A 72,089-nucleotide genomic window follows, 5' to 3' on the forward strand; every position below is an offset into this window, starting at 1 on the left:
AGAGTTAAATCCTCTAAGTCCATGGTATAAGATTTATCATAAAGATCAAACATGACAGAAGGACAATTACGCGAAGATGAAAACTCAAACCTCCTCACAAATGAACTAGTGAGATTATGATACTGTGGACATTTCTCTGCTTCAAAGTCCACCAGACCGGCGTTACGCAAATATGCGTTGAATTCTTCTTTGATTCCCGCTCGATCCATAAAATTTTCCGAAGGCCACTCACAAGGCCGCACTAGAGCGTCTCTTGGTGGTTCCTCGTCAGCATCACGTATTGCAAGTCTGGGACCTTGCTTACTTGAAGAACCACCTTGGAACATCCTCCTAAACATATTGTTTCCTCTGAAAGATTTCTGAATTTTTTAGTAACTTCAAATAAAAGTGAACCAACTTCAATAAAATTGATAGTAACAACTCCCACAAGTGCCTAGAGCCTATATAAAGCATTGGAACTACTTGGAACCATATAAATTTGACATGCAAGCTCAAGAACATGGTCACCTATGCAGCACAAATTTGAAATGAATAAAGCACTAGAACAAAAACTAATTGGACCAATGGAGGAGTCACATACCAAGGAACAATCTCCCCAAGCAGTTTTGCGAGAGGTGCTTTGAGCAAGGAGATCGAAAATCACAGCAACGGGGGCTGGAACTCGTGCTTGAGTTAGTTTTTCGTGTTTGTGTGAGGCAGAGGAAGAACATGGGTGCAGGGATAAGTGGAGGAGGGCCACCGTGGGCCCACGAGGTAGGGGGCGCGCCCAGGGGGGTAGGGCGCGCCCTCCACCCTCGTGGCCAGGTGGCAGCTCCCCCCATGGTATTTTTGCACAGTAAATTCTCAAATATTCCCGAAAAAATCATATTAAATTGGCATGGCATTCTGAGGACTTTTATTTTCGGGATATTTTTATATTGCGCGGATAAGTCAGGAAGCAGACAGAAATATACTATTTTACTTTATTTCTACTAAATAACGGAAAATATAAAGAGGGTACAAAAGGTTGTGCTTCTAGTTTCATCCATCTCGTGATCATCAAAATGAACCCGCTAACAAGGTTGATCAAGTCTTGTTAACAAACTCATTCCGAATAATCACGGAACCGGAGAAATTTCGAATGACACTAAGTTACCTCAACGGGGATATGAAAATCCCCAACAATAAGAATATCATACTTTTTCTCGACAGTAGGGAGAGGAAATTCAAAACCTCCGAATATAATCGATGGAATTTTTCCAATAGAATTGATACTATAAACTTGAGGTTGTTTTCTCGGAAAGTGTACCGTGTGCTCATTGCCATTAACATGAAAAGTGACATTGCCTTTGTTGCAATCAATAACAGCCCCTGCAGTATTAAGGAAAGGTCTTCCAAGAATAATAGACATACTATCATCCTCGGGAATATCAAGAATAACAAAGTCCGTTAAAATAGTAATGTTTGCAACCACAATAGGCACATCCTCACAAATACCGACAGGTATAGCAGTTGATTTATCAGCCATTTGTAAAGATATTTCAGTAGGTGTCAACTTATTCAAGTCAAGTCTACGATATCAGGAGAAAGGAATAACACTGACATCGGCTCCAAGATCACATAAAGCAGTTTTAACATAATTTCTCTTAATGGAGCATGGTATAGTAGGTACTCCTGGATCTCCAAGTTTCTTTGGTATTCCACCTTTAAAAGTATAATTAGCAAGCATGGTGGAAATTTCAGCTTCAGGTATCTTTCTTTTATTAGTAATGATATCCTTCATATACTTAGCATAAGGATTTGTTTTGAGCACATTAGTTAATCGCATACGCAAAAAGATGGGTCTAATCATTTCAGCAAAGCGCTCAAAATCCTCATCATCCTTTTTCTTGGATGGTTTCGGAGGAAAAGGCATGGGTTTCTGAACCCATGGTTCCCTTTCCTTACCATGTTTCCTAGCAACGAAGTCCCTTTTATCATAACGTTGATTCCTTGATTGTGGGTTATCAAGATCAACAGCAGGTTCAACTTCTACATCATTATCATTACTAGGTTGAGCATCAATAGGAACATTATCATTAACATTATCACTAGGTTCATGTTCATCACCTGATTGTGTTTCAGCATCAGAAATAGAAATATCATTTGGATTCTCAGGTGGTTCAGCAATAGGTTCACTAGAAGTTTGCAAGGTCCTATCATTTTTCTTTTTCTTCTTATTAGAAGAACTAGGTACATCAATATTATTATTTCTCTAAGAATCTTGCTCGATTCTCTTAGGGTGGCCTTCAGGATACAAAGGTTCTTGAGTCATTCTACCAGTTCTAGTAGCCACTCTAACAGCATAATCATTTTTCTTATTATTCATTTCAACAAGCACTTCTTTCTGAGCTTTAAGTACTTGTTCTACTTGAGTGGTAACCATAGAAGCATGTTTGCTAACAAGTTTAAGTTCACCTCTAATATCAGCCATATACTCACCCAAGCATTTAATCATAAAGGTATTCTGTTTTAATTGTCTACCAAAATAAGCATTAAAGTCATCTTTCTTAAACATAAAGTCATCAAACTCATCCAAGCACTGACTAGCAATTTTAGTAGGAGGGACTTCAGCTTTATCATATCTATAGAGAAAGTTTACCTTTACTACCTGTGTCGGGATATCGGGAGGTTCTTCAGTAAATAAGTAATTGAGATCATATAATTCTTCAATAGGCGGTAAATTAAGACCATGTATTTCTTCAATAGGGGGTAAATTCTTAACATCTTCAGCTTTAATACCTTTTTCTTTCATAGATTTCTTTGCCTCTTGCATATCTTCGGGACTGAGAAATAGAACACCTCTCTTCTTCGGAGTTGGTTTAGGAATAGGCTCAATAATTGGCTCTGGAGCTGGCTCACGAGGTGCCCAATTATTTTCATTCGCCAACATATTATTCAATAGAATTTCAGCTTCATCCGGTGTTCTTTCCCTGAAAAGAGAACCAGCACAACTATCCAGGTAATCTCTGGAAGCATCAGTTAGTCCATTATAAAAGATATCAAATATTTCAGGTTTCTTAAGAGGATGATCAGGCAAAGCATTAAGTAACTTGAGAAGCCTCCCCCAAGCTTGTGGGAGACTCTCTTCTTCAATTTGCACAAAGTTGTATATTTCCCTCAAAGCAGCTTGTTTCTTATGAGCAGGGAAATATTTAGCAGAGAAGTAATAAATCATATCCTGGGGACTTTGCACACAACGAGGATCAAGAGAATTAAACCATATCTTAGCATCACCCTTTAATGAGAACGGAAATATTTTGAGTATATAAAGGTAGCGCGATCTCTCATTATTAGTAAACAGGGCAGCTATATCATTTAACTTAGTAAGATGTGCCACAACAGTTTCAGATTCATAGCCGTAAAAAGGATCAGATTCAACCAAAGTAATTATATCTGGATCAACAGAAAAATCATAATAATCCTTATCGGGAACGTAAATAGGTGAAGTAGCAAAAGCAGCGTCAGGTTTAATTCTATCTCTAAGAGATTCTTTGTTCCATTTAACTAGCAATCTCTTAAGTTCATATCTATCCTGGCAAGCGAGAATAGCTGCAGAAGATTCAGCATCATAAAGATAACCCTCAGGAATAGCAGGCATATTCTCATCATCACTATCATCATCGTATTCAGGTTCAATAATTTCTCTTTCTCTAGACCTAGCAATTTGCTCATCAAGAAATTCACCAAGGGGCACAGTAGTATCAAGCATAGAAGTAGTTTCATCATAAGTATCATGCATAGCAGAAGTGGCATCATCAATAACATGCGACATATCAGAGTTCATAGCAGTAGCAGGTTTAGGTGTCGCAAGCTTACTTATAACAGAAGGAGAATCTAGTGCAAGGCTAGATGGCAGTTCCTTACCTCCCCTCGTAGTTGAGGGCAAAATAGTAGTTCGATCGTCTTTCAGGTTCTTCATAGTGTCTAGCAGATATAAATCCCAAGTGACTCAAAGAATAGAGCTATGCTCCCCGGCAACGGCGCCAGAAAAAGGTCTTGATAACCCACATGTATAGGGGATCGCAATAGTTTTCGAGGGTAGAGTATTCAACCCAAATTTATTGATTCGACACAAGGGGAGCCAAAGAATATTCTCAAGTATTAGCAGCTGAGTTGTCAATTCAACCACACCTGGAAACTTAGTATCTGCAGCAAAGTGTTTAGTAGCAAAGTAATATGATAGTGGTGGTAACGATAGCAAAAGTAAAGACAACAAAAGTAATGTTTTTGGTATTTTGTGGTTATTGTAACAGTAACAACGGAAAAGTAAATAAGCGAGAACCAGTATATGGAAAACTCGTAGGCACCGGATCAGTGATGGATAATTATGCCGGATGCGGTTCGTCATGTAACATTCATAACATAGGGTGACACAGAACTAGCTCCAGTTCATCAATGTAATGTAGGCATGTATTCCGTATATAGTCGTACGTGCTTATGGAAAAGAACTTGCATGACATCTTTTGTCCTACCCTCCCGTGGCAGCAGGGTCCTATTGGAAACTAAGGGATATTAAGGCCTCCTTTTAATAGAGAACCGGAACAAAGCATTAGCACATAGTGAATACATGAACTCCTCAAACTATGGTCATCACCGGGAGTGGTCCCGATTATTGTCACTTCGGGGTTGCCGGATCATAACACATAGTAGGTGACTATAGACTTGCAAGATAGGATCAAGAACACACATATATTCATGAAAACATAATAGGTTCAGATCTGAAATCATGGCACTCGGGCCCTAGTGACAAGCATTAAGCATAGCAAAGTCATAGCAACATGAATCTCAGAACATAATGGATACTAGGGATCAAACCCTAACAAAACTAACTCGATTACATGATAAATCTCATCCAACCCATCACTGTCCAGCAAGCCTACGATGGAATTACTCACGCACGGCGGTGAGCATCATGAAATTGGTGATGGAGGATGGTTGATGATGACGACGACGACGAATCCCCCTCTCCGGAGCCCCGAACGGACTCCAGATCAGCCCTCCCGAAAGAGATTAGGGCTTGGCGGCGGCTCCGTATCGTAAAACGCGATGATTTCTTATCTCTGATTTTTTTCTCCCCGAAGACAAATATATAGAGTTAGAATTGGCTTCGGAAGGTCTCCAGGGGGGCCACAAGGTAGGGGGCGCGCCTGGGGGGGAGGGCGCGCCCCCCACCCTCGTGGACAGGGTGTGGGCCCCCTGGTCTTCATCTTCGGTGATGATTTTTTATTATTTTTTCTAAGATGTTCCTTGGAGTTTCAGGACTTTCCGAGAAGTTTTGTTTTCTGCACATAAAACAACACCATGGCAATTCTGCTGAAAACAGCGTCAGTCCGGGTTAGTTCCATTCAAATCATACAAGTTAGAGTCCAAAACAAGGGCAAAAGTAGATACGACAGAGACGTATCAACCATTGGGGTGCGTAACCGTGGGGCCCACCTGTCAGCCCGTATATGAAAGAAAGGAATGGTAGTTTGAGTCTGTACTGTGTTGATAAAATACAGTTTAGGGTGATCATACGGTCACTGGCTCACCATACAGCTCCGTAATTTGTTGATGACACGATCCATTGACCAGTAAAACGGTCCACATTCAGCAGCGCACATTACCATAGGGCCCACCCGTCGGCGTGTATATGAAGGACATAAATGGTAATAAATTAGTGGTTGGTGGGTACTCGAAGTCGCGAGACCTCTGGATGGTAGTCGCCGGCGGTGGGGGCGCGTTGATTGGGCGGTGGGGTGGGGATCGCCGGAGAAAAAGCTCGGTGCGGGGGGGGGGGTGATGTCTACTACACAACCTTCTTCTTGTAGACGTTGTTGGGCCTCCAAGTGCAGAGGTTTGTAGGACAGTAGCAAATTTCCCCTAAGTGGATGACTTAAGGTTTATCAATCCGTGGGAGGCGTAGGATGAAGATGGTCTCTCTCAAACAACCCTGCAACCAAATAACAAAGAGTCTCTTGTGTCCCCAACACACCCAATACAATGGTAAATTGTATAAGTGCACTAGTTCGGCGAAGAGATGATGATACAAGTGCAATATGGATGGTAGATATAGGTTTTTGTAATCTGAAAATATAAAAACAGCAAGGTAACTAATGATAAAAGTTAGCACAAACGGTATTGCAATGCTAGGAAACAAGGCCTAGGGTTCATACTTTCACTAGTGCAAGTTCTCTCAACAATAATAACATAGTTGGATCACATAACTATCCCTCAACATGCAACAAAGAGTCACTCCAAAGACACTAATAGCGGAGAACAAACGAAGAGATTATTGTAGGGTATGAAACCATCTCAAAGTTATTCTTTCGGATCGATCTATTCAAGAGTTCGTATTAGAATAACACCTTAAGATACATATCAACCAAAACCCTAATGTCACCTACATACTCCAATGTCACCTCAAGTATCCGTGGGTATGATTATACGATATGCATCACACAATCTCAGATTCATCTATTCAAACCAACACAAAGAACTTCAAAGAGTGCCCCAAAGTTTCTACCGGAGAGTCAAGATGAAAACGTGTGCCAACCCCTATGCATAGGTTCATGGGCGGAACTCGCAAGTTGATCACCAAAACATAGATCAAGTGGATCACGTGATATCCCATTGTCACCACAGACACTCACATGCAAGACACACATCAAGTGTTCTCGAATCCTTAAAGACTCAATCCAATAAGGTAACTTCAAAGGGAAAACTCAATCCATTACAAGAGAGTAGAGGGGGAGAAACATCATAAGATCCAACTATAATAGCAAAGCTCGCGATACATCAAGATCATATCACCTCAAGATCACGAGAGAGAGAGAGATCAAACACATAGCTACTGGTACATACCCTCAGTCCCGAGGGTGAACTACTCCCTCCTCGTCATGGAGAGCGCCGGGATGATGAAGATGGCCACCGGTGAGGGATTCCCCCTCCGGCAGGGTGCCGGAACAGGGTCGCAATTGGTTTTTGGTGGCTACAGAGGCTTGCGGCGGCGGAACTCCCGATCTATTATGTTCCCCAAAGGTTTTAGGGTATATGGATATATATAGGCGAAAGAAGTCGGTCAGGGCAGCCACGAGGGGCCCACGAGGGTGGAGGGCGCGCCCCCTGCCTCGTGCTCTCCTCGTTGATCCCCTGACGTGCACTCCAAGTCTCCCAGATTGCTTTCTTTCCAGAAATAACTCTCCCGAAGGTTTCATTCCGTTTGGACTCCGTTTGATATTCCTTTTCTTCGAAACACTAAAACAAGGGAAAAAACAGGAACTGGCACTGGGCTCTGGGTTAATAGGTTAGTCCCAAAAATAATATAAAAGTGCATAGTAAAGCCCATTAAACATCCAAGATGGATAATATAATAGCATGAATACTTCATAAATTATAGATACGTTGGAGATGTATCAGCATCCCCAAGCTTAATTCCTGCTCGTCCTCGAGTAGGTAAATGATAAAAGAAAGAATTTATGAAGTGTGAATGCTAGCAGGTGCATAAGTTTGATCAATGATAATTTCAATCACCTTTTCTAGCATCATTATATGTCATAACAGTAGCTCAACTCGTAGAACTTTTGATGATCAAGTAACAAACTATTCACATGTTAAAGTATAGATCATAAACTTTCTTGAAAACTAACAAACCGTGTTATTAGTCATCAAACAATTACAATTCATCTTATTTTCAGGAAGAGTCTATGTCAGAGCTCTGATTTAGCAAACTTCACATACTCAACTATCATTTAGTCTTCCATGATTGCTACCACTCAAAGCATATTTCTAGAACAAATAGTATTCATTGAACACAGAGAAAGATAGGGGCATAATGTTTCGCCTCCCAACCTTTTACCTCAAGGGCAATGTCAACAATAATAATTCATGCTCAAATATATTTGAATGGCCATATATGCTTAGATCTTTCCATCACATGATGCTTGCCAACTAAAGAGTAGGTTGGAATGAGAAGGAATATTACTGACTCTTGCATAAAATTAAAAGATAGGCCCTTCGCAGAGGGAAGCAGGGATTTGCAGAGGTGCCAGAGCTCGAAGCAAAAACAGAGATGAAAATAATTTTGAGAGGTATGCTTTCATTGTCAACATAACGACCAAGAGTTCCCAATATCTTCCATACCAGATACATTATAGGCGGTTCCCACGCAGAAAGGTAAAGATTTTACTCCCCCTCCACCAACATTCACACTCCACGGCTTGTCCGAAACAACGGGTGCCGTCCAACTTTCAACAATCCTGGGGGAGTTTTGCTTAAATTATTTGCGAATTTGTTTTTGATCTTTTGATCATAGGACTAGGCATCCCAGTTACCATCCATTTTCTCGTGAATGATAAGCGGAGTCCACTCATCGTGAGAATAACCCACCTAGCATGGAGGATACTGACAGCCCCTAGTCGCTACATGAGCGATTTGGGCATACAAAACAGATTATTATTTGAAGGTTTAGAGTTTGGCACATGCAAATTTACTTGGAACGGCAGGTAAATACCGCATATAGGTAGATATGATGGACACTCATGGAAGAAACTTGGTTCAAGGAATTTGGATACACAAGCAGTATTCCAGCTTAGTATAGATATTTTGGCTAGCAAAGGATTCTAAATAGCAAGCACCACATGTTAGAGGATCCATAACAATATAACTTCTATACAAATATACCCAAGCATAACTCATTATGTTGTCTTCCTTGTCCAACTTCAACTAATTTGCTCAGGTTTGAAAATAATTATGGGGCTCACAATCATATAAGATGTCCAAGATAGTATGTTTATATGTGAAATCTCTCTTCCTTCAATATTCTTTCATGAATTGTTCAAGTGACCAATACAATGTTTGCTAACCTTCAATAAATTTACCACCTCTACTTCTTATATGTGAAGGCATTACTCCCCATGGGATAAGCATATGAAACATATATAATTTCAGATTTATGACATTCAAATCATTCAACCATTTACTCATAGGATATAAGTGAAGCACACGAGTAAATGACAAACTACTCCAAAAAGATATAAGTGAAGATCAATGAGTAGTTAAATAATTATGTAGCTATGTGAAGACTCTCTCTCATTGAAGAATTTCAGATCTTGATACTTTATTCAAACATCAAGCAAAACAAAAGAAAATAAAAATGACGCTCCAAGCAAAACACATATCATGTGGTGAATAAAAATATAGCTCCAAGTAAAGTTACCGATGAACGAAGACGAAAGAGGGGATGCCTTCCGGGGCATCCCCAAGCTTAGGCTCTTGGTTATCCTTGAATATTACCTTGGGGTGCCTTGCGCATCCCCAAGATTAGGCTCTTGCCACTCCTTATTCCATAGTCCATCGAATCTTTACCCAAAACTTGAAAACTTCACAACACAAAACTTAACAGAAAATCTCATGAGCTCCGTTAGCGAAAGAAAACAAAACACCACTTCAAGGTACTGTAATTAAATCATTCTTTATTTATATTGGTTTTAAACCTACTGTATTCCAACTTCTCTATGGTTTATAAACTCTTTTACTAGACATAGATTCATTAAAATAAGCAAACAACACACGAAAAACAGAATCTGTCAAAAACAGAACAGTCTGTAGTAATCTGTAACTAACGCAAACTTCTGGAACTCCAAAAATTCTACCAAAATAGGACGACCTATATAATTTGTTTATTGATCTACTTCAATTGGAATCAGTATTTTATCACGTTCTGGTGATTTTTAACAATAGTTTTCGTGAACAGAAAGTTTCTGGAATTTTCAGCAAGATCAAATAACTATCATCCAAGAAGTTCATATAGGTTTTACTTGGCACAAACACTAATTAACACATAAAACCAAATCTAACCAGAGGCTAGATGGATTATTTGTTCCTAAACAGAACCAAAAAGCAAGAAACTAAAATAAAGTTCGGTTGCCTCCCAGCAAGCGCTATCGTTTAACGCCCCTAGCTAGGCCTGATGATTTCAATTGTGCTCACATAAAAGATAAGAATTGAAACATAAAGAGAGCATCATGAAGAATATGACTAGCACATTTAAGTCTAACCCACTTCCTATGCATAGGGATTTTGTGATCAAACAATTTATGGGGACAATAATCAACTAGCATAGGAAGGCAAAACAAGCATAACTTCAAAACTTTAAGCACATAGAGAGGAAACTTGATATTATTGTAATTCCTACAAGCATATATTCCTCCCTCATAATAATTTTCAGTAGCATCATTAATGAATTCAACCATATAACAAGCACAAAAAGCATTCTTTTCATGATCTAATAGCATAGAATTTTTATTACTCTCCACATAAGCAAATTTATTCTCATCAATAGTAGTGGGAGCAAACTCAACAAAATAACTATCATGTTAAGCATAATACAATTGAAAATTCAAATCATGATGACAAGTTTCATGGTTATATTTATTCTTTATAGCATACGTGTCATCACAATAATCATCATAAATAGGAGGCATGCTTTCATCATAATAAATTTGCTCATCAAAACTTGGGGGACTAAACATATCATCTTCATCAAACATAGCATCTCCAAGCTTGTGGCTTTGCATATCATTAGCATCATGGGTATTCATAGAATTCATACTAACAACATTGCAATCATGCTCATCATTCAAATATTTTATGCCAAGCATTCTATGTAATTCTTCTTCTAGAACTTGAGCACAATTTTCCTTCCCATCATTTTCACGAAAGACATTAAAAAGATGAAGCATATGAGGCACCCTTAATTCCATTTTTTGTAGTTTTCTTTTATAGACTAAACTAGTGATAAAACAAGAAACAAAAAGATTCGATTGCAATATCTAAAGATATACCTTCAAGCACTCACCTCCCCGGCAACGGCGCTAGAAAAGAGCTTGATGTCTACTACAGAACCTTCTTCTTGTAGAAAGTTGTTGGGCCTCCAAGTGCAGAGGTTTGTAGGACAGTAGCAAATTTCCCTCAAGTGGATGACCTAAGGTTTATCAATCGGTGGGAGGCGTAGGATGAAGATGGTCTCTCTCAAACAACCCTGCAACCAAATAACAAAGAGTCTCTTGTGTCCCCAACACACCCAATACAATGGTAAATTGTATAGGTGCACTAGTTCGGCGAAGAGATGGTGATACAAGTGCAATATGGGTGGTAGATATAGGTTTTTGTAATCTGAAAATATAAAAACAGCAAGGTAACTAATGATAAAAGTGAGCACAAACGGTATTGCAATGCTAGGAAACAAGGCCTAGGGTTTATACTTTCACTAGTGCAAGTTCTCTCAACAATAATAACATTGTTGGATCACATAACTATCCCTCAGCATGCAACAAAGAGTCACTCCAAAGTCACTAATAGCGGAGAACAAACGAAGAGATTATTGTAGGGTATGAAACCACCTCAAAGTTATTCTTTCGGATCGATCTATTCAAGAGTTCGTACTAGAATAACACCTTAAGACACATATCAACCAAAACCCTAATGCCACCTAGATACTCCCATGTCACCTCAAGTATCCGTGGGTATGATTATACGATATGCATCACACAATCTCAGATTCATCTATTCAAACCAACACAAAGATCTTCAAAGAGTGCCCCAAAGTTTCTACCGGAGAGTCAAGACGAAAACGTGTGCCAACCCCTATGCATAGGTTCATGGGCGGAACCCGGAAGTTGATCACCAAAACATACATCAAGTGGATCACGTGATATCCCATTGTCACCACAGATACGCACATGCAAGACATACATCAAGTGTTCTCAAATCCTTAAAGACTCAATCTGATAAGATAACTTCAAAGGGAAAACTCAATCCATTACAAGGGAGTAGAGGGGGAGAAACATCATAAGATCCAACTATAATAGCAAAGCTCGCGATACATCAAGATCGTATCACCTCAAGAACACGAGAGAGAGAGATCAAACACATAGCTACTGGTACATACCCTCAGCCCCGAGGGTGACCTACTCCCTCCTCATCATGGAGAGCGCCGGGATGATGAAGATGGCCACCGGTGACAGATACCCCCTCAGGCAGGGTGCCGGAACAGGGTTCGATTGGTTTTTGGTGGCTACAGAGGCTTGCGGCGGCGGAACTCCAGATCTATTCTATTCCCCAAAGGTTTTAGGGTATATGGATATATATAGGCAAGAGAAGTCGGTCAGGGGAGCCACGAGGGGCCCACGAGGGTGGAGGGCGCGCCTAGGGCGGGTGGGCGCACCCCCCTACCTCGTGCTCTCCTCGTTGATCCCCTGACGTGCACTCCAAGTCTCCCGGATTGCTTTCTTTCCAAAAATAACTCTCCCAAAGGTTTCATTCCGTTTGGACTCAGTTTGATATTCCATTTCTTCGAAACACCGAAACAAGGGGCAAAAACAGGAACTGGCACTGGGCTCTGGGTTAATAGGTTAGTCCCAAAAATAATATAAAAGTGCATAGTAAAGCCCATTAAACATCCAAGATGGATAATATAATAGCATGAATACTTCATAAATTATAGATACGTTGGAGACGTATCAGGGGGCCTAGAGGGATGGCCGGTTCGGAGGCGAACCGGCGGTGGGGAGTGGTTTCGGGGCAGGCGGGGCGGTGTCGCGGCGCGGGCCGACTGCGAGCGGTGGGGGCCGGCGGTTCGGCCGATGCTGGCTGGCGGCTCAGGGGGGTGGAGTTTGATGATAAACTGCAGGCCCTCGATTTTGTATCCAACGGCTGGAAAATCTAATGACCAGAGATGAAAAAGTCAGTCGACTGACATGTTGCGTCACCCCGCACATACACATGCACGCACGCAAGACACGCACGCATGCAGGCGTGCAACACTGACACGTACACATAACGAACACACGCACGCATGCAGGCGTGCAACACTGACACATATACAAGCACTCATGAACACACGCACTTACGCACACATGCATGCAACACTGAAACGTACCCTTGCACGCACGCAATACTCGCATGCCTGCATGCAGACAACACACGACGCAAGACACACGCTCAACCTATACGTGCATGGACCCTTTGTTAAGGACATGGATTGTTACGGGTATTAATCAATATATCCTATATGTGATAAGCAGAACATTGATGTTTGCAGCGGTCTTTATGAATCACAATGTATCGAACGGACTATCAACATAGTAGGCTTATCTACATGAAAAGGATGACGTCACACTCAATGAACAATCATCGGTTTATGAAATGCCGGTTTCTGACCGCCCTGGCCCACCAAAGGTTCCTCTGCTGTGCGCTGCCTGCGTTGGGTCACTAACATGCAGGCCATGTACCCAAAGAGCCCACATGTTAGTGGAAGAACGGCGCGGTGTCCTACGTCAGAGTCGAAGCCGCCACTCGCTTCACGCCTGGCTGAACACACCTCCTTGCCGCATCCAAACGCCTCCATGAAACCCGCCCATGTGGAAGCCGAGAAACCCACTCTGGACACACGTCCATTCATGACCGGGCCGGCATTAAATGCAACACCGGCCAAGCTCCTCCCGTCCGCCATCTATTTAATCTCCTATTTAAACGAGGCCAAACGCCGGCCAAGAATCGCACACCTCCGCCTCTCCCCTATATCCTCCTTCACCATTTTGTCCACTCTTACAATGGCTTACGAAGAGTAGTTATTCTGCACAAGCCATTTTTCTAGGTTTGTATCTCTCACACACACCCACGTAGGTGGGGGACGTGCACGAAGAGAAGAGTTGCACGCACGGAGCACGTACTCCCGTCTCTTTCCCAACCACACCCGCGCGGGTACACGGTGGAGCTCATTTCTGTACGAAAAGGCAGCCCACGTGGTAATTTGACCGTGTTGTAAGTGCATCTAGTGCCCCTTAGTGATTTTGGTGTATTGAAGACTTGTAGATTAAGGGACTGATGCGTTTGTGAGTGTACACATCTCTATAAGTCTATGAGGAGTTTGATATTTCTAGAGAAAGTCGACCCCTAAAAATGAAGTTCTTCGACTGAAGACTTTGGTATTCTGAAGACTTTCTGAAGATTTTGAAAGTGAAGAAATTGGTGTGACCTTGAAGACTTGGTATTCATTTGAGGAACATGAAGCGTGGAGACTTTTGTTTTCGTAGTTTCGTTTTCCCTTTCTTGAGTCATAGGAAACACCGTACTGTTAAAGGGGGTCGAGGAAATACTAAGGAAAAATTTCCATGTGATGCTCAACTCAAAATCCTACACCTACCAATCCCTTCGAGTGAAGCCATTGGAAATCTCATATCAGTTTAGTCAATTTCTTCAGTGACAGAGACGAAGATCTTCTGGTCACTGAGGAATTTGTTCTAACTGAGGAGTTAGGAATTCGCTAGTGCGGATTGCCTACACAGTGAGGAACATGATAGCCCTGAGGAATTTGAACCTCAAATTTCCAACTGTTGCTGTGCTACGCGCCAGCTATCCCAAAATATCTTATCCACCTAACGGTCATATCATTGAAGGGCATTTATGTCTTATCATGTCGGGCTGCTCCCTAGGCTATAAATAGCCGCCCCCTACAACCACTAGCTGGTTGGCTGCTCCGAGAGAAACTGACACTTGTCATTGAGAGCATCCCATCCTCCGAGGACTTTGAGCGAAAATCATCAAGTGAGGAAAAACCCAAACCAAAACCCAAACATCTACAAACCCCTAAGTGATTGAGCATCACTGAAGAGATTGATCCTGAGTGGATCCGACGTTTGTTACCTTTGAAGACTGTGCATCTTCCAGATGGTTAGGCGTCATGGTCTAGAGCATCCAAGAGGAATTGTGGATCGCCGAGTGACCGAGTCTGTGAAGGTTTGGAAGTCACCTGAAGACTTACCACGAGTGATTGGGCGAGGTCTGTGTGACCTGAGCTCAAGGAGAATACGATGAGGACTTGGTGTCTTGGACTGTGTGTCCAGGACTGGGTGTCCGGGACTGTGTGTCCTCGAGTTTAAATACTCAGCCGCTCCAACTAGACGTACAACTGTCACAGCAGTTGGAACTAGTCTACCAAATCATTGTCTTCACCAAGGCTACTGGTTCTATTTCCTCAACTCTTTCATTTCCTCATTTATGTGTTGAGTGATTGTTCATATCTGTGTTTGAAGACTTTGTCTGAAGACTTTCTCAATTTCCTCAGTTCTATTTCTTCAGTTTGTTTGTCTTCATCTTGTGCTATCCTGTGTTTACGCTTTCTGTACTCTGTGTTAGCTTTCATTTCTTCATGATGTTCATATTTATGTTCTGTCATCTTTGCATTTGAGTACTTATTCCGCTGCAAGTAGTTCTTCATTTAGGAATTTCCTCACCAGCAAAGTCCTCAGTGAAGAATTCATAAAAATCACCTATTCACCCCCCCCCTTTAGTCGATATATCGCACTTTCAATTGGTATCAGAGCAAGGCACTCCCTTGTTCTGTGTGATTTTGGTTTAACCACCTGGAGTTTTAGTTATGTCGACCGCAGGTATGATCAAGGTCTCTGCTGGGTGTCCTACCTTTGATGGAACGGACTACCCCTACTGGAAGAATAAGATGTGAATGCATCTTGAGGCAATTGACAACGATCTCTGGTATGTTGTGGAAAATGGTGTTCTATCAGTCACACCTTCACTGAACGCTGCTGATGTGAAGAGATTCAAGCAACTCGATTCTCAAGAGAAGAATATCATATGTGGCCATCTGAGCAAAGGGCAGTATGGTAGAGTGAGTGCTTTGGAAACCGCTAAGCTTATCTGGGATAGGCTGTCCAAAGTGAATGAAGGAGTCTCAACTCAATGTGACTCTCGTGTTGATGTTCTTCGCAATCTCTTCAACCGCTTCAAAAGACTCGACAATGAAAATGTTCAGCAAACCTTCGATCGCCTCACTGACATCTCCAACGAGCTTCAAGCACTTGGCGCCACTGACATCACCGACCATGAGGTGGTGAAGAAATTGCTAAGATCGCTTGATTCTTCATTTGACACCCTGGCACTGATGATTCAAGAGCGTGCTGATTACAAGTCACTAGATCCCACTGATATCCTCGAGAGGCTAAACACTCATGAGTTCCATCTTGCTGAGAAGAGAGATCTCTATGGTTCGAGCTATGGCAGATCACGTGCTCTGAAGGCCAAGGCAGTCTCTGAGTCTGAAGATGAAGACTCTGCTAGCAGCCTTGGTGATCTTGAAGAATTGAGCCAGGAGCTAGCATTGCTCGTGAAGAAATTTCAGAAGTTCTCAAGACGTGGTCGCTTTGGAAAATCCTCAAGGAGCTATGATTCCTCAACCAGTGACTACAAAAAGAGGCTATGTCACAAGTGCAAGAAACCTGGTCACTACATTCAAGATTGTCCTCAGTGGGAAAAGGAATCAAAGAAGAAGAAATACAAGGATTACAGTTCTGGTGATGCGAAGAAGAAGAAGAAATCCTCAAAGTCTTCATCATCAAAATCCTCAAAGTCTTCATCTCACAAGAAGAGCAGCTCCAAGAAGGCTCGGGCATTCATTGGCAAGGAAATGGACTCTGAGGCTGAATCTGAGGAAAATGAGGAAGAGGAGGCATCTGAGGAGTCCGAGTCTGGTGTGGCGAGTCTAGCTCTTGCTACTGCATTCATCAGCAAGTCCATCTTCAACTCTGAAGAAAATGACTTCACCAACAATGCTGATGAAGGCAATGATGACTACGCTCCCACCTATTGCTTCATGGCAAAGGGTGCCAAGGTACTCGAATATTCCTCCTCTGAATCCGGTGAGTATGAATCTGATGAAAACCTCAAACCCAGCTACTCTAAACTTGTTAAGATTGCTGTGAAACAACAAAAGGCTCTTGAAAAGGTTCAAAACATGCTAGATAAAAGTGATGATATGCTGGGTGAAGAAATGGATCGCACTAAAACCTTGATTGAAAATCTTCAGAGACTTCAGTCCAGGTTTGACAACCTTCAAGGGAATCATAACACTCTCTTATCTGATCATGAGAAGCTTTCCTATGAATTTCTTCAAAGGAAGCAAGATCTTGAGAAGCTAAGAGTGAGTTATGAAGATTTTCAGAAGGAACGCGACTCATTACTTGCTCAACAAATCAGCACTTCCCAGGAAGAATTTGTTCCTCCATGTTTGAAATTCATTGAGCGTGAATCTGCTAATTCTTCACCTGAAAGTTCAAATGCTTCTAATGCTACAAATTCTTCACATGTCTCTTCTATCACTAATTCCTCGTCTGAGGACATTGCTAGTATCACTGACGATGCAGGGCTGAAGGAATCTTACATGACAGGCATGTACAAAAGCCTCAAAGGGCATCAGACTCTTTGTGATGTGCTCAAAAAGCAGATCCTCAACAGGAACCCTAGGAAAGAGGGTATTGCCTTTGAGAGGAAACTCAATGCTGATGGTACATATTGGAAGCCTGAGCAGTACCCCAAAACCTCATGGGTTGCTGCAAAGGGACCTCCAGTTGATCCATCCAATTTATCTGGCTTTACATGTGAATCTCCTCATTCTTCTGATGAGTCATTTGACTCCAACTATAAACTGTTCAAAAATCAGAATGGTGAAGTATTTGCTAGATATGTTGGCACTAACTGCAGGAATGGTTCACCTATGAAGAAAATCTGGGTTCCCAAAAGTTACCTCGAAAGTCTTCAGGTGAATGTCCTCATGACACCACCTGTGAAGAACAGGAACCCCAGATCAAATTCCTCATATGGACCAAATTCTTCATATGGATCCAAGTCCTCTTATGGACCAAATTCCTCACGTGGATCAAATTCCTCAAAAGGATCAAAATCCTCATATGATCACTATCGTGCTAATCCTTCTGTTTCGCAGGGTAGAGCTAAGGGCTATGAATATGAGCATTATTCTTCTAACCATTATGTTCATAAGTCCTCGAAGAATTTCTCTGCTTATTCATATGCTTATCCTAACCCCTCTTATGTGAAACGAAGTGGACTGGCTTCTATGCCACCTTTCTCATATGGTGCTCGCAGAGTGATGAGTTCTTTGCCACCCCTTCTGATGTGGGTGGTGAAGAAAAAGAACTAACCTCTTATGCAGGGTCAGGTCTCCAGACGTGCTAAAAACGTCTGAAGAATTTGCTGGAGACCTGAAATTGCCTGAAAGGATGCAGGCTAATCATGATGAAATGAACTTTCATTTCACACGTCCTCACATTGCTTTATCTGTTCTATTGATCTGATGAAATTGATGTCATATTCTTCACTGATGAAGTATATGAGATTGTAAGTTGCACTAATTCATCTGTAGGATGATCAACCCAAAGCAACTGAGTGGGTCCTCGATAGTGGATGTACAAATCACACGACTGGTGACAAGAATCTATTGATGGATGCTCCTTTAGCTCCATCTTATCTGAAGCATATCACCTTCGCTGACAAAGGCAAAAGTCCGGTATTGGGTCTAGGTAAGGTTGCGATCTCAAAGGATCGACACATGGACAAAGTCATGCTTGTCGAGTCCTTAGGATTCAACCTCATGTCTGTCTCAATGCTTTGTGATATTGATATGGTTGTTGTTTTTGGCAAATATCGTTGTGTTGTGGTCTTGGAAGCTGACAATTCCAAAGTCTTCGAAGACTTTAGGAGAGGAGACTTGCATATTGTTGATTTCTCTGCAGGACCTCAACCTGCCGTATGCTTATTTGCAAAAGCTTCAGAAGGCTGGCTTTGGCATCGACGACTTGGTCATGCTGGCATGAGGAATTTGCACACGCTTGCGAAGAAGAAGCATGTCATTGGCATTGAGAATGTCAAATTCCTCAAGGATCACTTGTGCGGAGCCTGTGAAGCTGGAAAGATGACAAAGGCCAAGCATCCGGCGAAGACTATCATGACTACCACTCGTCCATTTGAATTGCTTCACATGGATCTCTTTGGTCCTAATCATTATTCTGCTATTACAAATGATGCATCTCTATATGGCTTTGTTATTGTTGATGATTACTCTCGCTACACATGGGTACACATTGTTACTTACAAACATGAAGTGCAGGAAGTCTTCAAACGATTTTCCTCGAGGGCTTCAACCAACTTTGGTGTGAAGATCAAGCACATCAGAAGTGACAATGGAACTGAGTTCAAGAATTCTGGTCTTGATGACTATCTTGATGAACTTGGTATTACCCATGAGTTATCTGCTCCTTATACTCCTCAGCAGAATGGCGTCGTGGAGCGCAAGAACAGGACTCTTGTTGCGATGGCTCGCACTATGCTTGATGAATACAAGACACCTCGTCGATTCTGGATTGATGCAATTGATACTGCAGGCCACATCATCAACAGAGTATATCTTCACAAATTCTTCAAGAAGACTGCTTATGAACTCCTCACTGACAAGAAACCCAATGTGAGTTACTTCAAAGTCTTCGGTGCTAAATGTTGGATTAGAGATCCTCATCACAATTCTAAATTTGCACCGAAAGCACATGAAGGTTTTATGCTTGGTTACGGAAAAGACTCGCACACCTACAGAGTCTTCAACAACGTTCTTCACAAGGTTGTTGAAACTGTAGATGTGCGGTTCGATGAAACTAATGGCTCGCAAAGAGAGCACCTACCTTCTATGTTAGATGAACCAGCACCTAAGGAATCTATCAAGTTCAAAGCTTCTGAGGATGTCATTCCTACCGAAGAATCTACTGAAGAATTCATTCCTGATCGTGAAGAACGCCAAGCTGATGCACCTGAAGAAAATGGTGCCGAGGAAATTGCTTCTGAGGAAAATGCTTCTGAAGAAAATACTGATCAAATTCCTCGACGAAAACCTGCTCATCCTCGCGTTGCAAAAGAAGTGCAAGTTGAAAAGATCATCGATGACATTGAAGCACCAGGTCCTCTCACGCGCTCAAAAGCTTCACATTTATCTAACTTTTGTGGGCACTATGCTTTTGTCTCTATCACAGAGCCCACTAAGGTAGATGAAGCATTTCTGGAGCCTGAGTGGATTCAGGCCATGCAAGAAGAATTACATCAGTTCGAGCTCAACAATGTCAGGGAACTGGTCAAACGTCTAGATCCTCGCAAGCATAATATCATTGGCACAAAGTGTGTCTACCGCAACAAACAAGATGAAAATGACCTTGTGGTGAGGAATAAGGCACGACTAGTAGCTCAAGGCTACACACAGGTTGAAGGAATTGACTTCGATGAAACTTTTGCACCTGTTGCTAGACTTGAGGCTATTCGCATATTACTTGCTTATGCTAACCATCATGATATCACTTGATATCAAATGGATGTGAAAAGTGCATTCCTCAATGGTAAGCTTGAGGAAGAAGTATATGTTGCTCAACCCCCAGGTTTTGAAGATCCAAAGAATCCTGACAAAGTCTTCAGACTCAACAAGGCCCTCTATAGCCTCAACCAGGCCCCTCGGGCGTGGTATGATACTTTGAAGGAATTCCTCATGAAGAATGGCTTCACACCTGGTTCAATCGACCCTACTCTCTTTACTAAATCTTATGATGGTGAACTATTTGTGTGCCAAATATACGTTGATGATATTATCTTTGGCTGTACTGACCAACGTTATAGTGATGAATTTGCCTATATGATGAGTGAAGAATATCAAATGTCTATGATGGGAGAGTTGAAATTCTTCTTAGGTCTTCAAATTCGTCAATAGCGCAATGGCATATTCATATCTCAGGAGAAATACGTCAAGGATGTTCTGAGGAAATTCGGCATGCAAGATTGCAAAGGCGTCAAAATTCCTATGCCCACAAATGGCCATCTATGCACTGATGAAAATGGTATTGACTTCGATCACAAGGTATACCGCTCCATGATTGGTTCTTTATTGTACCTATGTGCATCTAGGCCAGATATAATGCTTAGTGTTCGCATGTGTGCCCGATTTCAAGCTACACCGAAGGAATCATACCATAAGGCTGTGAAGCATATTCTTCGATATCTAGCTCACACACGAACACTAGGATTATGGTACCCCAAGGGCTCTACTTTTGATCTCATTGGATATTCTGACTCTGACTATGCTGGTGATCGTGTGGACCGCAAGTCAACATCTGGTACTTGTCATTTCCTCGGACGATCTTTGGTCTGTTGGTCCTCGAAGAAACAGAACTGTGTATCACCGTCTACTGCTGAAGCTGAGTACATTGCTGCTGGTTCTTGCTGTGCTCAATTGCTGTGGATGAAGCAAACTCTCAAGGACTACGGCATCAACGTGAAGAACGTGCCTCTCTACTATGACAATGAGAGTGCCATCAAGATTGCTCACAACCCAGTTCAGCACTCGAAGACAAAGCACATTCAGATTCGTCATCATTTTCTTCGTGATCATGTGTTGAAGGGCGACATCTCCATTGAGCATGTGAAGACTGAAGAACAGCTAGCCGATATCTTCACAAAGCCCATGGATGAGAAGACATTTAGCAAGTTGCGGTGTGAGCTAAATATCTTAGAATCTTCGAATGTCCTTTGAAAAGGACACTCATCCTAACACTTATGCAAAATTGATGACTTAGATGTGCAACACATGAGGAAACGTTTTTCTTCAATCAATGAAGAACAACACTCTAAGTGTGAAGAAATTAACGAAGAACTTGATTCTCAGAACCCTACGACAATTGTACGCGGTGTCTGAAATCATCATTCTTATACGGTGGGTCACGCCACCACCAAAAGTTGAAAATCTTCAATTTGAGTTTTTCCTCAGTTTTGAAATTCTTCAGTTTTTCATATTCTTCAACTTTGCAAAATCTTCATTGTTTCCGTCGTTTTTTCTTCATTGGCTATATATATATATGGGTTTATGTCCTCTACAACATTCACTTATGGCTATTTCTTCAAGTTGTTTCTTCTGCTAAGTGAATGTGATCGGACCCTTTCCCCTCTATGCTATACTCAACCCAATCTATTCACAAATTCTTCATGTGCGTTCTATTTGAAACTCATTCAAAATCTTCACTGTGTCCTTGTCAGCTGAAGAAATTGCGAACGGAACTTTAAAACTAATCTTATCCAAATTTTCGGCTTTGCCGCTCAAATCGTTCCGCTTCCTACGATAGACTTATCTATTCACCCACGATCTAACACGATCTCCACTTTTCAGTACGTGGGTGGCACATGTCATGCGAATGAGAAGGGTCAGGGGCACGTTCGTCCAAAATCTTCGGGCGAACAGTTTTTCACCGTGGCTATAAATACCCCCTCTCCCCTTCCTCACTTCCTTTACACCGCTCGACCTCTCTCTCCAGCTCGAGCTTCTCAAACCCTAGCGCCGCCGCTACTTCATCATCGCTGGTGAGGAAGAGCTTCACTGCCTCGACCTTGTCGTCGTCGTACTCGCGCCGGCCGCGGAAATCTTCACTCCGCCGCCGCCGTAGCTGTCTTCCTCCGCCGAGTTAGGGCGTGGAACATCTGAGCTGACGAACTTCACTTCTTAACCTCACAGTTCGTCGTGTTCTTTGTCCAGGGTAATTAAAATTTATTTTTACTGCCCTCTTTGATTCAAATTTTCTCTACAAAATCTTCAAAGGTGTTATATTCTTCAAATCCTCACACACAAAACACCTTACTAGTCATCTGTTCTTGATTCGTTTCTCTAAGCGATGATTTTCTTCAAGATTCCTCAATTGTGCGGATTCTTGATCTGTACAACTCTGGAACCTAAGACAAAGTACGCTTAGTGAAATTCTTCAAGACTCATCTGGTCAAATTCCTCAAACTTGTTTTTTTTTTTAAAAACCCTTTGGGAACGCATATGACCTCTCCAAATTCCTCACAATTATACTGTGTTCACAGGTACACATGTCCGCTGCTGAATCACTAGGTTCTCATCAACTTAACTCATTTGCAGCGTTTCTCGAAGAAAAGTTGCACACCTCTTCAGAAACTTCAGTTGTTCATATTCCTTAGCTGAAGAAAATGGGTGATGGTAAGAAGCCACAGAAAGGAGGAAAGAAGGCTGAGGTCAACACTGCTTTTGAAATCCCTGATCATCTCTATGCTGGGTACTGCACACCTGACGAAGCCATGTTTGGTAAGGAGGACAAGAATGCTCGCAAAGTACGCATCCAACGAATTGAGAGGAGATGGGCACGTGAGTGGAGGGAGTACAGATATGTTACTCCCAAATACATGAAGAAATTCGCACTCAATCCTCCATGCCCAAGACCTCCATTGGCACCAGGCCAAAAAAGCTGATCCTACCAGCCTCAAGCGTGGTGAGGATTATGCTGATGAATGGGCAAAGCGCCAGGCCAAATTGGCAAAGCAAGCAAAGGAAGCAGTGAGGAAATTCAATGAAGACTCTGCTGCTGTTTCTGCCACTGAGGCCTCTATCAAGCCTAGGAAACCTATGGCAAAGAAGCCCGCGCACAAGCCAAGTGCTTCACCAACAGTGCCCTCACGGCCAAGTTCCTCAGCAATGCCCTCACAGCCAGAATCTTCAAAGCCCTCATGGCCAATTTCTCATGCTGCTCCTGCTCCTTCAAAATCCTTAGCTCCTCCTCCAAAGTCCTCAGCTGCTCCGGCAAAGTCCTCAGCACCTGTGCATCTGGCCACGTGCCAAAGGACTGCAGACATCTCTATTGCCTCAGGTGTCTCAGCAAGTTCCTCAGCTGCACCAAATTCTTCATCAGGCCCCACTATGCTGAAGACAAAGGCAACGGCTGGACGAGGTCCTCGGCCAAGTCCGAAGAAGAAACAGGTTGCCTTCCAAGTGCCATCTTACGATGAAGCTGATGATGATGAACTTGCAGAAATCATCAGAGATAGACAAGAGAGGGCCGCTAGAGCCAAAGGCACAACTGTGCCACTGCTATTGGATCCCAAGGTGATCCTAGATTATATTGATCTTTGGCACAAGGATCCAAACACTCCTATGCCTGATTTCCCTTTGACTCCTGGACAAAGTCATATGTTGAACCATTTCATCTCTGAAGAAAAATGGAAATTTGAGAAGGCCAGGAAGATCAAGAAGACTCAGTTCAGGAAAGAGAAGTTCCAGAAGAAAAACGTTGTCAAAATGACAACTGAAGAACTCATCAAAATTCAGTCTGAAATCAAAGCCCTCAGTGATGATTTCGATGCTTATTATGCTGATTGGCAAGGAGCCAAAGTCGGGTTTGTTAAACTGACTGAGAAATTCACCTCCAATGTTGCAGCCCCAACGCAACAAGAAGTTCCTCAGGCTGAAGCCTCTGCTCAGCCCACTGAAGAACATGCCAGCACCGCTGATGACTTTCAGACTGCTGAAGAAAATGCTAGTTCCAGGGCTGATGACTCCATTCCAGTCGCTGAAGAAATTGCCAGGGCATCCACTAGTGGTGCGCCTGAAGAACATGTAGAAGTCAGGGCAACTGCATCAGTTGCGCCTGAAGCAAATCAACCAGATTCCTCAGCTCCTCCTGCGCCTACACCAACTCCTATCCTTCCATCTGCATCAAATGTGAAGAAGACCAAGGCTGTAGAGCGAGCTGCAGTGAAGAAAAGGAAAGCATTAGCTGCTTCAGATTCTTCAGCTCCGAAGAAAATGAAGCCTATGACCAGCTCATTTGAAAATCCAATTGATGCTGTTCCGATCTCCACCATGCCATCAAAGGACCTTGTTCCTTTTGGTGAAGAATATGTGATCCCTGGCGGATCTGATGAAGAAAATCATTCTGCTACTTCATCAGAGCAGATTGATGAAGAAATTGAAGTGGATAAAATCCCTTCAACACCAGCTGTTTCCTTGCCAATGCCTCAGTTCACGGCTGAAGAGGCTGGCATTGAAGAAATTGAAGATGAAGACGTGGATATTGGATCTACTAAGCCCGTGATGAATGATGACTTTTGGGAAAGTCATCACCCCAATTCTCCACTCTTCACCCCACTACAACAAATACCTCAGTCCCCTGCACCAACCGTTCAAATGGACTCTGAAGAAACTCATCCCACCTCGTCTGTGCATGAAGAAATTCCAGCCACTAGTGCTGACGATGCTGCTGCTGCTGATCCTTTGAACACGCAGACTGCCACTAAAGAGGAACCAGAAATTCCTCAGCCTAAAGAACCTGAGATTGCGATTCCTGAGGTTGTGATGCAACTTACTGAAACTCCTCTGCCCAAACCAAAGGATCCATTCTCACGAAAGCAAAAATTCAAGGATGAAGATTTCTTTAGCAAGAATGTATTCTTCACTAACTACAACCCATATGACTCTGCTCGCATAAGGAAGAGGCATTTCTGGACTACTAGTCAAGCTAATTTCTATTCCTCAGTGCTCTTCAACAAAGACAAAGTCTTCGATCATGCACATATTCCTCACGTGGACATGGAATCTCTACTGTGCTTCGAGCCAGTCCTTAGTGTTCTTCACGACGCTGGGCTGCTAAACTTCCGCACTGATATCTGTGATTGGAATGAGGAACTCATTCATCAATTCTATGCGACGCTGCACATCACAGGAGATTCTGAAGATGTGAACTCATGGGTACTGGACTGGATGTCAGAAAATACGCACTATAAGGCACCAGCAACTGAATTGCTTCGTGCCCTCCCACTCAGTCCTACCCTTGACGGTGCTCGTTGCGTCTACAGTGAACCTGAGCTTACAAATCATTACATGCAAGTGCTGATGAAGCCTTTGAAGCCATGGCAGGCTCCTCGAACCAAATTCCTCGTCAAGGAATTACTGTATGTGCCTCGGACTATCTATCGCATTCTGTCAAAGACAATGAGTCCTATCAAAGGCCACGACTCAAATGATGAAGAAGTCATTGGCATCATGAAGAATATGCTTTTCAATATCATTCATGGCGTTCCCGTCAACTTCCATGATTTCTTCATGAGGACTCTGGCAAACATTGCTATGTCACCTTTTGAGCTGAAGCCTTATGCACCATGGATTATGAGATTCATCAGGACAAGGTCTTCACTCGATTACAAAGCTGACACTCTGAACCACTGCAGCTACTTGCCTCCGATTCAAGTCCTCAAACGGACATTTTCCTCAGCTGATGACAAAGGCAAGGCAACTGCTGTGATAGATGAAGGCATTCGTCCATTGGATGGTCAATTTCGCAAGGCTGCATCTTATTCAACCAATGATGACTCTGCCACACATGACTCTGCCGCCAACAACTCTGCCAAGCAAAATCCTCAAGCCACAGCACCCAGGGTGATGACTGATCGTGAGCTTCTCCTCAGTCTTCATCAGAAGGTTGATCGCAATCATAAATGGGTCAAGCGTCAGTTTGGTTCAATTCTTCATAACATGACCTCAACACACAATGCAGTGAAGAAAAACCAATACTACCTCCATGAAACCTTCAACCGTACCTGGGCTGTTCTGTCTCATGTCTACAACGAAGAAGATCTGAAGAAAATGGGTCTCAAGGAAGATTTTGACTGGTCTGCTCCTCCACCGAAGAAATACAAGAAGGTCAAGGTTCCTACCTTGGTGGCCAGCTCTTATTCTTCATCGCGCGACACTGATGAAAATGAAGACTTGGACGACACAGCGGCAGGCCCTACTTCAACAACCGACCCCGACAACGCTGGTGCTCCTCCATTAACTTGATATTCTTCAGGGGCGTTAGTCCTCAGTTTTCGATCCTTTTGGTCATTCAATGACAAAGGGGGAGAAAGTTGAGTTAGTCTTCAAGCGGGTCTATTATATGGGCGTTTTTTGCTAAGTTACAACTCTCGCTCTTCTGAAACTTTATTGGATCGAGTTGTAATCTTAAACCCGATGGTGCTCTGATACTTTTGATGTGTTCCTCTGCATGCTTATTCCTTGTTATATGTTAATGCACGCATGCTGAATTACATCAGACACCATATTTCATCATGCATTTCAAACTCTTCATATTATATGTCAAATGCGTGTATGAATTACAAGATATAGGGGGAGATCTCCATGATTCATCTCTTCAAGTGTGCATTGCCTCAAAAGCAAATTCCTCACTATGCACATCTTCAGGGGGAGTTCTTCTATATCTTGCAATCAAATTCCTCAATATCAATAGTTACACTTCATATGTTTATCCCCGTTGAAAACTTAACATATATTGTCATGAATCACCAAAAAGGGGGAGATTGTAAGTGCATCTAGTGTCCCTTAGTGATTTTGGTGTATTGAAGACATACAGGTTAAGGGACTGATGCGTTTGTGAGTGTACACAGGTCTATAAGTCTATGAGGAGTTTGATATTTACACAGAAAGTCGACCCCTAAAAATGAAGTTCTTCGACTGAAGACTTTGGTATTCTGAAGACTTTCTGAAGATTTTGAAAGTGAAGAAATTGGTGTGACCTTGAAGACTTGGTATTCATTTGAGGAACATGAAGCGTGAAGACTTTTGTTTTCGTAGTTTCGTTTTCCCTTTCTTGAGTCATAGGAAACACCGTACTGTTAAAGGGGGTCGAGGAAATACTAAGGAAAAATTTCCATGTGATGCTCAACTCAAAATCCTACACCTACCAATCCCTTCGAGTGAAGCCATTGGAAATCTCATAGCAGTTTAGTCAATTTCTTCAGTGATAGAGACGAAGATCTTCTGGTCACTGAGGAATTTGTTCTAACAGAGGAGTTAGGAATTCGCCAGTGCGGATTGCCTACACAGTGAGGAACATGATAGCCCTGACGAATTTGAACCTCAAATATCCGACCGTTGCTGTGCTACGCGCCAACTGTCCCAAAATAACTTATCCACCTAACGGTCATATCATTGAAGGGCATTTATGTCTTATCATGTCGGGCTGCTCCCTCGGCTATAAATAGCCGCCCCCTACAACCACTAGCTAGTGATTGGGCGAGGTCTGTGTGACCTTAGCTCAAGGAGAATACGGTGAGGACTTGGTGTCTTGGACTGCGTGTCCAGGACTGGGTGTCCGGGACTGTGTGTCCTCGAGTTTAAATACTCTGCCGCTCCAACCAGACGTACAACTGTCACAGCAGTTGGAACTGCTCTACCAAATCATTATCATCAGCAAGCCTACTGGTTCTATTTCCTCAACTCTTTCATTTCCTCATTTCTGTGTTGAGTGATTGTTCATATATGTGTTTGAAGACTTTGTCTGAAGACTTTCTCAATTTCCTCAGTTCTATTTCTTCAATCAGTTTGTCTTCATCTTGTGCTATCTTGTGTTTACGCTTTCTGTACTCTGTGTTAGCTTTCATTTCTTCATGATGTTCATATTTATGTTCTGTCATGTATGCATCTGAGTACTTATTCCGCTGCAAGTAGTTCTTCATTTAGGAATTTCCTCACCAGCAAATTCCTCAGTGAAGAATTCATAAAAATCGCCTATTCACCCCCTTTAGTCGATATAACGCACTTTCACGTGTACTGGTTGTGCACTTGGTGGAGGGAGGATCGTCTACCACGGGCGAACAAACAAATTGCGACCAGACGCGTTATGTTAAAAAAGAGGCAAACCATGTGGGGCCTACCTTAGAGGTAAGGCTCTATACTCTGGAGTACTTTTGATGTGTCCCGTGAACTCGCAGAACGAGGAGAAGCTTGCTTAGTACGCTGTCTCCCCCGCCCACGGGCGCGGTGGCTCGCAGGATGAGGTGAAGCTTGCTTACTAGTAGTATAGTACTGTACGCCTTACGCCCGCTCCCTCGCCCACGCGCGCGGTGGCTCGCAGGACGAGGAGAAAATTTTACTACTCCCTCCGTTTACTCCTCGTTCCTACTACCTTGGTTACAGAGATTATCATATTGTTTGGAATATATATGTCCTTTAGTACTCCCTCCATTTACTTATACAAGGCCACTATAAAAAAATACATTTTGCATCTATACAAGGCCACAAATAGTAATCGAGACAAAAGTTACTACTCCCTCCTTTCCAGTTTATGGCTCAATTTGAAATCTCTCCAACCAAGGTAGACGGTGAGTGGTCGAATTAATTTCGTACTCCTAGTTTGCACAAGTAATTAGTACGCTCGTTTTTCTCAAGAAGTTATGTTTACTGAGGCATTAATTAGAACGAATGCATGAATGACCACTAAATTTCCATGAACTTCTACATGCATTGGTGAGTTTTCTCTTGACACTGCTTGCATCGGGTGATCTAATGCACCTCGAAATCCAACATGTGATGGTACTACTACTAGTTGTAGAATTGAGACTTATAAAATGGAAAAACGAATGTTTTTTAGATGAGCCCTATAAACCCTAGTGGGTACGTACTCCGTAAAATCAGATTTTTCCAAAACTAAGTCGCTCAACCTTTATTTGCTTGTTTCCCTTCCTGCCTCCTTGTCTCGAATAGACTATGCCAAACTCCCCTGCCTGCCGCGCGGGAAAAGACCCGCCCTCGCCTTTTTTTAGTCCGGGTTTGTATCGATGGATCGCGTGAAGCAGCAAAAACCCAAGCCGTGTCTTGTACTCCTCCGTCGACGCTCGCTTTCATGAATTATGTACTTCCTATCACTGACATGTGGGACATATACCAACCGAGTCGACGTGTCAAGCACCAAATAACAGTGCAGAACAGCAGGGGGGACGCACCCCAGTCGTACCGCCCCAATAGTAGTAGTAATGAGCAATGAGAGGTCAAATCACAATGCCGCACCTTCCCAGACGGAAGAAGCAACCATTATTTCACACTTCGGTTCGCCATCATCTCAAACCACGTAGTATTGCTTCTGCCTCAAGAGGGACACGCGCATCGCCTTGGTACATCATGACACGTGGGACCACATGACAGGCCATGCTCCCCCGCCGATCGCTCGGTAAAATCACCTCATTTTTACTACTATACTTCCTCCGTATCGATTTACATGGCGTGCACGTCGTTCTAGGTTGAGAATTTAACTGGCTATATATGTGATGAACAATATATGTTTAGAAATTACATCCGCTTAATAATCCAATGATATACTTTTTGTGACATAGTAACTCAGATTTAGTTAGTCAAATGGATGACCTAGAACTACGTGCACGCCTTATAAACCGAGACGTCTAAAAAAACGAGACGGAGAGGGTAGTTCAGTACGTATCTTTTTAGATCAATATAGTCGGGATTCACCAAGAAGCAAAACCAAGTGGTAGGCTGCACCTGTCGTGTTGGTGTAGCGACTCAAGCAGGGTCAGTTTGCACACGAAATGGCGACACACTTAACAGGACCCCTTTGGTCGACATGTGGCTCATCCATCGTCTTGTTCCACGTGCAATGCACCAAATTACAGTTCGGAGCAGCGGTCGGAATTGGAGGCACCCCGGTCGTAGCGCCGCAGTAGTAGAAAATGAGCGATGAGGGGTCAAATCACAAAGCCCCACCTTTCCCGCATTAAGCTGGACGGACGAAGCAACCATCATTTCACTCTAGGGCGCAAGAGCATAAAGAAAAGAGAAAACCAATGATGCGTGCGGCAGCTAGCTAGGGCACCCTAGGGTAGGGGTCTCCACTACAGATCATTTTTCCCACTACAAATCGGCTTCTCCCTCGTCCTGTTGAAGAAAACCGATGATGCGTGCGGCGGTAGGGTTTGTAGGAGTACCACTAGGGCGTGCGGGACCACGTCGTAATAAACGGGAGAGGGATTGAGTTCGAGTCGACGCCTTAAATACGTGTGGGCCGCTTGGTTTTAGGGGAATGAGGCAGCATTTTGGGTTCGGGGACCAGTGGAGATATAGTACGTACAAAAAATTGCGGACGTAGGTTCGACCGAAAGGCAATGATGCATGGGCCCTGCATTTTGACATACCCGGGGCCGCGTGAAATTTGGTACTCTACTCAAAACTAGTAAGGTACACATGCATTGAACGCATGAGATTTTGAAACCAAATTATGAATAAATACACACTATAGCATGTAAAGCTTTGAGTCATATATGCATGATGTAGATGTTCATTTAGTTCTTATAGTTCATCTCATTCAAAATCAATTAGTTTTATAAAAATGTTAAGATTCATGGGGTTGTGCATTGTAAAGCATAAAGTAAAAAATAAATAATGGCAATTCATTTAGAAAAAAATCAATTATGATATGGAAGATTCTAGAACAAAGGAGAAGTGCTTGTGTTTTGAGGTTTGTGCATTATGCTTAAGTTCAACCATGGAGTCTTCTAAATTGTACATGTGGCAGATCTGGTGGAATGTTGATGATATCCAACGGCCAGTAGTGCTCGGATTTGCCATCTCTACACTGTCGGATTAGCTTCATCCAGCGACCATCTTTCAAGTTATTCGCACACTATATAGTTCTTGTGCCATAGTTGCATGTCTTGGAAAAAAGCTACTAGTGGGTTGTACTAGATATTTAGGAATAGAAGATGTATACATGGAAGTTGTAGGGGAAGAGATGACATGGAGTATCTCCATTCCTATGAGTAGGGATTGGAAAAGAGATGTCATTTGGTTGACATCATAGGAACTTTTCTATTGAATCTAGAGATGACATGTATCTCAATTCCTACGAGGAGGGATTAGAAAAAAGATGTAATTTGGTTCATATCATAGGAACTTTTCTTTTGAATATACGCTAATGTTTATTTTCCTTTGAAATTATGGGAGTATAGGAATCCATTCATATGAACCAAGTGGCTCTAAAGCTATAGAAATGATATCATGTTTATTTCCTTTGAAATGTGGAGTATATGAATCTATTCCTATGAACCAATTGGCTCTAAAGGAAAAAATCCTATGAAAATCATATCATATAGAGTTCCTATGATATTCCTCCACACCAAAGGATGGTTGAAATTGCTGCAGGTGATACGATGGTCTTTCTTTGTAGACTCCTCCCCCATCTTTATAGTTACCTCTCGAAGATGAATGAAATGATATATACAGGGTATTCTACATGTGCAATTTGGTACACGAAAACTCGGTAAAAGTTTGCGAGGTTCGAATTTTCAATAAAGCTATATGCACTGCATTTTGGAAAGGAGGGAGCATACGGCAGTTGCTAACACTCACGTGGAAGATTTGTGTGTAGGAGGAGTGGTTGTTCTGTTAAATGACATGGCAAAACTGACACTGTCGGATGCCGATCTAACGGTTCTAACGGCGTTCGTCAAGAAAAGGCTTGTGGCGAATGTTTGTCCGATAATGATTTACGGGCACATGCACTGCATTGATACGTGCCCCCCTCTCTCTCACGCACACACACCCTCCCGAGTCCTCTCGCACCCACCGTCTATCTGCAGGTAGACGTCACACACATATGTGCTCTTCACACCCTACCCTCAGAACTTCTAAAGAACAAAAGACATCGCGCACATTTTATTTTAGCTCACACATCACACACTTATACTATTACTCTTGTGGCGAACCTTCTTTGGGCATAGTATATTGTACTCTCACGAAGAGAAGTGGTGCACGCATGCACTAGTTCTCTCACACCCACTTGCGGGTACACGTAGCAGCGCATTTTTGTAAGCTGGTACAACAAAATCACTCCACTATATATATAAGCAGGAGCCTTAGTGGTTGCTTTACTAGGGTTCCTCTCGTTCTCTCTCTCATGCCCTCCAGATCTAAGCAAGACATAGGTGGACACACTCTCTCTCAGCTCACGGCTGGTCACAAATCCGGCCGGACAACCTCGACCGGGGCAGGGGTGTAGGTACATCGTTCACGCTGTCGTCGGCGGCGAGGGAGGAGACCAACGGCTGCCCGCGCGTCCCGATCGGTGGCCGTGCCGTTCTCTCCGAGAGAGCGCCGGCTCCGGAGGGCCTCCGACCCCTTCTTCCTCCCTGCGGTATTGTGGCCAAGATGCGGCCTCCCAATGCCGTCTTTGCCACATGCCGACGACCCTCAGGTATATATTCCTTTGAAAACTGCATTGCTCTACTGCCCCAGCTCCCCACTTGGCTTCGTGTGGATCTTTTTCTACTTCCGTCCGCTGTACCAAAGCCACCTAGACTTTTACTACTATTAGAGGTAAAGCTAGTTCATACAGTCGACTCTAAGAGTTGGTTCAAACAGGGAAGAAAGTGGGAAAGCTTTAGCATGAATCTAGGGCATGGTTCTAAGAGGAAACGGGGGAAAGTAGTAGATACTGGCTACCCAACCGGTCTCTTGGTTGAAAAGACAAAGAAAGCATGGTGGATGGCGAAGGGTGGGGGGAAGTGGACCTATCTCTTGGTTGAAAAAGGAAAGAAAGTGACGGGTGTTGGGGGACAATGCAAATGAGAATGAGCAGGTCTAGATTTCCTGTGCTCACATAGGAAAATGTCGCCGAGGAGATAAAAAATGGGACAAATGTAGACATGCTGCCTGAGTGTTTGCCGCTCTCGGCAACCACATCTGCCTCACCGCTTTATGCCCCTGCTGTCCCTACGCCCATATTGCTACCGTTAATGCAAAATCACATGAAGCATTAAGCAATGCCACCTAATGTCACTATAAGTAATGGTCTAGTGTCGTCGATAAATTAAAGCAATGCCACCACCATTTTATGAAGTGCTTCCGTCTTGCTGTATTTCCCATGAATTGTGTTTTTGCAGTTACACTTAAATCTCACACCGCTAACATTGCTTCATCCCAGTGGAACTGCACAAATTTGATTGCACATTTACTGACCATGTGCTACTCTCATGACAGTAATACTGATGCTATTGTTCTGCATGTTAATCTAGTGGTAGTGTTGATGTGATGTGATGCTACTTACGTAAGGACACTTTCATACTGTCAATCTAGTGCCAATTACAACACAATAGATGCTGCTGTTAATCATACGCCACTGCAAATATCTGTCACTGTTTAAATAACTGTATTTCGTATTTGCACAAATAGGGATGTCTATCTCCATATCGTTTCGGGATGTCTGTCTCCGTATCGTTTCTATCTGCGGAATCAAAAGCACACACCTCATTTTTAGTAGAACTGTGCAAAATGAGATGGCTATCCCTCGTTGTCATCATCTAACCACCCGTCTTCCAGGTATTCCTACATTGGTAGTTACTAGGTTAGAATGACCAACACAATATAAAAGAAGTTGATTCCTATGTTTTACTTCCTGATTGCAGTGTAGGGACGAGCGAAAACAACTGCATCCTAGTCCGGAATGCACTTTCTACCAGTTCATCCATGGACCGAGGACTAGCTGGCACGACTGCACGGCGGTTTTTTTGGACAGGTGCGCGGACAAGAGGCATTGTGGTCTGCTTATTTCTGCAAATAGCGGTGCTTAAATTTAGTGGAATGCACAAGAATTTTAGCTGGTCGGTACACTACATGGTTCAGTTCAGCATTCCAGCTGAGAACACAATTATAATTGGTTATTATGGAATGAGAGAACCTAACCCTGGATGGTGGCAACAAGAAAGAACCGGAGTGAACTCCAGGAAATTCAAGCCTGCCGGGAGGCCCTTTGCTCAGAGAAGCCTTGCTTGTTTTTTCCTGTTTTGTAAACCTTCTCACAACTTTGTCTTTTGCTGTGAACTAGTATATGTTTGTTATGTTCTATGAATAATTGAGATGTATAAAATTGCTTAACTTATGCTTTTCAAGTTTTTTATGAAGCCAAGTTTAATGTGAGTGTTCCACATGAACGTTGGACTAGCGTGCGAACGTTTGGAGTTTACATTGTGGCCTCAGTTAACTGCATGAACCACTGTAACAAGATACATAGTTGCTTATATGTCAGACAACAGATTATTGATTGTTAGCTGGTCGATAGCCTAGTGTTGAAGCGAGCTGAGCCAATGTGTCGTGTTTTGCACAACTGCTTACAAGTGGGGTAGCACCAACAGTGTTTACAAGTACTTATGTATACATCAGCGCAGAGTTCTCGAACGAGTACTCTATTTCATCAAAACACACACTGCTCGTATGATAAAACTAGTGAGGACGCATCTGTTTCGGTAAAAATTACGATGATTCCCAGGCACACAAAAGTAGCAGTAGTTCCCATAGACGGATTCAAACAGAGTACTAGCCCCAGAGGGCTCGATAACAGGCAAGGTTCGGATAATTAGACACAATCCAAACTACTATTAAACACTAGCTGGGGCAACTATTTCATGCCTCGATCTAATTTGGGCTGGACACAAGACGGACCTTGCCATGAACATCATCGAGGACGTCCGGCAGCAGCTCAATCCCGTGAACCTTCATGAAGACAACCTTGTGGCCTTGCCACTCATAAACTTGTTTGTGGAGGCATGCCACGTCATCTTCCTGCGTAAGCTTGACAAGAACCGTATGCCTCACAAACGAAGGAGTAGCATTGAACTTCTTGTGCTTCAGTACACCCTGGACAACACGCCTTACAACAGTGAGGCTGGAATACAACTCTTCATTGGTATAAGCGCAAATGGCTTCCAGGATCCAACGGCCTAAAAACTTTGTTTTCCCAGTGCATATATTCAGGTCATCCGCCTCATAGCAAGTAACATGTACAACCACACAATCCTTGTTTGCATCAGGGCTCTAATTGAAACAAAAACAAATTCTGAATTACTTTCCAGTAAAAGAAACGCAAGTTATTTAAACCACTATGTATAGCATGGCATCGAAGCTAATAAAATTTTGCATTATTCATCACCACATACTTAGATGAAAAACCACAATCGAGATCGGCAAAGAAGAAAATCACCTTGGGCAGCTCAGCGCGCGGGGGGGGGGGGGACACATCCTCGAAGGGCAAAACTGCTCCTACAGTGCCACGGGGGCTGTAACCTCAAACGGGGCATTGACCATCTCAGTAGTGGCCGTGAGCGTATCTGGAGTCGGCTCGGTGGCTGCCTCCATCTTCTTGGAGCTCCCTATCTCGTGGGGATCAGCCTCCCACGTCTGCTCCAATATCGGCAGATCTTTGCCTGATTCTCCTTTGTCCATCATGAAACTGACGAATACTAGGAGACCACTGAAAGGAAAACACAATCGCAATGACAATGAAACAAAAAAGAGAGTGATGATCGGTTACTGCTTTGCAAAAGTTCTTTTTTTTCTCTAAACGAAAATATACCAACATCACGGATCCGCTTACCTTCCCTTCGTTGGGAGAGAAGAACAGTGGCAGATGGGAGTGTTGCCTTTCTTGAAGATGTTGAGGGAGAAGGGGATTCAGTGAAGAGTGAAATGATGGTCGCTTCGTCCGTCAAACATAGACTGCGGGGAGGTGGGGTCTTGTGATACGACGGCTCGTTATTGCCGCGCTACGATCGGGGTGACTCTCCGCCTGCATACTGCCTTCTAATTTGGTGGATGGCATTTGGGCCCGCGCGCTGCATGGCCTGGATGTCGGTGAACAAAAGTATAATGGCATTTAGTAGAGGGAGACGTTTCGATGACCTAGGAGGAGCCAGAAGCGGTATTGTATCCACTGTACTAGTAGTAATTGTTTTCTGGGTAGCTGTAGAGTGTCTCCACTGTACTAGTAGTAATTGTTTCTCTGGGCCCAAGACAAAACAGCCCATCCACCCTAGTAAATAGTAAAATCAACTCAAAAGTCCATATATTTACTGAATGAGAGGCGCTACCCACACGCAGCACACCGCCCCCCCAAAAAAACCTGGGTGTTCTTCTTCCTCCTCACTCCCACCCACCTCAGAACAGCTCGCTCCACTCGTACCCCCAAATTCCTCACCTCACTCCTTCAGAAAACCCCAGCTCCCCTTCTTCCTCACTACTACAGAAAAACCCCAGCTCCCCTTCTTCTTCACTCGCACTACAACTAGGCTCGTCATTCGTTACTCTGCTCAAACCCATGAGCGTGACGCGATGCCCTCGAGGAAAATGGAGTCGGCTGACCCTAGTGCCAAGAAGACGAGGCTCCCACCAGCGGCAACGCCTATTGTAGATCCCGCACCCGGCAGCGCGGGGAGAAGTGGCGACCCCGCCCCCACCGGATCCTAGGAACCCGTAGAATCTCGGGTGGACCGCATCAGCAATCTCCCGGACGCCGTCCTTGGGGAGATCATCTCGCTTCTCCCCAGCAAGGATTGCTGCCGCACCCAAGTTGTCTCAATTCGGTGGCGCCCTCTATGGCGCTCCGTGCCCCTTAATCTCAACTGTCGTCAGCTATCTCTCTTCAATGATTTTGAACTCCCCAGAGCCATCATCTCATCCCACCAGGGCTCCGTTCAAAGCCTCTGCATCCCGTCATGCTACCTGAGCAAGCATACCATGCCCTGCACGGTGGACGCCTGGCTGAAATCCCCTGAATTCACATAACTACAGCTGCTTGAGTTCTACTATTCCCCTGGAAATCACCTACCAGATACCGAACGCCATCTACCTGTGCCCTCAGCACCGATGTCCATCTCGCGGTTTTCCTCCACTCTCCACACCGCCACCTTTGTGCTGTGCGACCTACCAGACAATCTGATACTAAACCTTCGACTCCCATTTATCAAGAAACTTTCACTTGTGCGGGTTCGTATATCGGAGGCCTCATTGCACAACATCATCTACTCCAGTTGCCCTGCCCTGGAGTGCTTGGTGCTTGTTTTCACAGTTAGAATCGGTTGTCTGCAAATAAAGTCACCTAACCTTGTAAGAATTGGAATTTGTTTTGACGGAAGGCAGCTCATCATCCAAGATGCCCCTTCACTTCAAAGGTTGATCCTTGATTCTAGTTATTCACCGTTGCAAATAACCGTCCTCTCTGCGCCTAAACTGGGGGTGTAATACATGATCTCTGTGCTCATTTCAATATGGTGTTTGGCTCCACAGTTCTTCAGGTACTTTACATTATCATCTACACTTGTAACCATAAGCTGCATTTTAAATTTCTACGCATAAGTTATATGTCATCTTGGAGTACACATTTTGTACTAATATTATGTTCTATGCTCAATGAAGAGTTTCTCCATGGATGGCCTATCAATGGTGCTGGACTCTGTCAAGACCTTATATATCCAAATGAATAGTTTTCATCTGAACAAGATTATTGGCTTGCTGCAATGCTTTCCATGTCTGGAGAAATTGTATATAAAGGTTATAATTTCACGCACATTGGAAGCCCGCATATAGTGTACTAGAATTGACCATTCAGCTGTTGCTCTTTCGACACTCTTTTTTTAGACCTTAACTGTTTTCAATCTTCATGTCTATTTAGGCAATAGGACGGGGTAAGAAAGTTATAACCAATCGGTGGATTTGTAAGCATCGGGATTGTCTCACTTCTCATGAGATTCGATTGAGACAATAATGCTAGAACGATATGTAGCCAAACGTGAAAACACTAGATTTGTCACATTCTTCCTGCTGAATGCGAGGTTACTATTGTCCATCAGGCTTAAGTTTATCAGCAGCATGGTTTTGACGAATGGGTATGTGGAAGAGCAAAAAAAGGAGTTTCAGGTGGGCAAAAGAGCTTCTGAACGTGTCTGGCTTCTATTTACAACATATTGTGGTCATAATACAGTAAATTTTACGACCTAGGATGTTCATTCTATGGACCTGACCGATCCATTTGACTCTGACTGCCGAAAACAGTGCTAGAGTTAGATGTTGTTGCCCTTTTCAACCTGGGTTTTTTTGTAAACCTGATGAACAATTAAACCTCGTGCTTTTGTACAGTTTGTAAGCTGGAGTTAGATGTTCTTGCCCTTTCCAACTCGGTTGTGACTGTCATATTTTCTTTGAAGCAAGGCAAATGGCTTGCCAGTCATTGAATTTAGAGTGAAATATTGTAACAACTAACAAATCCCAACCAAGGAAAATAACATCACCCTCGCCGGCTGCTTGAGCTCACTGTGCATTACAGAAGCCAAGCAATTAGCCCCCACCAGCACCCACAAATTATTTCGAACTAGCACATCAAATGGGCTGTAAATTTTCATAGGAAAGGCTGCATGACCGTGACAGATTTGGATTCTGACATTTGGGACCCGCGAGGAAATAGCCTATCCAAGGTGGTGTTGACTTACTAGCCAGTCAACAAACGATTCTACCTACCAGCCGTTGGATTGACATCCAACATCTATCGTGTATCTTCTATCACTTGTCTTCTTCTTCCTCCAGCCACCCAAACCAAACCACCCCGTCGGCTCCGCCTGCTCCCGCCTCCCATGGCTGGCTGCGCCTCCGCCGCCCTACCGTACGTACCCTCCAACGTTCGCCAGTCCCTCCCTCTATTCCCCCACACGTCATGTTATTCTCCGGCAACGTCAGACCCAACACACACTCGCACCCGAGCCAGTCAACCCTCGTACTCCCCTCCGCCTGCGACTGGACCGGCGCATCTTCCATGGCTCCTGTTCGTTCCGTCCGAGGCCTCGCCATCGTCCTCCGCCTTGCGGCCTTGGTTCGCTCGCCGTGCGTGGTGCGCCGCCCTCTTGCGTTGTCAACGTCGTCAACAACCGAGAGGAACAAGGAGATGACTGTACGTGGAGAGGATGACAGTAGGGACCCTCCAACGTCATGGCAGTACGCATGCCTCTATATTACAAGCCCAAAAATATGGTTCCTCCTAATGGTTGGACATCTGGGGCTCACGCCATTGTCAACGTAGTCAATAAACGAGAAAATTACACTACGAGCGGCTGACATCAGGGACCCAGCAGGTCACGCAGTTTTTTTAGGAACAAGCAGTTGTTATTTATACTAGTTTTAGCGGCGGATCAGGGTAACAACGGGGCTGTGCGGGGGCTGTGGCCCGTCTAGCCAGAGTTTTATTTATGTTTACCACATCATGAGCCCAGTTGTGTTTTTTTCTTGCTGAAAATGGCTAGCCCAGTTCTATTTTTTAAAGAAATACCCAAACGATGCCTACTTGCTTTATTAGCCCTGCTGGGCTGCAAATCTTTCAAGACGAGGAGAGTTTCATTCGGTTTGCCTAGAAATGGGCGGTACATTTTTAAAACACATCAAACCGGGAATTAGTTTCAATTTTTTCATTACAAGATTTTAAATTCCAATGATTTTTATGCGTGGACAATTATTTGGATTTTATATTTATATAAATTATTTTTCAAAATAGTTTGAATGTGAATCGATATTTCGGGATTAAAACAGTTGACCTCACTGAAATATGCAAAAATGTGTATACTTTTTAACCGTGGCCACAATATGGGGTGTAATGCTAACAGAAAGAAGATGGGCTCCAAAAAAATTCTTAAGAATTAGCAAATGGGCTGTACATTATTAGAAATAATGCACACGAGAGCAGTGACTGTTGGATGTCCATCCAACGGCTGTCGTGCTTCTTCAATCTCCGCTTTTCCTGCTCCAGCCGCTCAAGCAAGCGCTAGCGGGACTGCCTGCTCCCTCCTCCCGCAGTCGGCTATGCTGCCGTGCAGGCCTCACCGCCCATCGTACTCCCATCGCTGGCCTAGCCATCCCTCTACTCACCCACACCTGTTGTTATTCTCCGGGGACGGCAGACGAACCAGTAAACCCTCGTACTCCTCCACATGGAAAACAACTGCCGAGTCTTCCCTGGCTCCGTGTCGTTCCCTTCCTAGGCCTCGCCGTCGTCCACCGCCCTGGTGCTCTCGGCGCGGCCTGGTCAACGTCGTCAATGAACGACATCCATCGGAAGTGGACTGCACATGGAGGGGCTGACAGCTGGGTCCACGACTGCACGCAAGGAAATGCCTCCTTATTACGTGCAAAATAATGATTCCTCCACCTGACAGCTAGGACCCACGAGAAGGGCTTCTGTATTTCATGAAAAAAATGTTCCCCCAGCTGACAGGTCGGACCCACCAGCTATATCTTCGCACGCAAGGGAGTGCCTCCTTATGACGCACAAAAAAATGAATACCCCCCTGCTAGCTGGGACCCACCATTGTGGGTGGCTGACTTGTGGGTCTACTAAGTTGACAGGGACAGAAAGCTTTGTCAACTTAGTCAATATGAACGATTCTAGATCCAATGACCATACGATGTCCATCCAACGGCCATAGTGCTTCTTCAACCTTTGGTCTTCTTGCTCCAGCCGCCCAAAGCAGCGCCGGTCATGCTGCCTGCTCCTGCCTCCCGTGGCCGGCTGTGCTACCGCGGAGGCCTCACCGCCCCCATACTACTCCCACCGCTGGCCAGGCCATCCCTCCACTAACCCACACCCCCTGTTATTCTGCGGCGACGACAGCCTCACACCGCAGCCGAACCAGTGAACCCTCGTACTCCTCTCCGTGTGGGCATCCACTGTCGTGTCTTCCCCGGCTCCATGTCGTCTCCTTCCTAGGCCTCGCCGTCGTCCACCGCCTTGGCGCTCTCGGCGCGGCGTGATCAATGTGGTCAATGACCGACTTCCATTGGAAGAGTATTGTACGTGGAGAGGCTGACAGCTGGGTCCACGGTCGCAGCTGGGTCCACGGCCACAACCCAGTTTTTTGTGATTTGCCAAGTAAGTCGCTTTGTCAGGCCTGTTGGGCTGCAAATCTTTCATGACGAGGAGAGCTTCATTCGGCTGGCCGAGAAAATGGCCTATCAGTAATGAGAAATGGGTTGTACATTTTTAAAACACATCAAACCGGCAATTAGTTTCAAATTTCTTTTTTTCATTTCGAGATTTTAAATTACATTGATTTTTATGCGTGGACAATTTGTTGGATTTTATATTGATATACATTTATTTTTAAAATTAGTATGAATGTGACTTGAAATTTCGGGATTAAAAACAGTTCGGACTGCACCGAAATATGCAAAATTATTAGAAAAACCCTTAAGAATATGGGCTCGAAAAAACCCCTTAAGAATTAGCAAATGGGCTGTAAATTATTAGAAATAATGTCAGATGGGCTGTATGCTGTTTACAATAGATTTGAGGCTTTCCTAAAGAAAGGTTGACGCACAAGCAGTGACTGTTGGATTTCCATCCAACGGCCGTCGTGCTTCTTCAAACTCTGCTCTTCCTGCTCCAGCCGCTCAAACAAGCGCCGGCGGGACTGCCTGCTCCCTCCTCCCTGCTGCCGGCTGTGCTGTCGCGCAGGCCTCACCGCCCCACCGTACTCCCATTGCTGGCCTAGCCATCCCTCTACTCACCCACACCTGCTGTTATTCTCCGGCAACGGCAGACAAACCAGTAAACCCTCGTACAGTCGTACTCCCCTCCACGTGGGAAACAACTACCGAGTCTTCCCTCGCTCCGTGTCGTTCCCTTCCTAGGCCTCGCCGTCGTCCACCGCCCTGGTGCTCTCGGTGTGGCCTGGTCAACATGATCAACGACCGACATGCATCTGAAGTGGACTGTACGTGGAGAGGCTGACAGCTGGGTCCACGGCCACACGCAAGGAAATGCCTCCTTATTACGCGCAAAATAATGATTCCTCCACCTGACATCTGGGACCCACCGGAAGGGCCTCTGTATTTTGCGAAAAAAAGTTACCGCCGCTGACAGCTCGGATCCACCAGCTATATCTTTGCACACAAGGAAGTGCCTCCTTATTACGCACAAAAAATGAATACTCCCCCTCCTAGCTGGGACCCAGTATAGTGGCAGGCTGACTTGTGGGCCTACTAAGTTGTCGAGGACGGAGGGCTTTGTCAACTTAGTCAATATGCACGATTCTAGATCCAGTGACCGTACGATGTCCATCCAACGGCCGTAGTGCTTCTTCAACCTCTGGTCTTCTTGCTCCAGCCGCCCAATCCAGCACCGGTCGTGCCTCGTGCTCCTGCCTCCCGTGGCTGGCTGCGATGCGGCGGAGGCCTCACCGCCCCCTACTACTCCCACCGCTGGCCAGGACATCCCTCTACTCACCCACACCCCCTGTTATTCTGCGGAGACGGCAGCCTCACACCGCAGCGAACCAGTGAACCCTCATACTCCTCTACGCGTGGGCATCCACTGTCGCGTCTTCCCTGGCTCCGCGTCGTCCCCTTCCTAGGCCTCGGCGTCGTCCACCACCTTGGTGCTCTCGGCGCAGCATGGTCAATGTGGTCAATGACCAACTTCCATCGGAAGAGTACTGTACGTGGAGAGGCTGACAGCTGGTTCCACGGCAGCCGCAAGGAAGTGCCTGCTTATTACGCGCAAAATAATTATTCCTGCACCTGACAGCGGGGACCCACCGGACGGGCCACCGCATTTCGCGAAAAAACGTTTCCCCCCTGACTGCTGGGTCCCACCAGCTACATCTTCGCACGCAAGGAAGTGCGTCCCGGCAAAAAAATGATTCGCCCGCCGGACTGCTGGGACCCACCTGGTCGAAGCGTACGTAGCGTTGTCATTCTGGTCGCGAACGTGTACGTACATACTGGTCGATGTAGAGCGCGCACGTGTCGTAGTAGAGGCGCGCATGTAGCATGTACACGTACATACAACGGCCAGTGTGCAAGAAAGAAAATACGGCAACGTACGTACATATGGGCGGGGTCTCGAACGCTTACTCACGCATACGTACGGCCAGGGCTCGTGTACATGGCTGGGTCGGAACAGAGAAACAGCATCGTCGTCGTGTTCATGGGGAGGCAACAGAATGCGTTGTGTTCATCGGGAGGCAACGGAACGTGTGGGAGCCAACCGGCTTGGACGGAACAGCCGATGGAAACGAGGCCCGGCGTACCGCAGAATGGAGGAAACGGCCTTGTGTTCGACCGGCCACGGTCGAAACGGGATCCTGTTCATCGGGAGGGGTCTAGCGTACCGCAAAACGGAGGAAACGGACCTCCTACGGTCGAAACGGGGGTCCTGTTGATCGGGAGGGGTGTGGCGTACCGCAAAACGGTGGAAACGGACTTGTGTTGGAGTGCTACGGTCGAAACGGGGGTCCTGTTCATCGGGAGTGGTGTGGCGTACCGCAAAACAGGACTCCACGGGATACTGTTCATCTCCACCATCGACCCCCTCCAGCCTCCATGGGCTACTATTCATCCACGGTCGACCTCCGCCAGCCTCCACCTGCGATTGTTCATCCACGGGCTCCTGTTCATCCAGCCTCCACCGTGCGCTACTCCACCGGCTACTGTTCAACCAGCCCTCTCCACGGGCTCTTGTTCAACCACCCCTCCACGGGCTACTATTCATCCAGCCCTCCACCGTCTACTATTCATCCAGCCCTCCACGGGGTGGTCCTGTTCATCCAGCCCTCCACGGGGTCCTATTCATCCAGCCCCAACCGGCTCGATCGATCGGGGTCCTGTTCATCCAGAGGCAACACCACGGGGTCCTGTTCATCCAGCCCCACCGGGAACTGTTCATCCAAACCCCCCAGCAACGCTCACTGTTCATCCAGAGGCAACCCCACGAGATCCTGTTCATCCACCCCCACCGAGAACTGTTCATCCAAACCCCCGCAGCAACGCTCACTGTTCATCCAGAGGCAGCATCGATTGGCTTCAGTTAGCAGCAGTAGCGAAGGAATCGCTCGATCGGGTTCAGTTAACAGCCATCGATCGATCGCTCGGGTTCAGTAACGCGTAGCCTGCAGTGCAATCGCTCGGGTTCAGTTAGAGCCCAACGCCTTGCTCGGGTTCAGTTAGAGCCCAACGCCTCGCACCCACGCGTGTGCGTGTACGAGAGAAACGCGCATCGCTCGGCCCCGACCACCCACCGTAACCGGGAACACCCCGATATTTTCCTCACCCTCGCTTCTACCATAGTTTTTTCCGTCATGGACGGCCCAAAGAATGTCATGCAGCTGCATATCCGGCCCGCACAGGACGAAAAGCCCATTTTCTGTCATGATTTTTTGTCATAGAAGTAGGACCCCACCACATCTATGATGATACCGGGTTTTGTCACAATTATCGTCATAGAAGTGTCATAAGTATGACAGGAAAAAACTTCGGCCCAAAATGTCACGGATGTGTCTTTTTTTGTAGTGAATTGTGAAAGACTAAATGATAGTTGAGTATGTGGACTTGCTGAAAAGCTCTTATATTGACTCTTTTTGATGTTATGATAAATTTCAATTGCTTCAATGACTGAGATTACAGTTTGTTAGTTCTCAATGAAGTTTTTCATTCATACTTGACATTGTGAATAGATTGTTACTTTAGCATAAGAAATCATATGACAATATATGTTGTTGTTATAAGAATGATCATGATGCCCTCATGTCCGTATTTTATTTTATCGACACCTCTATCTCTAAACATGTGGAAATATTTTTCATTATCGGCATCCGCTTGAGGACAAGCGAGGTCTAAGCTTGGGGGAGTTGATACGTCCATTTTGCATCATGATTTTATATCGATATTTATTATATTATGGGCTGTTATTACACATTATGTCACAATACTTATGCCTATTCTCTCTTATTTTACAAGGTTTACATGAAGAGGGAGAATGCCGGCAGCTGGAATTCTGGGCTGGAAAAGGAGCGAATATTATAGACCTATTCTGCACAACTCCAAAAGTCCTGAAACTTCACAGAGGCACGTTTTGGAATAAATAAAAAATACTGGCCAAAGAATTAACCAGAGGGGGCCCACACCCTGGCCACGAGGGTGGGGGCGTGCCCTACCCCCTGGGGGCGTGATACGTCTCCAACGTATCTATAATTTTTTATTGTTCCATGCTATTATATATTCTGTTTTGGATGATTAATGGGCTTATTTATACACTTTTATATTATTTTTGGGACTAACCTATTAACTGGAGGCCCAACCCAAATTGTTGTTTTTTACCTATTTAAGTGTTTCACAGAAAAAGGATATCAAACGAAGTCCAAACGAAGTTTTTCATTCATACTTGAAACGAAGTCCACACGTGATCCAGAGGACTTGGAGTGGACGTCAAGCAACCAACGAGGAGGCCACGAGGTAGGGGGCGCGCCTACCCCCCTGCGCGCGCCCTCCACCCTTGTGGGCCCCTCGTGGCTCCACCGGCCTACTTCTTCCTCCTATATATACCTACGTATCCCCAAACCATCGAGGAGCACCACGAAAACCTAATTCCACCGCCGCAACCTTCTGTACCCGTGAGATCCCATCTTGGGGCCTTTTCCGGTGCTCCGCCGGAGGGGCATTGATCACGGAGGGCTTCTACATCAACAACATAGCCTCTCCGATGATGTGTGAGTAGTTTACCTCAGACCTTTGGGTCCATAGTTATTAGCTAGATGTCTTCTTCTCTCTCTTTGGATCTCAATACAAAGTTCTCATCTATTCTCTTGGAGATCTATTCGATGTAATCTTCTTTTGCGGTGTGTTTGTCGAGATCCAATGAATTGTGGGTTTATGATCAAGATTATCTATGAACAATATTTGAATCTTCTCTAAAATCTTTTATGTATGATTGGTTATCTTTGCAAGTCTCTTCGAATTATCAGTTTGGTTTGGCCTACTAGATTGATCTTTCTTGCAATAGAAGAAGTGCTTAGCTTTGGGTTCAATCTTGCGGTGCTCGATCCCAGTGACAGTAGGGGAAACGACACGTATTGTATTGTTGCCATCGAGGATAAAAATATGGGGTTTATATCATATTGCATGAGTTTATCCCTCTACATCATGTCATCTTGCTTAAAGCGTTACTCCATTCTTATGAACTTAATACTCTAGATGCATGTTGGATAGCGGTCGATGTGTGGAGTAATAGTAGTAGATGCAGGCAGGAGTCGGTCTACTTGTCACGGACGTGATGCCTATATACATGATCATACCTAGATATTCTCATAACTATGCTCAATTCTATCAATTGCTCGACAGTAATTTGTTCACCCACCGTAATACTTATGTTATCTTGAGAGAAGCCACTAGTGAAACCTATGGCCCCCGGGTCTATTTTCCATCATATTAATTTCCTGTCAACAAGCTATTTCTATCTTTGTTTACTTTGCAATCTTTACTTTTAATCTTTATCATAAAAATACCAAAAAACTATCTTATCATCTCTATCAGATCTCACTTTTGCAAGTGGCCGTGGAGGGATTGACAACCCCTTTATCGTGTTGGTTGCAAGGTTCTTATTTGTTTGTGTAGGTACGAGGGACTTGCGTGTGGCCTCCTACAGTATTGATACCTTGGTTCTAAAAAACCGAGGGAAATACTTACGCTACTTCGCTGCATCACCCTTTCCTCTTCAAGGGAAAAACCAACGCATGCTCAAGAGGTAGTAAGAAGAATTTCTAGCGCCGTTGCCGGGGAGTCTACGCACAAGTCAAGACATACCAAGTACCCATCACAAACTCTTATCCCTCGCATTACATTATTTGCCATTTGCCTCTCGTTTTACTCTCCCCCACTTCATCCTTGCCATTTTATTCGCCCTCTTTTTCCGTTTGCCTCTTTTCTGCTTGCCTTTTGTGTCCAGTGTGCCGTCATGGCTAGTCCTTTATCTACTCCTTTGTCCCCCGAGTTTGAAGTTCTTCACTTCAAACAAAAACAAGGAGAAAATTTAAAAGATGCTTGGTATAGGATGATAGAATCCTATCGTGGTTGCACTATAGAGGGAGATTTGAAGGTTTTACTTCGTAATTTTTATGTTGGGATAACCTTATCCCATAGACAACTCCTTGATTTTGCCGCCAAAGGGAATTTTAATGAAAGTGATCCTAGTTTTGCTTATGAAATTATAGAGGGGATAGTAGCAGTACTTCCCCCACCAAAGGGACTAACTCTTACCCATGAGGGAACCCAAATCTTAGAAAAATTAGGCGAATTGCAAAAATCTATTGAACCTCTTAAAAATGTTGGAGGAAACCTCAATCGTATGAATACATTGATCACCCTTTGCAATAAACGGTTGGATGCTCTAGATCTAAGAATATTTGAGTATGAAGTGAAACGTAAGGAACCTTCCAGATTCGAGCATAACTCCACTAAAAAAGATAAATACCAAAGATGGCAATACCTAGATCTATCCTTGCGTTTATGCCTAGCTAGGGGCGTTAAACGATAGCGCTTGTTGGGAGGCAACCCAATTTTATTTTAGTTTTTTGATTTTTGGTTCTGTTTAGGAATAAATAATCCATCTAGCTTCTGTTTAGATGTGGTTTTTTGTTTTAGTTAGTGTTTGTGCCAAGTTAAACCTATAGGATCTTCTTGGATGATAGTTATTTGATCTTGCTGAAAATTCCAGAAACTTTCTGTTCACGAAAACAATTGTTAAAATTCACCAGAACGTGATAAAATACTGATTCCAATTGCAGTAGATCAATAAACAAATTATCTAGGTCGTCCTGTTTTGGTAGAATTTTTGGAGTTCCAGAAGTTTGCGTTAGTTATAGATTACTACAGACTGTTCTGTTTTTGACAGATTCTGTTTTTCGGGTGTTGTTTGCTTATTTTAATGAATCTAAGCTAGTAAAAGAGTTTATAAACCATAGAAAAGTTGGAATACAGTAGATCTAACACAAATATAAATAAATGATGAGTTCATTACAGTACCTTGAAGTGGTGTTTTGTTTTCTTTCGCTAACGGAGCTCATGAGATTTTCTGTTAAGTTTTGTGTTGTGAAGTTTTCAAGTTTTGGGTAAAGATTTGATGGATTATGGAACAAGGATTGGCAAGAGCCTAAGCTTGGGGATGCCAAGGCACCCCAAGGTAAAATTCAAGGACAACCAAAAGCTTAAGCTTGGGGATGCTCCGGAAGGCATCCCCTCTTTCGTCTTCGTCTATCGGTAACTTTACTTGGAGCTATATTTTTATTCACCACATGATATGTGTTTTGCTTGGAGCGTCTTGTATGATTTGAGTCTTTGCTTTTTAGTTTATCACAATCATCCTTGCGGTACACACCTTTTGAGAGAGACACACATGATTTGGAATTTGTTAGAATACTCTTTGTGCTCCACTTATATCTTTTGAGCTATATAGTTTTTGCTCTAGTGCTTCACTTATATCTTTTAGAGCACGGCTGTGGTTTTATTTTATAGAAATTATTGATCTCTCATGCTTCACTTATATTATTTTGAGAGTCTTAAACAACATGGTAATTTGCTTTAATTATGAAATTAATCCGAATATCATAGGCATCCAAGAGGAGCATAATAAAAACTTCCATATTGAGTTCATTGAATATCATGAGAAGTTTGATACTCGATAAGTGTTTTGAGATATAAAGGTGGCAATATTAGAGTGTGCTAGTTGAGTAATTGTGAAATTGAGAAATACTTGTGTTAAGGTGGGCAAGTCCCGTAGCATGCACGTATGGTAAAAGTAGTGTGATAATTTTGACACATAAGGTATTCTTTTATTGCTTTCCTTATGAGTGGCGGTCGGGGACGAGCGATGGTCTTTTCCTACCAATCTATCCCTCTAGGGGCATGCGTAGTAGTACTTTGCTTCGAGGGCTAATAAAATTTTGCAATAAGTATATGAGTTCTTTATGACTAATGTGAGTCCATGGATTATACGCACTCTCAACCTTCCAAAATTTTCTAGCCTCTACGGTACCGTGCATTGCCCTTTCTCGCCTTGAGATTTGGTGCAAACTTCGCCGGTGCATCCAAACCCCGTGATATGATACGCTCTATCACACATAAACCTCCTTATATCTTCCTCAAAACAGCCACCATACCTACCTATCATGGCATTTCCATAGCCATTCCGAGATATATTGCCATGCAACTTTCCACCATTCCATTTATTATGACACACTCCATCATTGTCATATTGCTTTAACATCGTATTTGTGGCAAAGCCACCATTCATATATTTTTCATACATGTCACTCTTGATTCATCGCATATCCCGGTACACCGCCGGAGGCATTCACATAGAGTCATATTTTGTTCTAAGTATTGAGTTGTAATTCTTGAGTTGTAAGTAATAAAAGCATGATGATCATCATTATTAGAGCATTGTCCCATGTGACGAAAGGATGATGGAGACTATGATTCTCCCACAAGTCGGGATGAGATTCCGGACTAAAAAAAAGAGGCCAAAGAAAAAAAGAGAAGGCCCAAGAAAAAAAAGAGAAAAAAAAGAAAAAAAAAAGAGAGAGAAAAAGAGATAATGGACAATGTTACTATCCTTTTTCCACACTTGTGCTTCAATGTAGCACCATGATCTTCATGATAGAGAGTCTCCTATGTTGTCACTTTCATATACTAGTGGGAATTTTTCATTATAGAACTTGGCTTGTATATTCCAATGATGGGCTTCCTCAAAATGCCCTAGGTCTTCATGAGCAAGCAAGTTGAATGCACACCCACTTAGTTTCTTTTGTTGAGCTTTCATACATTTATAGCTCTAGTGCATCCGTTGCATGGCAACCCCTACTCCTCTCATTGACATCAATTGATGGGCATCTCCATAGCCTATTGATTAGCCGCGTCAATGTGAGACTTTCTACCTTTTTGTCCTCTCTCATAACCCCCATCATTATACTTTACTCCACCCATAGTGCTATATCCATGGCTTGCGCTCATGTATTGCGTAACGATTGAAAAGGCTGAAGCGCGTTAAAAAGTATGAACCAATTGCTCGGCTTGTCATCACTACAAAGAAAATACACTTCCGTGATGATATGTGTTTGTCACAGTAGGTCGCATTTTTTGTCCTGCATGTACATCCATGACAATTTTATGACAGAATCAAGATAGTCATACCTGTGCTGTCATAGAAGTGTTCCATGACATTACCAAAATAATCATCACGGAAGTGTCGACTTCCATGACGATAAATCGCGTGTCACAGAAGTGCTTTCGTCAAGGGTGACCGACACGTGGCATCCACCGTAACGGAACGCCGTTAAGCTATCAGGTCCGGTTTTGGATCCGATAACCCGTTAACAGCCCCGACCAATGGGGACTTTCCATGTGTAAAATCATCATTGGCTGGAGGAAACACGTGTCAGCTCACCATTGGGATAGATGTGATCCACTCATTGGACACAAAGCGCCTATGACACGTCGACACGTCGCACGCCCAACAGAGGCCCATTCCTATGAAAAGGCCGGCCCGTTTGACTTGGTCAAAAGTTGGCGGGCCGGCCCACGGCAAGCCTGTTAACGGCCTGCTCGCATATAGCCCATTTACAGCCCACTAACCCAGGGCCCATTTACAGCCTAACCGAATTAGGCCCAGTAGCGTCATCTGGGCCGTCCAATATAATTCCAGCCCGTTTTAACTTCCGGCCCATGTATGGCCCATGACGTCTTTCGGCCCATATGAGACACTTATTACTCTCGGCCCATTAGCGGCCCGTGGTAAAAGTGGCCCGTAATGAACAGTGTATCACTTTATACCCATTAACGGCCCGTGGTGAAACTGGCCCATAATGAACAGTGTATCACTTTATACCCATTAACGGCCCATTATTCAGTTGGGCCGTTTCCAGCCCATGTTATCTTTCGGCCTTCTCAGGGCCCATTTATTCTTGGGCTCATTTCCACATTCGTTTACTTACGGCCCGTTACTATCATTTTCTGCTTGTGGGCCAAATTCAGCCCGTGGTTACAGTCGGCCCGTTTGTGGCCCGTTAATACGTTGGGCCGTTTTGATAGCGTCATCAAAATACGGCCGATTAATGATGGCCCATTATGGTCGGCCCATGAACGGACGATTTCAACTCTAGCCCATTTACGGCCATAATGTGGTCTGTTATTGGCCCATGTTTGGCCAACCGATCATAAGCCCGTAGAAGGCCCATTGATGATACGGCCCATAGAAGGCCCATTGTGTCTACGACCCGTATAAGGCCAATTGTTTCTACGCCACGTAGAAGGCCCATTGTTTCTACGGCCCTTAGAAGGCCCATTGTTTCTACGGCCCGTAGGAGGCCCATGTAAACTACAGCCGGTGGGCATCAAAGTTTGCCACCAGTGCAAATATAGGGAACACCCTACACTATACAAAAATGGCTTGCTATTTTCTTCAGCCGGTGGCTGCACGTTAAGAACAAATTTTGTATCGCACCAAAAAAATTACAACTATAAAACAAAAGGAAGGTTGGCATAAAAGTTAACAGTCTAGCAGATAAATGCACCACCAGAAGTTCAGAAGCTCAGTTCATTTGACCTGACTGTTATGTTTTCATGCTGTATTGTCCGATGGAGCACCATAACCTTGGCCTTCAGTTCTCCTAGGCTCCTGAACAACATCGCAAATGTCTGATAGTCTGGTTTCAAAACCATGCATATCTTGACAACATCGAACGTCTCTCCTTGTTTCACAAAGGGTCTCTGTTAGGGAATTGACTTGTGTCTGGAGCGCAGATACAACATTGTTTTGAGCTTGCATATCTTGATCATGAGGCAGTTTGGACGAGATTGCCTTAACAACCAACCCAGTATTACGCAGGAACATGCTTTTGGCACTGTTAGTGGACAGGTACTGACCCACTGCAGCAAGAGCTGACATTGCGGTTATAGTTGCCTCGCCACCTTCAGATTGTGGCGGTTCCACCATTTTTTCCATAGCTCGCTGAAAAGTTGTGGTTTTACATTAGTAGTACCAAAACAGAAGATATTAAGGAGGCAGCAAAACCAAACAAAATAGCTTTGGTCTATATACAGAACTATTCTGGTGAACCCATATAAAATAATAATTATATTTTATTGCAAAGTACATAATAAAACCAGGTTCCAAACATATGACCATGTACCATCGCTAATGTATTGTCTATTTCTTCACATTGTATTGAGGGCTAAGGATAAAGAGACAAAGTTTATAATACCGTAAGCATAGTATGACATCATTCATATCACAAAACAATTGAGAATAGACAAACATGCAATTGTAACGTTGTGTGGGCAAGTCTAGCACGGAACTAGATTACAGGTCAAGATCAAAGGAACATCACTCCTCTCTTTTAATCCTTGTAAGGTGCAATGATACGCTAAGACAATTGTGTATAAAATTGAAAAGAGTAATAGACATTGGCTGCAAACCATGCAGTTCAAGGAACAAGTTAGAGTAAGTAGTAGTTAAAAGGCATGAGGATTAAGGACTTACAACAGCGGCTTTGACTGCTGTAGTCATGCCCTTCTTCTTGCTGGTGTGACAGTCCTTGAAGATTTCCACAGCATTTGGTTCAGGTACTTTTTGGTCCTTGCGGTCTTTCCTCTGCATTTGGAACAAGTCAATATAGATATGATAATATGGTACAGCGAAAAGAGTGAAACAACAGCTAATTACAAGAGCCTCACAATGTGCAATATAGCTACGAGATCCTGTCGTCTATTGGGATTTCACTTTCGTTCGGTTGGCCTTGTTCTTTGAATAGTTCACCTACAAGAAGATAGATTTGTGTGGCACATGCGTAAATAGGACTTCAACATGTGATCTGATCACATATATATAATGTACCTGATACTTCGGATCGGACCAGTGTTTAACGAGGCCTCTCCAGTCTTCATCAGATATATTTTCCACTGGAGATGTTTGGGCAAGTTCACTGTTAGCCTTGCCTTCAAAGTGAGTTATACTCAAGTTATACCGATACTGTCGCAGAGCAGACTTGAAAACATGGGTGCAAGCTTGTCTGGTTGCATCATCTTGGCTATCCAACTTGAACCTCATCTGTTGAAAATTATGGGAGTCTCATTATCAGCAACCTAGAAAGTATTGGACAGAGCAAGACGATATTACTAGTTTCCATACATAACCATACTTACAGATAAATGGTCGAGGAAGGTGTTGAGCTGGGTTTCGTCTTTGTCATTCCTGTACTGAATCCATGTTGGGAGGATACGTACATGACACCTAACAGCAACCGTTGCCTCTGATACTAACTTGGCTGACTCTGTAGCATCACGTGGCCTTTTTAAACCTGCCTCAAAACGGATCTCCATTCTTCCTTCTCTAGATTTATTTAACCTATCGAGCATTATCCCTGATGTTTGTTTCCTTTTGCGCCTAGGTGCTAGTCCAACAACAAACAAGTGTTAGTGTACTTCAAACTATGAGACTACATATAAAGAAGCATGCAACTATAACTTGACTCCAGCAACTACCTTCTTGCTATTGAAGCTCACAAAGTTCATCTGATCTTGCCAACTCATTTTGTGTCAAGAGTGCTTCGGAAGTAGTGTCAGGTGGCAAGGGATCTTGGGAGCGAGTAAATCGTGCAGCTGGTGGTACTGTGGAAGGTGTTGCAACAACTAGGGTTGTCTCTGCTTGTTTGGTGGTAGCTATTTGTTTTTGTTTGGCTTGTTCTGCAGCTCGTGTAGCATGGGATACCCTGTCGGTACAATTTTCCGCTGGACTTTGACCTTCTATTGCACCATCAGTACCAGCAGAATCTGTAGGATTGTTCCGCTTCCCTTTCCCTGTAGTTCTGTCTTGCTTCCTCTTTCTCTGTGCCATGTTAAGTCAAGCCGACAAGAAAAACGAATAACAATTTAGTTCTTCAGAACAAATGTGATAGACAGATATTGTATGTTCTAGAAACAGGAACACGTGTCTTAGTCACAAGTATAATGTGTAAAGTAAGCAGATGCAATTGAACAAAATTAGAAGCAATACAAGCTAGACATCATACATAACATGCAACCACATATAACAGTGCCAAGTTAGAGGGAGCACCTCTGATGGTGCACTAGCGGAGACATGCTCATCACCAACACAGCTACGTTGAGTGTCTATGCATGTGTTGTCTTGGAAATCATCTTGGGGGGTGGAGGAGTAGAATATGTAGAGGCCCTCCATTTGGAAGGAGCACCTTCATCCGCTGCCTTGCTAACTTCCTTCCGCTTTATTGATTTTGAATCGTCAAGTAAAACCGACAAGAAAAAGCAATAAAATTCACTCTTCAGAACTCATTCATGCATGATACTGACAATCACTACTTTGATGTAAGGCGAACACATGATTCCAGGATGGAATAATACGAAAAACAGGACGGCATGGCATATTCACAACTGTTTGTGTAAAGTAAGCAGAAACCATTTCACCAAATAAGAAGCAATGCAAGCTAGACACCACGTGAAAGATGCAACCAATATGACTCTGCCAAGTTAAAAGTGTCCCATCATAAATGGCATTTCAACAAATTAGAAGCAGCGCATGCTATAAATCATATCAAAGATGCAACTAATATCACACTGCATATACTGAAGGTGTCTCGTCATATTGATTTATGCGGGATACAAAAAACAATAGTTTTATGTGAGGACATGCTTAATAGACAGATGTCCTATGTACTAAATACAGGAAGGCATGTCACATTAACAGGTATAATGTATAAGCTAAGCAGAATAGCACATGCAGATTAACCAGATTGGAGCATATGCAACATGCAACCACATATCACGCTGCCAAGTTAGAACAAGCACCTGTGATGCTAGTGTAGGGGAAATGCGGTAATCAACTACAGAGCTACGTTCACTATCTTCATCTAGCCTTGCTGTTTCTCGAGAATCATGTCGGGAGGCTGACGCTGCATTCTTTAAATGAGGAGTATTCCGCTTGCCTGACTGCCTCATCATAAGTGATTGATGAGGGATACACAAGAACATTAGTTTGATGTAAGAACATGGTTAATACACAGATGTACTAGTATGTACCAAAAACCAAAAGGCATGTCATATTCAAAGGTATAATGTGTAAGCTAAGCAGATGCAATTTAACCAAATTGGAAGCAATACAAGCTAGACATTCGGCTGGGGTGGTAAGCATGATCATCTAGGACCTGAGAGCCTGGTGGGAGGCGGGCTGCTTCACCACCATCGCGGCTTTTTAGTTGGCTTCCAGGTGATGCCTCTCTTTGCTGGAAATGTCACTGGTTCGGCCAGTGCCCTGACTAGCTATTTGTCTTCTGGTGCTCACAGGATGGTGGTTCATGTAAAAAATATCTTTCCTTATCTTAATAAAGACCGACTTCGGCCTTTCGAATAAAAGCTAGACACCATATGGAACATGCAACCACATATGACACCGTGAAGTTAAAGCAAGCACCTGGGATGGTGGTTCATGGCGAGCGAGATCATCAACTCCAGAGCTACGTTCCCCGTCTCCATCTGCTGACACTACACCCTTTATAGTCTTGAAACGTGTCTGGCTTAGCCGCGTACCACGCAGGAGCGACTTCTCTCTTATCTTTTCTGCTTCTGTCAAGGCAGGGTTTGAAATACCCTTGCATAAAAACACAATAGTGAGAGTATGGGTGAAGTGTGTGCAGAGCTAGTGCACTGTAAAAGTAGCAGATAGCAGGTGGCTGAAAAATAAATGACAGGAGACATATGATAGCTCTACAACATTGCATGGCAAACCAAATTAGATTCTACTCCGTATGATTTTCTAACATATGAGCACAGGAAATGCAGGTACTCCTCCAGCACACCACCACATGTGATCATGTCAAGATAACAGTCGACTGAAAATAAATAGGTAAGTCGATTTTTTTAATGAACCGTCCGATCTATAAGGAACGGGCAGATGGCCTTCGTCTACCTCCCGCCAGTCACTGTTGACGATCTTTCTCTAACCGCCAGCGACCACCTGCCCAGACCCCTGCCTCCTCCGCCCCGCCCTCCCCTCGACCTCACACCACCGCCATGCTTAGCAGCGCCCCCAGCCATCCCTTTAATCCCGGCCGACCTCCAGATTGGGCGCCAGTAGCTCTAGGCCCCACACGCCCCTAAGATAAACACCGAGGCGCTGCTTCCCCGGCGTAATAGGCAGACTAGCGCCTGTTACGCTGGGGAATGCTTCCGTTAATTGGGAATCAACTGACCAAGAATTGAAATTCAGGGGGGGAGACGGACCTCTAGCTAAGGTGAAATAGTATATGAGGAGAAACCTTGTGCATCGCGAGTTTCTAGGAGCATCTAGTATTAAGAAGAAGCGGTCAACTAGTGTCTTATGTGGGCTGAATACCGTGCAAGCAGACACGTAAGATTTGCATGAATAAGGGAAGAGGAGTACCCTTATCGGTTGCCAGTGTGGTCTCCTCCTTATGTCGCGGCGATCTTCTTTTTTCTCCCGGGGAACCGATGTTTTGGAGAACCGTGGATTCTTGGACAAACCCATGGCCAAATTGTTGACTGTGTTGCCGTGGCCGTATGTCGGAGGAGGGGAAGCAGATACGAGCCGGCGAAGGACGGCGTAGTAGGAACAGCTCCGGTGCGGTGGAGGGTGGCGAAGTTGGAGCGACAGCGGTGAGGCGCAGGACGACGTGGTTGAACTGGCTCGGGTACGGACGGCTCGGCCTCGGCTTCAACTACTAGCCGTGGAGGGCGTTGCAGTTGAGGTTGCGGTGGACGACGATGTCGGGATATCGGCTCCGGCGTGATGGAGGAGGGGCGGCGGTTGATGGGTGGAATGGGGTGGCAGATGGAGGACGCCGGGGTTTCGCGGCTGGTGGAGAGGTAGTTTTTGCGCCCATGGAGTACGAATGGGGAATCGGACGGGTGGGAGGGGGAGGGGGAGAACCATGTTTCGGTTTGGGACGCGCTTGTTTTTGGCTTTTTTGAACAGAAGATGGGACGCGCTTGTTTGAAATTCGGGGAAAGTACAAACTTTGCCCCCCTCTTAAATTTTGGACCTACTGCGGGTCGGGGTAGGATGGTAATCCCAGGTGTCCCAAATAGTGGGCGGGAGCGATTTCGGCCGCACGCATGTGTGCTTAGGCGGCCATTGTGTATGAATGTTTTTCGGAGGCGGTTGCGTGGCGTCTAGATGAAGCTACAATCCTACCCCGGTTTAGACCTTTGGATGTCGAGTGGTAGGTTTCACGGGTCGGAGTTATTATAAAAGTAATTTCCTTGTACTACCAAACATTGGTCTCACGCGGTTTCGGGCGAGTAGAGGCTCTTTTGGCGCTTCGTTCGAAATTTTGAAACACAAGCATTCACGTTTAGAGTACTCTTGAACTTTGAGGATTGACCTAAATAGACAACGTTAAATTTGACCTTGTATGTTTGAAAACCTCATTAAATTATCCGCTTTTTTTGAAATTTTGACACTTGAAAATCCTATAACTACGATTTATTTTGGAATGGAGGAGCTAAATTAGAATCTATTTTGTACACGACTACATATGCTATTATGTACAAAACTAGAGCAAAGATTGGTGCCCCCATAATTTAGGTATGATTTACAAACGCCATGATATCAAATTCAAATAATTGAATGGACTTCATGCTGAATTCGATTTTTTAAAACCACCTTATTTTGAATTCAAATGTATGCTAGTTCATAGGTAGCTATTTATAATGTTCATTGTGTAACTTTCGTATGTATAATGTGCTTTACACACACAACATGAACTATACTCACGTTTATATTCGATTGCTAAAGCGATGCATTGTCTGGAGTTCAAAATACTAACTATGTGGATCAATTGTGTGATGGATCAATGACCGTTCCTTATGCGAATTGCAAATATCATGATCCCATCGTAATATTTGGATACAATTTATATCTTTAATCAATGTGTACAGCAGTCTTGTACGTGTAGTTTCACTCTCCATCGGTGGTCTCTCACACATGCTCACACACTCTCTCCCGAGGTGTCTTTCTTGCACACATGCTCTCGATATAACCCTCCCTCCCTCTCGTAACCATTTACGACTGTTTTCACTAACCTTTATCACACACACTCTTCCTCTCGCAAGCATACACACGCACAATCCCCATCGACCCTTTCTATATACATAGACATGCCTACGTGTCTCCTGTACGCACATTATCTTTAGGCATGTCTCTCTAACGGATTGTCTCACACCTCTCTTCCAAATCGACGAGTATGATTCTAGCAGAGCATTCTGTAGGATGCCCCTTAAAGTTAGGTTGGATGAATAGTAATATCAGAGATAAAGGGGTTACCTTAGTCCGAGAACCCAGGGTTACAAATCCTAGCCGGCTTTGTCAGTGGACATAGAGTCCTTCACAATTATGCTATCTTTGTCTTGTACGACTAGTCATCCAAGGGTCTCCCTAAATGCGTCACGGGCCGACCAATGTGGCGCGGGACGGAACCGAACGAAGGGCCTCACCTCGACCCACCGGACCTCACGCGGTGACACACCCTCCGCCCCCATGTCTCGTTATCTTCTCACACCCACTCATACCAACACGGACACCACACTGAAAGCACAAGTGCTCCCTAGGTGATTTTGGTAATTAATGTCAACATATCTCTTGTTGGACTAACACTCTTACCTATTATGTTTCAGACAAGTTCAACAATGGAGTGGCATGGACTAAAGGATGTGGAACCCCTTCAAGATGCTAAGGACTAAGGATTGGCTCAAGCTTCAAGCACAAGACTCTAGATTTTCTATTTTAGTGATCCAAGATCACATTGAGTCTATAGGAAAAGCCAATACTATCAAGGAGGGATCAGCTGTTGCTTAATGAGTTTCTTGCTCCACAGTGCTTAGTGATATGCTCCAAAACCCTCAACTACTTTCTCACATCCACATATGTCCTAAACCAAAAGTCTAACTCGGCCCTACCGATTCTTTCTATCCGGCGCCACCGAGTTCAGATGTCTTAGCCACTGCCACAAACCCTAGGCAAATCAGTCTCATCGATAGGGATCTCGGTCTCACCGGGATGGGATTGTAATCTCTCTGTGTATGTCCATTACCAAAATCGGTCTCACCGAGTTTGAGCAATCGGTACTACCGAGATTACAATGCAAACTTTCTGGTTAACTTATTACCAAAATCGGTCCCACCGAGTTTGTGTAATCGGTCAAACCGAGTTTGCCTAACCAACTCTCTGGTTAGCTTATTACCAAAATCGGTCTCACCGAGTTTGTGTAATCGGTCTCACCAAGATTACGTTAAGCCCTAACCCTAATCATATCGGTCCTACCGAGATGCATGTCGGTCCCACCGAAAATCCTAACGGTCACTAGATTTGCTAAATCGGTCTGACCGAGTTTATCAATTCGGTCCTACCGAGTTTGGCAAGTTGTGTGTAACGGTTAGATTTTGTGTGGAGGCTATAAATACCCCTCCACCCACTCTTCATTCGTGGAGAGAGCCATCAGAACAAACCTACACTTCCAACTTGCTAATCTGACAGAGAACCACCTACTCATGTGTTGAGGCCAAGATATTCCATTCCTACCATATGAATCTTGATCTCTAGCCTTCCCCAAGTTGCTTTCCACTCAAATCTTCTTTACACCAAATGCAAATCCTGTGAGAGAGACTTGAGTGTTGGGGAGACTATCATTTGAGGCACAAGAGCAAGGAGTTCATCACAACACACCATTTGTTACTTCTTGGAGAGTGGTGTCTCCTAGATTGGCTATGTGTCACTTAGGATCCTTCGACAAGATTGTGGAGTTGAACCAAGGAGTTTGTAAGGGCAAGGAGATCGCCTACTTCGTGAAGATCTACCGCTAGTGAGGCAAGTCCTGCGTGGGCGACGGCCATGGTGGGATAGACAAGGTTGCTTCTTCGTGGACCCTCCGTAGGTGGAGCCCTCCATGGACTCGCACAACCGTTACCCTTCGTGGGTTGAAGTCTCCATCAACGTGGATGTATGATAGCACCACCTATCGGAACCACGGCTCAAAAATCTCCGTGTCTCCAAATTGTGTTTGAATCCTCCAATCCCTTTCCTTTACATTTTTGCAAGTTGCATGCTTTACTTTCCGCTGCTCATAAACTCTTTGCATGCTTGCTTGATATGTATTGTGAGTGTTAAACTTGTGCCTAAACTTCACCTTAATTCAAAGAAGTTAAAAACTGCAACTTTTGGTACTTAGTGTCTAATCACCCCCCCTCTAGACACCTCTTCTCGATCCCTTTCAATTGGTATCAGAGCCTTGGTCTCCATTGCTTTGGTTTAAACTCCATTGGAGGAAGATGGATGAGTCTACTATTGGGAGTCTTAGACATAGAGTGCCTATACTAGATGGAGAGTATTTTCATGAGTGGAAAAATGAGATGCTTGTGATTTTCAATCAATATCATTTGAACAAGTACATTGCTAGCCCTTGTGCACCTCATGTTGATCCTATGCATCCTACCCTTGATGAGTTTATTGACATGATTCGCAATCTTAGAACTGTTAATCTTATCACTAGAGGCTTGCCTAGAAACTTGATTGGATGTTTGCCTACTCTTGAGTGTGCCTACACTATATGGAAATTTCTTGAGGAACGTTTTCCAGATTATTCTTTGAAAAATCTAGATGAAATTCTCCATAAGTCTATTGCCTTGAGTAAGATGAATTCTAGTGATCCTATGTTTGGTGATTGTCTATTTGAGCTTACCAATCTCATGCGTGCCAAAGGAGATGTTGGAATTATTAGTGATATTATTTCCGAAGCTATTAAAATTCACAAACAAGATCATTGTCGAACTCACTCTAACGAATCACCCTCTCTTGGAATTGATCCACCACATGACGATGTTGAACATGGATACTATGACGAGGATGATGATAGTGACTTTGATCTTGATGATGCAATGAGACACTTTGGTCTTATGGCAAATCTTCGGGAACATATGGCAGGAGGAAAGGAATGGGTCCTTGATAGTGGATGTACCGATCACATGACCGGAGATAAAGATATGTTTCGCGAGCTTGCTGAAAATGACGGCCCTCGAAAGTATGTCACTTTTGGTGATAACTCAAAGGGTAAGGTGGTTGGCCTTGGTAAGGTGGCCATCTCACATGATAGCTCCATACAAAATGTCATGATCGTTGAATCTCTTGGATACAACTTACTTTTAGTATCTAGACTTGCTGATTTCGGTTTCAATGTCCTATTTACTGAAGTAGATTGCCAAGTGTTTTGTAGAGATAATCACAAAATGGTCTTTACCGGTGTACGTAGAGGTGATCTCTACATTGTTGATTTCACTAAAAAGGCTCAACCTAGAACTTGCTTTATTGCTAAATCCTCTAAAGGCTGGTTGTGGCATAGAAGATTAGGTCATGTTGGCATGCGAAACCTTGACAAGCTTATTAAAGGAAATCATATCCTTGGAGTTAACGATGTCATATTTGATAAGGATAGACTTTGCAGCGCTTGTCAAGCAGGTAAACAGGTTGGAGGAAGGCATCCTGTGAAGAACATCATGACCACAAGGAGGCCACTCGAGCTACTTCATATGGATCTCTTTGGTCCCAATGCTTACAAAAGTCTCAGTGGAAATTCTTTTGGTCTAGTTATAGTTGATGATTTTTCAAGATTTACGTGGGTGTTCTTTCTCAATGATAAATCGCAGGTCCAAAAGATCTTCAAAAACTTCGCTAGGAAGGCACAAAATCAATTTGAAGTGAAGATCAAGAAGGTTCAAAGCGACAATGGAACGGAGTTCAAGAACACGAATGTGGTCACCTTTCTTGACGAAGAAGGGATTTCACATGAGTTCTCGGCTACATACACACCTTAAAAAATGGAGTTGTTGAGAGGAAGAATCGGACGCTCATTGAAATGGCGAGAACGATGCTTGATGAGTACAAGACGCCGAAGCATTTTTGGGCGAAGCGGTTGAGACAGCTTGTCATGCAACAAATCGCTTGTATCTTCACAAGCTACTTGGCAAGACGGCATACGAGCTTCTCACCGGTAACAAACCCCAAGTTGGATACTTTCGAGTATTCGGCTCAAAATGCTACATTCTTGATAAGCATTGTCGTTCTAAATTTGCTCCTAAATCTCATGAAGGTTTCCTACTTGGTTATGGCTCAAACTCTCACACATACCGTGTCTACAACAATTTCACCCGAAAGGTTGAAGAAACGGTAGATGTGAAGTTTGATGAATCTAACGGCTCGCAAGTAGAGCAATTGCCAATTGATGTAGGAGACAAAGATCCCTCGGAAGCAATTCAAGACTTGTCTATTGGCAAGATTCGTCCAACGGAGGTGAAGGAGAGTACCTCATCCGTCCAAGTGGAAGCTTCCACCTCACGACAAGGTGAACCAAGAGTTGATACAGAAGCATCCACAAGTGGGACACACCAAGATGAAGAAAACGAGGAAGTGCACCAAGACGAACGCCAACAACCTCCTTCTCCACCATGACAAGAGAAACAACGTCAACAATGAAGAAGGCCAAGAAGAAGAACAAGATGAAGAAGATGTTCAACCAAGACCCAAGCAAAAGCTTTCACGAGTTCGAGCAAGAATTGCTAAAGATCATCCCGTCGAGCAAATCTACAATGATATCAAACCGGGAGAATCACTCGCTCTAAAACTCGTTTAGCCAACTTTTGTGAACACTATTCATTCAGCTCTAGCATTGAACCTATGAAGGTTGAAGAAGCATTGGAAGATCCGGATTGGATAAATGCCATGCATGAAGAGCTACAAAACTTTGAGAGAAATCAAGTTTGGACATTGGTTGAGAAGCCCGACAACAACCACAACATCATCGGTACCAAATGGGTGTTTCGCAACAAGCAAGATGAAGATGGACAAGTAGTTCGCAACAAAGCACGTCTCGTCGCCCAAGGCTACACACAAGTCGAAGGTATGGACTATGGTGAGACATATGCTCCCGTTGCTAGACTTGAGTCCATTCGCATCTTACTTGCCTATGCTAATCACCATGATATCACCTTGTACCAAATGGACATTAAAAGTGCTTTTCTAAATGGTGAAATAGAGGAGGAAGTTTATGTTAAGCAACCTCCCGGCTTTGTCAATCCTAAGAAACCTAATCATGTTTACAAACTTCACAAAGCCTTTATGGTCTTAAACAAGCTCCTAGAGCGTGGTATAAATGCTTGACCAAGTTCCTTATTGAAAAAGGCTTTCAAATTGGAAAAATAGATTCTACTCTTTTTACTAAAAGGGTCAATGGAGAACTATTTGTATGCCAAATTTATGTTGATGATATTATATTTGGTTCTACTAACCCTCATTTTAGTGAAAAGTTTGGAAAGCTAATGTCGGAGAAGTTTGAGATGTCTATGATGAGTGAACTCAAATTCTTTCTTGGTTTGCAAATCAAGCAAACTAAGGAAGGTACCTTTGTCTCTCAAACAAAGTACACAAAGGACTTATTCAAGAAGTTCAATATGCAAGAATGCAAAGGTATGACTACACCCATGCCTACTAGTGGACATCTTGATTTGACCAAAGATGGTGAACCGGTCGATCAAAAGGTTTATCGCTCTATGATTGGTTCATTGTTATACCTATGTGCTTCACATCCTGATATCATGCTAAGTGTGTGCATGTGTGCACGATATCAAGCTGCTCCTCAAGAATGTCATCTTAAGGCCATGAAAAGGATAGTGAGATACTTAATCCATACACCAAATTTTGGCGTTTGGTATCCTAAGAGGGCCTCTTTTGATCTTGTTGGCTACTCCGACTCGGACTATGCCGGTGACAAGGTTGATAGAAAGTCCACTTCGGGTACTTGTCAATTTCTTGGTAGATCTCTTGTGTCTTGGTCTTCCAAGAAACAAAACTCGATATCCTTATCCACCGCCGAAGCGGAATACATTGCCGCTGGTTCATGTTGTGCTCAATTACTTTGGATGACCCAAACTCTTAAAGATTATGGGATATATGTGAAACATGTTCCATTACTTTGTGACAATGAGAGTGCAATCAAGATTGCTCATAATCCGTTGCAACACTCTCGAACTAAGCATATTGAAGTTCGTCATCATTTCATTCGAGATCATGTTGCCAAAGGAGACATTGATCTTAAGCATTTTCGCACCGAAAAGTAATTAGCGGATATATTCACTAAACCACTTGATGAGAAAGTGTTTTGCAGGTTGAGAGGTGAATTGAACATCATTGATGCTTCAAACTTGGAGTAGGAACTCCATTGGATACATGCAAGACATGAGCTTATGACTAATCCTCGATGTTTCTTTTATGATGATACTGTTATGTCTTGGATATATTTGCACCTTGCATGTTATCTAACCCGTGTAGGTACTTGGATGAATCTAAATCCATGAGATTGCGACTCACTCACATCTTGAGCAATCTCTACATTACCAAGTCTCTACACAATGGTGGTTGAAGACAAGGAAGCACGGAACCATTCAAACATATCCTTTGACAAATTTATCATTGAACTTCATGATTGTCATTTTGGATACACAAGTGCCCTTCCTTGCAAAAACTAACCCATGTAGGTAGATGAACTCAAATTCCAAGTGGTGCTCCCAACTCTTGATGAGCTACATCAACCTTAAGCAACCCACACAAGTTCAACTACATGATCACAATCAACACCACCACCCAAGGTATGTTATTCCATCTTAGAGAAGCTTTACTCCAAGACATGAGTCAAAGCAACTCGACAAGATGTGAATACATCAAGATGCTTAAACGAAAAATGGTAACCCCATTTTGTGCTTAAACGATGAGTATGACCTATGATCAAGTGATCTCACTTGACTCCTAAGTCAATATAGTCTAACATAGGTGACTTTGTCGCCGACCAATTCTGGATGGAGTTTTCTTGTGTTCTTTTCTGTGCTTTTGCATTTGTCTCATGCATATTTGTTTCCCCTTTCAAAAAAATCTTCATCTAGACTTCATTTATTTTCTATTTTGTTCTGCATTCCCTGCATCCAATTCATTGCAAATCTTTCAGTAAATTCCTTGCAAATCCTTGTGAGATCTTACTTGTCTAGTGAGCTGAGGTGACAAGTGTTTTCTCTGTGATGAACTCGGTCACACCGGTTTCCTGTTTTTGGTCTAACCGAATTCTTTCGGTGCAACCAAAGCATACCACTCGGTGCCACCGATTTCACTACAGGAAAAACATTTTGCCACTTATTCCTGCATTACCTTTGATCCAGCTCCACTCAATGAATCTTGTCCTCTACAAGCATCACATTTTAATCCTTGCTTTGTGTTGTGACTCAAGGACCAAACCCATTCACGACAAATTCCAGAAGCCCTTCTTGGAAATTGATGTCAAAGGGGGAGAGAGAGATCACATCAAAGCTTATCATTTCAACAGGGAGAGAGAGATATCTCTAGGGGGAGAGAATACTCAAGGAGAGAGTAATCTTCAAGGATCCCAGATGCTTGGTGTTCAAGAGGAGAGATGCCACATGTCTTCTTGAGGGGAAAGACATGTTCATATGTGCTTATTTGCATTAGCTCTGTTCATTTGTTTCCTTGAGCTCTGATTCTGCATTCTGCTCTGATCTTCTGTTCCCTATCTTCTCCCAGTATCTCATGTTAGATTCAGGGGGGAGCAAGACATCTAAGGGAAAGAAATTCTTTAAATTCATTGCGCATCCTTATCCTTGGGGACATGTCTCAAATCCAATGTGGTACTCAGTACTCATTCTCTACATGTCGTCCCAGTCTTGTTACTCTTGTGGTTTCTTTTGTTTGCTCTGGCTAGTAGGTGCATCTGTGTTATCTAACCTTGTTTACGTAGGTTCATTCCATCCTAAGCCAACTCAAGACCACAAGGTAAGTATATGCATCACAATCATGCATATGAGGAATTCTTGCTAATGTACATACTGTTTGCAAGAAGGACTCATGAGCATGAAGGTACAATTCTCATACTCACATCATTTGCTCTGATGCATATAGCCAAGATACATGTAACACATTGCCTACTCTGTCATGGTTATGCTCTCATATGCTTCTATATTCCATATTCACATGATTGCATACATGTAGGGGGAGCCTATGCATGTTACATGTCTTTCCAAAGCTTTACTTGCTATTCTCTATATCTTTATCTAAAGCTTTGATGTATGTTTTCATCAATTACCAGAAAGGGGGAGACTGAAAGCACAAGTGCTCCCTGGGTGATTTTGGTAATTAATGTCAACAATGGAGTGGCATGGACTAAAGGATGTGGAACCCCTTCAAGATGCTAAGGACTAAGGATTGGCTCAAGCTTCAAGCACAAGACTCTACATTTTCTATTTTAGTGATCCAAGATCACATTGAGTCTATAGGAAAAGCCAATACTATCAAGGAGGGATGAGCTGTTGCTTAATGAGTTTCTTGCTCCACAGTGCTTAGTGATATGCTCCAAAACCCTCAACTACTTTCTCACATCCACATATGTCCTAAACCAAAAGTCTAACTCGGCCCTACCGATTCTTTCTATCCGGCGCCACCGAGTTCAGATGTCTTAGCCACTGCCACAAACCCTAGGCAAATCGGTCTCACCGGGATGGGATTGTAATCTCTCTGTGTATGTCCATTACCAAAATCGGTCTCACCGAGTTTGAGCAATCGGTACTACCGAGATTACAATGCAAACTTTCTGGTTAACTTATTACCAAAATCGGTCCCACCGAGTTTGTGTAATCGCTCAGACCGAGTTTGCCTGACCAACTCTCTGGTTAGCTTATTACCAAAATCGGTCTCACCGAGTTTGTGTAATCGGTCTCACCGAGATTACGTTAAGCCCTAACCCTAATCATATCGGTCCTACCGAGATGCATGTCAGTCCCACCGAAAATCCTAACGGTCACTAGATTTGCTAAATCGGTCTGACCGAGTTTATCAATTCGGTCCTACCGAGTTTGGCAAGTTGTGTGTAACGGTTAGATTTTGTGTGGAGGCTATAAAAACCCCTCCACCCACTCTTCATTCATGGAGAGAGCCATCAGAACAAACGTACACTTCCAACTTGCTGTTTCTGAGAGAGAACCACCTACTCATGTGTTGAGGCCAAGATATTCCATTCCTACCATATGAATCTTGATCTCTAGCCTTCCCCAAGTTGCTTTCCACTCAAATCTTCTTTCCACCAAATTCAAATCCTGTGAGAGAGAGTTGAGTGTTGGGGAGACTATCATTTGAAGCACAAGAGCAAGGAGTTCATCACAACACACCATTTGTTACTTCTTGGAGAGTGGTGTCTCCTAGATTGGCTAGGTGTCACTTGGGATCCTCCGACAAGATTGTGGAGTTCAACCAAGGAGTTTGTAAGGGCAAGGAGATCGCCTACTTCGTGAAGATCTACCGCTAGTGAGGCAAGTCCTTCGTGGGCGACGGCCATGGTGGGATAGACAAGGTTGCTTCTTCGTGGACCCTTCTTGGGTGGAGCTCTCCGTGGACTCGCGCAACCGTTACCCTTTGTGGGTTGAAGTCTCCATCAACGTGGATGTATGATAGCACCACCTATCGGAACCACGGCTCAAAAATCTCTGTGTCTCCAAATTGCGTTTGAATCTTCCAATCCCTTTCCTTTACATTCTTGCAAGTTGCATGCTTTACTTTCCGCTGCTCATAAACTCTTTGCATGCTTGCTTGATATGTATTGTGAGTGTTAAACTTGTGCCTCAAGTTCACCTTAATTCAAAGAAGTTAAAAACTGCAACTTTTGGTACTTAGTGTCTAATCACCCCCCCTCTAGACACCTCTTCTCGATCCCTTTCACACAAAAAAAATATATTCTCATGGTGCCTCTATCCACTCCCCCCTTGCATATACACACTCAAGGGAATGTCTCGCTGTGACGTCATATTCATCTCTCTGTCTCTAGACCACTCTCATTTCTCGTGCTATCTCTCCCACGCCCCCCTGTCGGCCCCTCTATCCATGCCTCTCTCGAATACGTAATACACACACATACCTCTCTAGACCCGGCCAAATGCATCAACTACACATTCACACATGTTACATCATGTACCCCATTGATCTAAAAAGCCCTCTCTTCATGTTTATTTCGCATACAACATTCCTTTTGAATAAAGTGTGGCCAAAAAAATATTTTAGAATTTCTACATATATACAACATTACAAAGTTATATGGAGGAGTATGAACGCTTGCATTGCATGGTGCCCACAATGATATTTATTCCGCACTGTGAATTTGTATATTTTTATACTATATATAAAGGTAGTCATAATAAAGAGAAACGTAGAGCATCTCTCTCTCCGTCGCATACGCCCCCTCTACGCCCCTTTCAGGTACGCACACAAACTATCTCCAGGTCCTCCAAAAGTAAGCCCCCCAGCACATTCACGCATGTTTCATCTTTCTCTCGCGATATATACAGTGACGATCATTGTATTTGAAGCGAAAGCACGATACGTACGTTGGACTTCAGAATCCACTCATTACGGTCACCATTTACGTTTTGTGGTTATTATACAATCACGGGCTCACCGTACAACTCTGTATTTGCTCAAGACACGACTAGTTGACCGGTTAAACGCTCCATGTGGCACCTCTAGTGTTGCATCACATTATCTCACTACCATCGCGCCCCCTGTCGGCTTGTATCTACTCTACATCTACACTCTTATAAAATACTAGCAACATGCCCATGCGTTGCACGGAACATCAAGATGCATTTGTATGAGTAGTTTATCTTGTGGGAGAAAAGGATGAACAAGGAAAGGCCTTATTTGCAAGTGTGGAGAGGGGTCTGGGTATCTTTTTGCAAAATTACCATAGTTTCCTTCCTATCCGTCAGATATAGATCGGACGACCTATATTGCAGGACGGCAGACACACGATCATCACCGACTATGCTTTTTATAAGAGTAGGGATAAAATACACTCTTATAAAAAACAGAGTTGGTGATGATGGTGTGCCTGCCATCCTGCAATATAGGCCATCCGATTTATATCTGACGGATAGGAAAGAAACTATGATAATTTTGCCTAAGATGTACCCACACACCTTCTCCACATTTGCAGATAAGGCCTTCCCTCGTTCATCCTTTTCCCTCACAAGATAAACTAGTCATACAAATGCATCTTGATGTTACGTGCAACGCACGGGCATCTTGCTAGTAAGAATGAAAACAAATGACAAAAAAATATTAGACGGTGGTTCGAAGTCATGACCGCGGGCACAGCGGACAAGGTGGCCTTGTATTGGTATGCTGAGCCATTTGTTTAACACACAGGAGATGGTGTGGTGATTATACACACACGCACGCATGCACATGAACTGCATGCACGCAACACTCACACGAACACATGCACCCACGCACGCACACAACACTCACACTTACACACGCAGCCACGCACGCACGCAACACTCACACGCACACACGCACGCATGCATGCACACACCAGTACACCACACGACCAACACACACTCTCACGCTCAAGTGCTCAACCAACACATGCATGCGCACACATCAGGCCCTGGCAGACACATACACAACCAGGTGATTCCCGCGCACGGGGTGGAGTCTTGTCGGGCCTGCGTAAATTTGTGTTTATCTGACCTTTTCCCTATGCGAACTGACAGGTGGGACCCACAAGGAACGTGGTTAATTTAACTAGTCAACATGGTGCCACTCAGACTATTTGGCCGGTCAACAGAGTGCAATCCGATGCTGAAGCGTGAGCAAGTGACCGTATAATCACCGCAAAACGTACATAGTGACCGTAATCAGCTTATTCTGAAGTTCGGTGAACGTATTATGCTTTTCTCTCTGTAGGCCCTCCAAAACTACATCTCTACATGTTCTCGCATGTTACATCTAACAACTATGCAATACAACACTACTACTACACTCTAACACAATAAATCATATGTTTTTTTAGTTTTACTAGATATCATATTGTTACTTAATTATTCAGTTTGCATACATTAAAATTGCGTTTGAAATGTATGGCCAGTATCATATGCCGCGTGGGGAAAATACCGCCCTTTCTTGTTTAATCGGGTTTGTATCGATGGATCGTGCGAAACAGCAAAACTATAGTACTATATATAGTACAAGTGACAGTTCACTGGGCCGTCGTGTCGTGTACTCCTCCGTCGTAAGAGTGGAGCGCTCACTTTCATAAATCTTCTAGTCCCATCACCGACATGTGGGGCATCAAGCTACCGGGTCCACGTTCCATACCGGAATACAGTGTAGAGCAGCCGGGGTGAAGCACCCAGTCATGGCGCCGACGTAGTAATGAGCAATGAGGCATCAAATCACAAAGCTGCACCTTTCCCGCAGTTAAGTTGGAGGGACGATGTAATAATGCTAAAAAAAGAAGTTGGAGGGATGAAGGAACCATCATTTCACTCGTTGCTGAATCCGCTTCTCCCTCATCTTCTTCAAGTTAACTTTGTGTTGCTTCTGCCGTTGTTCTGCCTCATGTGGGAAGCGGACCGGCTTGGTAAAGCATTGACACGTGGTACCGCATGTTAGCAAACCACCAGGACACCGTCCTCTAAAAATAAGAAACCTCCCACGCCATCCGCGCGGCAAAATCACCTCCTTTTTACTAATCTTGATTCTATAATTTTTTAGATCAACATAATTGAGATTTGTATAGATAGCACACAGGAGCAAAACCAAGTGGTACGGTTAAGGGCATCCACAATGTGTAGCCAAATGTGAAAATAGCTTTTGGCATCGTGGGAACCATTGTGGACGGTGTTGCCAAAGCCAAACAGATGGAACCGAAGCTCCCTGATTGATTGAGTGAAGGGATAGAAAAATGCAACGTCTCTCCTCTTTCTCCCGTGCTTGGACGCATGTACAGTATAGAGGACAGAGTCTACTCCCCTGTCCCTTCTATCACAAATCACAAAGCAGTGAGGCGTCAAATCACAAAGCACGGACGAAGCAACCATCATTTCACTCTTCACTGACTCCGCTTCTCCATCGTCTTCTTCGAGAAACCATCTCACCGCACTAAGCTGGACGGACGACGCTATTGTGTACGAGTAGTACTAGTACATTTACGCGTCCTTTGGTTCAATGGACTTCCTGGTTGCAAATAAGGCGGTTGTCTCGGCTTGTAGGCGGCACTTGCGAACGACTTACCGTGGTCTCCCTCAATGGTGTTCTCCGTCGAACGCACTTCGCTAAACCACAACGTTCGAGATATCGTCGACGTCACCGCAATGGGGAAGGAAGTAAAATATAGTTACTACCTCCATTTTCTTGTACACAAGGTCAGTATATCAAAATTAAAATTTGCAAAAGGCCACTAACACTAATCAAGGCAAAATTGATGGGGTTTGCCTCGTACTAGCAACCAAGGACATTAATATCCCCTGCATGCATGCGGAAGTGAGAAGGTTGGTTTGCATGGCGCTGCATTAATCAAGCGATGAGGCGTGAGATGGTTAGCTCTTTGGGCTTTGGAAAAAAATACGCATTAATTGACATGTGAAACGAGGATTTGTATCGATTAATCCCGTGAAGGAAAACCCCCGCCTTTCTTTTTTAACACTAGTACTCCTAGTACGTAGTACTACGTACTTATCCTGTTTGGGTCTAGGCCTTGCATTGCCATACTTCGCCACAGATTTTTGCCAAGCTTGCCTAAAGTTTTCAAAAAGAAAAGGAGGTACACTTGCGCATGGCTGTCGCAGTTGCACCGCACCCTCACACGGTCGCTCCTGCACGCTGCGGTCGCACCGCACCCTCACATGCACAGTCGCTCCTGCACGCCGCAAACCCAACCAAGGGAACGCACCGTCACTGACACGTGTTGTCGCATGTGAACAAACCAAACTCAACCATCCTACAGCTAACACATAATTTTCGTTCATAGAGTATGTTTATTCAACCGCATGTTGGGGAGTATCCGTACGGCCCATGCGGTGGTCT

The sequence above is a fragment of the Triticum aestivum genome, chromosome 7D (assembly GCF_018294505.1).
Source record: "Triticum aestivum cultivar Chinese Spring chromosome 7D, IWGSC CS RefSeq v2.1, whole genome shotgun sequence".
In the NCBI taxonomy this organism is placed as follows: Eukaryota; Viridiplantae; Streptophyta; class Magnoliopsida; order Poales; family Poaceae; genus Triticum; species Triticum aestivum.